Source organism: Varroa jacobsoni, unplaced genomic scaffold, assembly GCF_002532875.2.
Source record: "Varroa jacobsoni isolate VJ856 unplaced genomic scaffold, vjacob_1.0 scaffold_1336, whole genome shotgun sequence".
Classification (NCBI taxonomy): domain Eukaryota; kingdom Metazoa; phylum Arthropoda; class Arachnida; order Mesostigmata; family Varroidae; genus Varroa; species Varroa jacobsoni.
Window position 1 is genome coordinate 152,564 of NW_019214238.1, and position 72,089 is coordinate 224,652.

Consider the following 72,089-nt stretch of genomic DNA (forward strand, 5'->3'; position numbering starts at 1 on the left):
TATAAGCAGCTATCTTAATAACACTTTATTCTCCTCAATTCTATATGTTCTAATGCTAAGATTTAAACCAGTGTTGCAGCATACTTGCCAGTTGTGACTACCATAGCAATGCCCTTGAAAACAAGCGCATTAGTCGCCCAGACAACGCGGCCCTTTACGAGAGGGTTGGAAGTTACACTTTATTGCCAGGTCACGGAAAGTTACCGAGTGTCCCTTCGTTTTTTATCGTACAAATACGGAGCATGCGTCTATAAAAGGAAAAGTATAGCATATGCTTGCAAGCTTCAATTAGCAAAAAATAGGCATTAGTTCTTTCTTACAATTGTTTCAACTTCTGTAAACCTGCTAGCCTTTTCGTATTGTAACCCAATGTTTGAGTACTTCCTTTCAAATTATCTATTGTGACTCTGGCTTATTATAATAGTTACCACCAAGTGACTATCTTGCTGTCTGGCGCCCTATTTAGCTAACTAAATTTGTTGGGCTATGAACGGCGCATGCTCAAAGATTTTTCGCTAATGGCGAACTTGAACCTAAGCTGATAAAGTTCCGAGAAAGACTTTGGCTGGCTGTATATGTGAACAGTTCTAAAGTTTCAAGTCCGCAGTACAGGCACGTCGTCTGTCAACCTATTTTCTATTTTTTTTTCTAAATGAAGCAAGGTAACAGCTGAGCAAACTGATAGAACGGCCCTCGCTGATTAAATACATGTAAATCTCCTCTATCGCACACATTGCTCGAGGCTAATAGCTTCCTTCGGACCTTTAACCTTGTCTTTATTGTTTTCCAATCGATTTTCTATAAATACCTGACGTCCCATATTTCAACACATGGCTTAGCCACCTTGATGGAGGGGTCCAAACAAGGTAGTTTAAAAAAAGCTAGGAATGACATTACTGGCGTCACAGCGTTACCACACTTTAGGGCACCAGTGGCCAGTTCCTTCACCCTTGAGGGCACCCGGCACCCCAGGCGCATTGTTAACATTCTGCCTAACCCTGTGTATATGCCAAACGTTCCTGTATGCATAAAGTCAATACAACGCTCATGACAGACGTTTAGCCGTACGATCTAATGCCAATGATAGAGTGTGGCGCCTGTATGAATCTAAGTACGCGTCTGTACGAGCAGGAATCTAGGAGTCTTCGATATTTCGTCATGTTCACCCGAGAAAGGCCTGCTACTTATTGCGACAATGGACTCTAAAGGAATTGCAAAAATAATGTAGATTTCGTCTGCTTCGTCAATTGATATAACAGCATTGTACAATCGACCACTGTCTAGTCGAAGATACCTACTGTAACATTAGAACCCAGAGCTACAAAAAGGAGACGCAACTTGGTGGAAAGAGCGTAGTTGGACGTAACAACACTGCACACGTAGAAAGACGTGGATACCTCCGCGCACGATTGTCATGTTTATAGTTTAGCTTGCTACCGGTCTAGAAATTGAACAAAGACTATAATATTTGTTAACGACATATATTTAAGTAACTGGAAATTGAAGTAGGTGTATGTGAGGTATAACGCCTCGTAGAATTAATCAACGAACTCTTAGTAGCGTAATGACAAAGTGAAAACGCCAGGGTAAGACAAGATTTATTCAACCATATAAGACTCGACAGTAGCATCGATTGGAAGAGACTGGCCGCTACTCATAATCATATATATATCCAATGAAGTAAATTCGATTAAAACTTCGTCGGACTGTTTGTAATATTGGGCCTCCGGTCATCAGTTATTTTTTCTTTATACTAAGGGAAAGGCAGTTCATTCTGGAATCAAGTCACGCCTGTCATGAAAAAGGCAGGAGGTCCGTCTTCGAAATGTGAGCAAGCATCAACTGGTAGTGTACAATTTGTTCGCGCTGAGCGGATCTCCAATAAGATTAAAGGCATATTTTTTTGCTCAAAGTTGACACTCTTTATTACGGGCAGTTTTCACGCGGCTTCCGAAAAATCCAAGGAAGATTTCAATGCGGCAAGCCGGAAGATTCTCAACAAATTTCCAGGAGGGCTCTAAAATCCTTTCAATGAGTCATTTTTGATAATCTAGGTTTTTATATAGAAATTAGCAATCTCTATCGAGAGGAGCTCCCGTCAACTAGGTGGTGCAAATAAGCTCCTACGGGTAGTTTTTTCAAACCTGTTTTCATATTTTAGCCTTTCCGGTCGTTTCGAACTTATGTGTTTTTGGGACCTTTGGCCTGCGATCAGCCGGAAATTTAATTCGGTTACATTTTTTTTTTGTGTATAACACAGTTGAGTAACATTTGAGCGTTTCTACAATTACAAATACTTCGTTTGGCTCATGCTTGCAAATAGATAAATAACTGCTTAGAGTGGGAGTATTTTCGAAGTGACTAGTGAGCAGGTTAAGTTCCGATTTGAACTTATACATCGAGTAAACAGATTACACTGAAAAAAGAACGTTCCCATCAGGATTAATGCTTTTAGCTCACGAAAAACATGTTCGGTAAAGTATCTGTTTTTGTTTAGGTAAGATCTTAGAAACAATATCTAATGATATGGGTTCTTCACGTAAAGATTCAGGCAAACAGGCCCGCCTTGTGAATGGGCTTACTGCCGCAATTAGCCCGCAGCACAGCGGACACAAAAGCAAGCGTTATAAGAGAACGCGCACAAAAAAAAACATTGATCTGTGCTATGTTTACAGGGTATAGTTAGAAGTTCGTTCTGGTAAAATCTCATTAACACGTCTTAGTCATGCCGTACTGAATAAGGTAAGCCAACTGTTTATATATCATTCCGCTTCACACTTACACAAACATGCATTGTTGTGACGACACTATGCCGAAATGGTGATACAGCCATGTTGTTTATGGCACGTCGAGTGTCCATGACGACGACGCCGATAGATCATTATGAGATGCCACATTACGGAAATCCTCGGGGCCGGTGACGACTCGTAACTTCGTATTCTTTAGCTGCTTGTATTAATGGGATAATCGTACGCAACGCGATGTAGCTTCACGAGCGACACCAAACCATCAGCAGAACTTTTGCTATTTACACAATAACAAACGTTGAGACCCGTTAATGAAGTCCTGTAATTAAAATGCAACCTTCACGTCCGAGCGTAACCAAACACGCCCGCGTAGGCACTGATTAATTTACATAAGCATTTTTACCGTACTCATTATTACACGAGAGTAGAAAGCTGTAGAGCTCATACATTGTGACACGTTCCTACATGTCAATGAATAAGTTGGTCAGATATATGTGGATCATATAGCCATCAATAATGAAAATAGCAAATTTGATTGGTTATATCGGGGATACGTTGACGGCAGGACGAAGGGTGAAAGTCAATCCAAAATTGCAGGCTTCGGTTAAAGAAGAAAAATGCTATCACTGCTTGGATAAACTATCCCTAGAAACTATACGAGATGCATTTGTCACTAATAGTATTTAAGCACTTACCGTACTTGTGATTGTCAATCCGTGGCGCTTTGTTGGTTAACGAAAGACCAAAATCAACACTTAATTGTAAGTACCAGTAGACAAGGTGAGATCTTCGAGTACAATACGGCAAGCTTGCTCATAGCAGAAGCCGAAGGGAATTCATATTGGAAAGTCCTACAGAATACACCCAAGGCATAGCGCTAGATGTCGACGAAAAGCTGCACCCAGAAGTCCTAAAAAGCCTGGGAACATAGTTATGGAAGCCCTACAAAAGAAGTAATGTAACATGGCACAAGCTAAGTACTGATTTACCGAGTAGAACTCGACGCAATATCATTATCGATTATAAAAAAAAAACTATCATTCAACACAGAACCCTATACGTATTTGTGCACACAATATATATCACCTTTGCACCTGCAATTTGGCTTTTTCGTTATGTTCTACCTAATCGTATTCAGTGAATAATTCTGTTCCCTACTCGGGTCATCTTTCTTCTGTGCCGCCCCCTAAACCCTATCCTTCAGCAACTGTCCAGCCCCAACGGTTCGTACTGCAGTATATTTGACAATTGGACTAAACGCGATCGCTCTCTTGTTGGTAATCAGCACGACAACGCTTTGTCACCGCATCTCCCTCGACAGCTTCGGTGACTCCGAGCTGTTTGCCAAGACCCTGAACTCATTCGTGAGCCTCTGACATCCCCTCGAGTAGTGGCCGCAACTGCCTGTCAGCAACCGAGTGCGTCTTTGAGTACTGATGGGCTGTTCTTTCGGAACAGGGACGTATTTGCGGAAAGGAGGGCTTGGACATGGGAAGAGAGGAAAAGGCAGGAGTACGACGGGAGAAAAAGGCACCCGTCGAATCGTAACGTTGGACAGTGCTGGAAAAGCTAACGAACATTGTAGTATTGCGGTGGTCGGTGTTCTTCCCATTGCTAGACACAAAAAGACACGCAAACCACCTGATCCGTTCCGGCTGAACCTCCGCTTTCTAATCTTTAGCCTTAGCTAGGCGTTGTTGTCGCCGCTGTTGCTACTAGAGCTAACGTTGTTGGGACGTACACTCAGACCGTTCGCCTTGTCGAGGAGCGTGCACTGGTAATGAGATTTGCTTGTGGTGTTCTCAACAGTAGACAATACGGGAAACCATCGTAAAGAGGCGACGCGAGCTTTCGGCCCTGTCACCAAATTAAGTTAGCTTTTGTCAGCTAATGATCACACCGTGACTGACTACCCTTGTGAAACGAGGGGGGAGACAGACGTGAGAGTCTGCGACGGGTAAAGATGGGCAAAGCCCAAAAATTGTATGTAAGCAGGCTACAAGCGGGTCTTCAGAGTACCTACTCCGATTAATTCAACAGTGGACCGGCAACCTGCTTTTACACTAATCGCCGACCTAATTTAAAACCAACTCCACCGCCTCTCGTTTAGCTCCAAGCGCACGCCGAATGTGGTGACGTGATAATATTTGTTATTATGAACAGTGACGAAATAGTAATTTTTGACGGGAGCTACCGAAAGGAGATGACTTTGTTTGTTGCAAAAGCAATGAATAATAAAATTTAGTATATCACAGCCTGTCATCGTGTGCATACAGCTGAAGATTGACTGCAAGCAAGAAGTTAGACGAGCAAAGAAGGTGCTAACTCATACTGCTTTACTCGAGATCAAATTATCTATGAGCTGTGAAAGCATAAAAAAGGAGACGCTTTTGAAGCCGCTAAGACACTCGATGTAGGACAACCTGAAACCTCTATACGTATGTATAGCTGAACTAAATAATCCAAATAAAATTAAAAACAGTGATAGCAATAAACGTATGATACCCAAACGCGTAAGTACCTAATAACGTATCACTATCGGCATAGAATGAATCTAATTACAGCCTAATGCACATTTTGATTAAACCATCATTTAGGTTCAATGTTCAAGCCTGAATCATTCAATCATCTGAATCATCAGGCTGAATAATTTTCTTCAAATTACGTCGAATACTTCGTGTTTACTACCAGCGGCAAAGAGTTCGCCAAGCATCCTCTAAAATCATCCGAACAGATACCTTCCGCTGAGCATCAGCTAATCGAGGTAGCTTTTTGTTGAGGTATAGCGTGATTGGTTTCGAAATATTCCCCAACCGTTTAAGCTAAAAGCGCATCCAGAGCGACCTGCCAGATTCATGTAGGCCATGTCCACACGTTTGGGCATAACCCCGTCTTCGCGCCATTTGCCACGCCTTGAACACTGCGCTGTTTTTAAACGGCAACTTTAAGCGCGTTCACTTTCACTTCACAGGAAGCATACCATGCTTCTTTTTTGCACGCTACAGTGAATACTTCAATGCCTCGATACCTCGAGGTTATCGTTAGCTCTTTTTCTACATTGATTTTATGATGTCCTTTCTTTACACTAGATTGGTTATAGCTAATTAGAACCGTGCCCACCTGGGCTATGTCTGAGCAGATTGTTAATGCAGGTCCTTGCCCTAAAAGCATGTCTCGCAGGCAAAGGACACAGTGACTATAACTAATTGTAATTCACATTTATATTGACCCGAAAGTACATTCTCATCATGTAGCTGTATATTTTTGAGACATTACAAAACGAGTGCTTTAGGCAAAAATGTATCGGGGATGACATCAAATAGTCTTCAAATGTCTGTCGAACTGTTTCAGGACTAGGTGCTTCAATAGTCACTCTCTGAACTTCCGTTTGACAGGTGGCTTAATTTTTAAAAACGCGATCAGTGGACCTACTATCTCGAAACAACGTAATAGTACTCATGCTTGTTTTCTACCCATACATACATACCCTACTTAAAAAATTATTATTTTCAGTTGTACGTTAGGTAGGCTCTTAAGCAATAACTTCAGATGTCTGGACCCTCCCAGCAAAAGCTCGATTTGCCTACGCTTTGTTTTGAACCTACGCCTCTTTCAAGTTTCTCGCAAACACCTACACATCTATTACGCTGAGTGTATTGGACCAGCTTCTTACTCGAAACCGTGGACTGTCGAATGGCGAGGGTTCTTCTGTAAAACCAAACGTTCTCTATATGTAAAGAACAAATTCGCCGTTTTTTTTAGACAACCTTGCATATATATTTTTCAACTGTCATTTTCTGTGCTATTATAGCTAGTTTACAGTTACATTAAGCGATAGATTAATGGTCCTTTTTTCCTTACGCAATTATCCAGAAATGTAGAAGCGAAGTTAGGTTCCTCGTTAAATCTCATTGAATATTTGCCATGATATTATACAGCATTCTCATTACATGTGTCCTACTGGGGCAAGAATCCAGATCCTACTTATGATCTTACTCACCAACGAAAGCTCATCTGTCTCACTACTGGGCTTAGAGGTCAAATATTCTTGTATTGGTTTGGCAACCTGCGGTACTTCTATCTGTGGTGCAGAGGCTTCAGGTATGTCTTCTACCGTGCAGGTCACGGGTTTCTCGATCAGTTCACATTTAACGTCAACAGCGACTGACCACTGTTTAGGAACCTGACCTGGACAATCAACGGCGATAATTTGTTGTGGCGGGGCTTCACTGGCTGCCTCGACCTCACAACTCTCTTCTCTACCATTTAATATGATGCGAAATACGTCTAGGTACTCGATACGCTGCGCTTCGCTAACCTCCATTTTATACTTATTCGGCCCATATTCAATTTCTGCAACTAGTTTTTGAGGGAGCCCATACACCCATTTCTTTTCTAGGCTCTCTGACCATCCGTCGCTTTTTATTACGAACCTTTCATCTCCATCGAATACGACAGTCAAAATGGCTTTGTAATCTGAAGACGCTAACTCACGACCGTCGGCTTGTGCCCCACAAATACGGAAACGCAAATTTGCCACAAGGGACTTGAATAAATCCAACACTGACGATACTAAGAAGCAGCCCGCAGGAATATCCTGCAAAGCCTGTACCACCTCAAGCCTATATGCCTGATTTCGAAAATTAAAGGCCTTGTTGGGCAAGATCTCCGTGTAGAGTTTCTCGAATATTGGTTTCTCCTGTGAAAATAGTTACGTCATTGAGGTCATATGGTTACATCATTGGGGGGTAGGCAAAGTCGAGTTCTGTATCTTACTAAAACTGTTTTATTCTTTGGCTGCATTGGCGAACTTGTTTTACCATTGTTAAACCTATCGGACGTACCAATTTTATTAAACTCAGCAAATTAAGAACTGCGAAAATCGTGTATTTCCATCCAAATCAACACGCAGTACTATGTACTGTAAATTAATGCACCCGATGCGATTTCCTGACAATTCGCGTTCCGCCGTTAGGTCTCTTGCATCGCCATTTTAGGAAGCTTGGAGAAAAACTATCAAATTGACTAATTTGCACTCTACCTGTATAAAGGTTAAAAAGTTCAAGTGTATTTTTTTGTACACACTAAATTCCGGCCCTCATAATTTCGCATTCACAACTTATACTATGAATATTACGTACCTTAATGCTCTGCCAATATTCAACATAGTGAAGCCACACCAGCTCTTTGACGATATGAGGAAACAACTGGATGAAAGCAGAGATTTCTTGTTCTGTATTTGCCCCTCTTTCGGTCTCTGGAAACCGTAACGGACTCGGATCAGCAAGGGGCCTCCTTCTTTCCAGGCCTTGAGGGTCGATTTTGAACAAATGATCTATCGTTCGACGTTTGACTACTATCTCGTCTTCACTATGCCCGACCAGATAAGAGCTGCTTGGTTGTTGACGGACTGTTGGATCTGTCTTAAACGCAGCTACATGGAGTTGTTCACTGCCGCCTCTAAGCAGTCTTCCAACCGTACGGTCGTACAGGCCGGTGATAGCGCTGCTCAGGTTCCGAAAGTATGTCATACTTCACTTGTTCTAGACAGAATACACAGATATTCTCGATCCACAGCGGTTTTTTTAAAACTTCAGTAGTACCGCACAACGGAGTACAAGCTATTACGTGTAGTAGACAAAAAGTACTCTACAGCTATCAGTACAAATTAACAAGTGTCAGTAGACAACGTTAGACCACGCAGTTGCTCATTAACACGATTTGTTATTGCCTCGTGTTAACTAACTTCGGCGGAAGTTGGATATTCCTAAAATTATTATATGGACTCTAGCCATTGTGTACCTCTTATTCACTACCACGCGTACGAATTAACGGGAACATCAACGGAATACACTCATCAATAGGGTGCGACAACGATGAGGGACTCAACTTTTTCGAAGTGCTACAGCAACTGTATCCAGCCTAGCATATTCCAGATAGAAAAGTACGGTCAGACTTGTTGTTTCTTGACGCTCAGCTAACATAGCTCATCTGAAGTGTTCTACCTGAGGCGGAATACGTTCACCATAGGTTTGTAAGAAAACGAAACTATTTTCAGCAGGCAATATCTGAGGAGGGGAGGCAATTGACAAAAACCGAAATAACTTATGTTGGAACCTAATATCTAGAACCTACGTGTTACTAAACAACAAAAAAACGTATCATTCTAGATATTATCAGTAGTGTCTAGGTACCGATCTATTTTTCACAGTTGTGCGCCTCGTAGAGGTTGTAAGAATTGTCGGTAAAACGAGACATTCTTCACACGAAAGTATCACTGAAAATGTTCTTAAAAGCTGGGGTGTCTAAGTAGTTCCACTGCTAGACTTAAGTTATCAGCACGATCGCTGGCCGGCTAAATGAGACATACGTTTCACAGAATTAAAGTAAATAAGTTCAAATATACGTAGATCATTAACCATGTTCATAATCGTTACCGTGAATGTGGTGACGCTGCGAAACACTGCTTGAGATATATCTAAAAATAGCCCTTAAATCATTTTTATCTGCGGATTGTTAAATCGAGTTAAGTGGGCGACAACTTCAGCCATTACGTATTTGCTGTATCTTTGAACGTGATCGCGTTAAAGGTCGGTATCGCCTGACGAAAAGTAATGGTCCAATTCAAGAGGTACAATTCAAATCTACTATTTGAGCTGACAGGACCTAAGTTCCATTGTGTCGTCAACTCGTGGCCGGTTTGTGAAACCTAAATTAACAAGTTGTCCTTAACAATATTCAAACGTAACCATCCGCTGCCTGGCTAGCGGAGACTACGCCATTATAGGTTTAAAAATGTATTTAAAATTTAAAAAATACTGCATAGCGATAGACTGAAATTTCGACATTTATTGTCGTTGGTTCGTAGAGAATCCTACATTATTTAAGCGCTTGTGCACGCTGCGATTGTCGTTCTTTTGACGGCATCTATAGAACGATACGTCAACTATGGAGATGTTAAGTAAGTTTCATACTAACTGTGTAGCGGAGCAGCTTGCAAAGACCAAGGTAATAGCAAAGCGAATCCTATCGATTTTGCATCTGAAGAGGACTGTCCTCGCATAAAGCAAATTCTCATCGATAATCAGCCATTTCCGTTCTGAAAACTCTGAAACTGAGAAAAAAACAACTGTCCGTATTCAGATAGTTAAAAGGAAACGCACTGATCATTAGAAACATCGAATGTCTGGACCTATACGACTGGAAGGCTGTGCTGCCCATAAAAATTTAACCAAGAAATATTCATCCGTCGAACGAATTTCGCAGCCAGCACAAAACCAAATAGACAACAACGGGTCGTGATTGCTAATGAAGGAGTTTTAAGGAGTCTGGGAAAGATTAGTATGGACTCGTACGCGTTTCCCAATGTTAAACTCTAAACTGTTAAGTTGAAGGCCCAGTTCAGAGTAATTAAGGAGTTTCACAACATATTTAACCAGCAAAGATATCTGCGGGTACAGACTGATCTGGGATCGAACCCGAGCGTGCCCACAGCGCTTAACCTGTTAGAAAGTACTAAATAGAGATCAAATGTTTCGTGGGGAGAGAATGCAACGCTCAGACTTCAGGAAAAATTGGTTGGGATCCATAAAATGCAATGAATTTTACATTTTGAATACACGAGTAACAATACTGTGGCGTTCGTTCGCGACTAACTGACCAAGTGGGGTCCTGGCCAGCGGAGCCACTTCCATTACCGTTTTTTTACGATGTCAGCTATTCGGGAGTCAATCACGTATCCGAAATAGCAATTTGTTGTTCGGGCGAGTTTCTTATTATTATCTTAATCAGTTTTGGTTAGAATGTACGCCTCTTCGAACGTCATTTGTCCACACGAGTACTTGACAATGTCATTCGATTGTATCGTGTTTAAACGTAGATCTATTCGGTACACCCTTAATTACCGATGTACGGTTTCACGATATATATAAGTACGAATTGATTTATATGATTTTATTAAAACGACTATCAATTCGTGAAAAAATACGGCGAACATGCGAGCTATTTACGTGCACGTAAAGGAATATCAGACTCACGGGGAAATCCGTTGGCTGATTAGCTTAGATAATCTTTCCGTCTCTTCAGACTAGTGGTTTTGATGCTTTTGAACACTCTAAAGGGACAATTCTAGTGAGAAGTCGTGCCCTAAACTCTTCATCAGCTTCATAAATAGGTCGGAAAGTTTACCTTTCTAAGACCAGGCGCATAGCAGCTGCAGCCTACCTATCGGTTATACGAGACACACCACAAACTTTGTGTGACGGTTTCATTCTAACTGTAGAACCAATTCATTCCGATTATACGATACCAGAAGATAGCCTTCTACGACGACCATTGATCAAGGGCCCATTCGATTTTCCTGCAACATTAGTAATAGTCGCGTAAGTAATACTGGCGCTTCAAGTTCATACAATTTGTGTGTATGTGTGCAATTCCAGTTAACGCAACGGCGTGTACATCACATAGAACCCGGTTTGTAAATATAAGGTGGTAAGCTAGTTGGCGAATAAGCCCAAATTTGATTGAACAAGGTAAGTCCCGAACTTATCATATTGCTTCGTACAGATACAAAGATGTCTGACTAGCTACGGATTCAAACCTCCCTCTGCGATACTGATTACCATCGTGGTAGGTACTTAACGTAGATGAATGATTTTTCCTTCAAGATCCGCACATCCTTCGCTGGCTCGGGCAGGCAACGGTGGTAACCACTGCAAAAGTTTCAGCAAGAAGCGAGTTGTGTCGATTTTTTAGGCCCTAACCTCAAACCTATGCAATTTATTTATTTGATAAATATGGTAACCTTGATATTTATGTTTGAGAAGTCGGTCCTATCGAAATTCGCTTGCCGAGACCATCAGTAATTTCTATGCACCTGCTTTTTATGGCGCGCTCTGCACTGCGCATGTTGTACACAGGCATTTAGCCAATAGCAAGCATAACGATCAGCTCAATGTTAAAGAGTACTTGTTCTATGATTCTTCGTACTTATTACGATTGTCGAATATAGTCTTCATTTTAAACCGGTAAGACTGTGTCGGCTTGGAACTTTTGCTTCTCCTCCATTAACTTAAGTTTAACTCAAATTTACACAGAGGTGCTAATAAATATTCAACACGAATGTGTTGCTTTATCAATTTATTTGAAAATTACAGATTGTGTTTGCACTTGTATCGCATCTCGTCCTTAAGCAACCGCCGTGGCACCCCAACGAACAGGCTGCCCCCTTATAACGCGGGAGAAAATGCCAGAAGTCGCTTACAGTTCGTAATGTCAAATTTTCTTTATCATACTTTTAATTTCTGTATGCCAACACCCCGTTTCCTTCTGCTGAATACAATGAACCCCCGTACATATGTAACGTTATTCTGCTTACTTCCACTGTTGAGTGCACTGTTGCCCTGTGACTAGTTATTTTTGTAGTTTTTGACATGTACGGGAATAAATACGCACAGTGACGGCCCGTTCGCAAGCCTTTAAGCGCCCATAGTTATATGGGTGCTTTTGATGCGGCCATAAGGACGCCTTCGACGAGGTCCCAGTAGCTTCGCTATCGGAGTTATGAACCCGTAACCGAGCCTCGTAATGGAGCAGTTCAACATTATCGACGAGTGCTCTGAGCTTTTAAGCGAAAGCGGTTGATTAATCGGTCGACATAGTGTAAACGTATGGTGCCTTGATCATAACTTAACCAGCATAGTTCATGGAATTGCATTAGTTACCGACTGTAATTTAGCTGTTTAGACTAGCTACTTCACTATCAGGAAATACCCGCTTCTAGAACAATCCGATAGCTGACTTCTACGGACGAAACCCAGAGCCTGAACTGAGATACTAAATAAACTATTTGCAATTTTATTCATAATTAAGCTCAGCATTGCTTGATGTCGAAATTCGAAAGTGTGGACAACGTAAACGAATGCAAAATTGGTATGTAAGTGTATTTACCGCAAGTTCGTTTTCGTGTATTTAGATCTTTGCTCTGAACCTTTTAGGACCCTAAAATCGGCTCGCTTATCTTGGTAATTAAATTTTAAACGGCAACTCCTGGTACATATATGTAGTACAAAACAATGCCTCAGCTGGTAAGTAAGTTGACCAGTAGACAGTTGGTCATCAAAGGAATACGAAGTTCAAGCTAAAGGGAAACCGCTCCGGAAACTATTTCCGGATATATCTAATTTGACACAGTGAGAGGAGGATGCGTTTGTGTATATTTTGTCTTCACCGTTCATTTCTGAGATACTCTACCACTTGACAGAGGAATCAGTCAAAACGTTGCTGGAAAGCTTGACGTGTTCATAGAATATGGAAGACCGATATCTCGGACTTGGGCGTTTCAGCCGGCGCATTGCGTTCTAAAGTCGATTTTTCGTAAGGCATCAGAGATCATCTGCATCGGTAGCTTATGAAACTCTGCTTTGTTTTTTGAACGGATTTTCTAGTGCAGGGCAGCTCGTCTTAAAATGATCTCATAAAAACAAGTATTTCAATGACATCGTTATGACCTATACTATGGCGACACGGACGATCTTGCGCGTAAAGCTCCGTCGCAATTACATGAAAGCTATCTGTCGTCTCGGATCAACAACGGCTAGTGGATGACTGAATCATTTGTTCCGGACGTTATATAAAATAGTAGCAGTAAATTATAATCATAAATCCACTTCATCTTGGGGGTGCCAGTTCATCCATCGTACATTCCGCAAATTTACCTTCCACTAGTAACGAGTGGTCCAAAAACGATTCCTATCGATATCAGTGTGGCAAATCTATCGCGGTGGTCTCCCGACGATATAATATCACTACTTGTAACTAAGTTCAGTAGGCAAACGCGTGACAGTAACGTGTGTCCCTTGAAGCTCATAATAATCGAAGCTATAACCAATGATCAATCTAACATCGTTCAGTTGATGACTGAGAACAAATTGTGGTAGATTGCTGACGCGCTAAGACGCCTGGCTCAGTATGATACGTACGACGTGAACTACCGTATCGCCGCGGGTACAATTTAGAACCGTATCGCTTTTAAACAACGCTTGTACAATGAGCATTAAGATCTACATCAAAGAAGGATGTGGGAATAATCGTAAACAACATTTTGGTAATGTTAGTTATTGGATTTCCCTAGAAATCCTCGAAAGAACTTTCAATGAACACGATTTTTCCCCCATGCAACTTCAATGAATGATTTAGGGACGACCTTTGTCCCTTCTTGGGGCAGCTTTTCAACTCAACTTTTCTAGGAGGTAATATTTTTAGTTACGATAAATTGGTCATTATGATCTTTTTTTTCTTCTAAAGGTATAAAATTCTCCCTATTGAAGGGTTTCTACCATACATTGGGAAAGGAGACTGTTAAAAAGAGCGAGATCGAAACCAATAACCGCAGCCGGACGACATGTTTCAGTATTTTGCTTGAACGGTCGACCTGTTCAGAGAATTTAATCGAGGTGGTGTTATAAGTGAAGCTTATTGAAGAACTGTCTATTAAATGTACGTAACCACTGTTTTTGAATAGGGTTTGGCTCTAGCACTCATTTAAAGGACAGCACGACGCTTGGACAATGATCTGTTCTGAATGACGTTATCATAGGTTATCCAGTCATCGTTTTTCATCATTTGGGCAAGAGTCATATGTAAATGAGGATTCCAGTGTCTTCACAGTCAGAGGGCCGAGCTGCGCACGCCCTGTCTTCGATACTGAAGTCGCCACCTCGAACATAAGCAAACCAATTCCGCCTTCCAAGCCGTACGATCGGATATAGTGTTTGGCCTGAGTAAATCGCAAATTTCCTCACGACTCTGGCCCTCTTCAGCGACAAAATTTTAAAGTCGATGTCATATACACGTTTGGAAGTGTGTGCAATTCACCTGAACAATGAACCGTACAATTTAAGCCACGACGATGTCAAAAAAAAAGCCAAAGATGGCCTCACATCACCCGCCGCCGCTCCGTTTGCTCACCCAGCATCGTTTGTAACGCCAAAAGTAAATCGACCCGAAACACTTTGCGAACATATGGGATAACCGAATACTATGCTATAAAGGAACACTTACGTCCTTCAATAACTTACCAATTAAGTTAAACGATTTTACACGTGCAGCATCTGTTGGATATGATTACTTAAGCTACAGCAGACAAAAAAGTCATTTTGCTACCTTCTAAGTGTTAGCCTTCGGCAATGTGTAAAGGAATACATTTTCAAGCAATACAGATGTACGTTAACGTAGAAGTATCCTTTAATCATTAAAGCGAAATCGAAAGAATGAGTTTTTTTTGCTCTGCTAATTGTATATTCAGAAAACCGTGTACGGAGGTACATAAATAATGTTAGATTGTTAGTCCATTCGAATAATAGAACCCTAGGATACATGAGCCCAAGGCAAATCAAACGCTGAGAAAATAGGCAATATCATTTTTGGGGGTTTTGCATAGTCACGCATTCTGACCCGAGCAGATGTTTTTTTACGCAGATCTTTCCAGCGGTGCGTTTTCATGGAAGCTTTAGTTATAGTGGAAGTTATTTACTCTTGCTCGTAAATTGAGCAAGAGTAAAAAACTCCAGATCAACTTAAAGGCGTTTTAAGTGCGTGACAATTTACACTCAACAAAGTATTTATACGGCAGCCTACAAATGCGAACACGCCAATGCTATGGAAGGATATAGAAAACCGACGGAGATCAGATGAAAATGCTAGCCACATATTAGCGATGTTGGGGAAACTATATATATATATATAGAGATTACGTGCTATTGCTCTATCGAACTGCTTGATGGAACGAAGGTCCTTGCGATGGTAGCACGTCCGGGCATTCTTCTTTGAGACGCGTTGCGTTTTGGGATAGACATGTCTGTTTCGCGTTGGTGGTCATCCGTTTGATACACAGCCAACAGTTTTTCTTTTTCGAAACGTATCAAAAAGAAGTTTCACGTGGGAAAACTGCGCGTGAGATAGACCGAAAATGTTGACGCCAAGCAATCGCTGGATTCTATACTCCTATAAATTTCTTTGCGTAACCATTGTTCGTACACGTACATCAAAAACCTTTTTCTAAATTATTTTTCAGCTTATAAGCAGCATATTATAAAATAATACTAATGGTAATAATTAACTTGTTTTAACTCAGTACAGCTTGGTAGTGATGTGGTGTGATGTACAATGACTTTAGGGGAGTTTTATTCTTAAGTTTTGCTTGTCACGGATTTAGTAATAGGAAGAGCTTTTATTTTTTCTGAATTGCTATTGTAAATTATTATACCCCTGACGAGTGCCACTTCCTGTCCAAATCACCGGAGCGCGGCTTCTTTCCAGTCAGTCACTTATCCTGTGTAATGAATCTGACTACAGAGGGCACGATTGCCGAGTTTTTGAATCGCATGTATCTTTAAACGCATAAATAATTGACCTCTGTACCTATTTTGGGGTTCTTAACTGGCAATTGACCTAAACTTACCGACCTGATTATGACTTTTTTAAAAGCTTATGGAATAATTTAAACCCTTTCCGAGCTAAGTTGTTCTATATTGTTACTTTTTACATGTATCGTGTTTAAATTGTCCAGTTGCATGCTTCCAACTGCAGACACTAGACGCGGTTTGACCACAAACTACCGCTATAGATATTCTAGGAAGCTTTATATCTATAATGAGATAATTGTTGCTAACTGTCTCCATGATGCGGAAGGGAAAACACCTTGACAATTGGATAAAGCCTAACCCAATATCGGTGCTTCGTTGTGAGACTCGTCTGGCCTCCCAATGAAATCGCTCATTTCTCCCCTGTCTGTTCAATTCTATATGAGGATATGTTTTCCCAGTGGTTGCCTTTTTTTGGCATGAGAAGCCCTGTAACCACACGTATTTGGAGAATAAGTGGGTTGAGGCCGATTTTTGATACTCATTTGTTTGATCCAAGAAGTAATTCAAACGTAGCAGTGAAGTTCTTAAATAACTAGACTTTCGATTGGCGTATCGATACATGAATCTCCTGAGGAGCTTCACTTAGCGTGTTGCATTTATTGTTTCATTTTCGGCGGGTATCTCGTAGTAGCAGCTGCCCCTGATGCTCACTGCAAGATTATCATCATTTTACGTTCGAACCTACCCGACACTGCTACCGAACTTTACCCACGCCGACGGCACTCCTTCACCTGGCCTTCCACCGGCTGGCGGTAAAGATTGAACCTCTGCCTTATAAACAGAGACCGTATATTCCAAACGTTTTTTTGTTTATTAAATTACACATATAATACATTCACACGCATTTCCAGCTGCCTTGGAGTCCACTTATGGGGGGGGACTTATTTCTAACTTAAATTTTCTAGTTTTAATATTTAGGTCATAATTCGTTATATATGAAATACTAGTTTTGGCCGATACGGCCTGCTTCTGTAGAAAGCCTCCTCGAATGCGGCAATGTGTTTTTAAAACGTTTGTACGATTCATACGATACGCTTTCGCTAAAGCCTTTCCGATGGTCACCCTCTTCAATCGTTTTTTAGAAGACTAAAGTATTTACCCTTCAAATTTCGTCTGCTAGCGGCGGGACGCGCCCTTAACAATGTAATATTATTTTTCCCAAATTGAACAAAAGTTCCGTTTAATTTCAATCGCAATATACATGATACCTAGCTGCGTATCAGCATTAAGTAACCCTATAAACAGTTTCGACTAATCTGTTGACGCGAAAATGACTGTTTATCTCTATCAGTTCCCTTATTGAAAGTACTGACTTTAGTTTTGTGATAATATCAATATAAAATTAATATTCAGTTATTGATACCTTGAAGTAACGCTTTACCGCGACCACGCAATGAAAAACACATACAGATGCATTTACTTTGCATATTCAAAGTTTAGAATAACCCGGATGTCGATGTTAAAGTTTAACTTTCAAAGTTCCGAGAAGATTGCTCAACCAAATTTCGTCTACTTCAAAAGTAATTAAATTTCGAAGTCCGTCACATTTGCTTAGTATATGTGTGCACTTAAGTTTGTCGTATAATATCGAATTAAAACATTTCCTTTGATATATCATTAACTAGCATTTGGAAATGTTATGCCTGCAGAAGCAGAGCGGTGCCTGAAAGATCCTATTTTTTTGATCCATGACTTTTTATAATCACTCTCGTGAGAGGATCGCTTCTTGCACCCGTGACCAGGACCGTACATACCGTAAATAGGCAAATTCTCCTTAAGTTTTTCTAAGCTAATTATATTTCGCTGTAAGCAATAATAACCCAGCTCACGAGCAGCTAACTGCGCAAGTTTAACTATTCTGTTGGATTGGATCTACCTACTGATGTGACACCCTTGTGATTTTTCACCATAAGCCACAACTCAATGTAGGAGAGCTATAGGCTGGTCATAATTAGGACGTGGGAGCGCGCAACGACGAGCGCCTCTATCTTTCATTTTGATCCTCGTTCAAATAACGTGACACTTTTCTGTATTTTGATGATTTGGTCGAGGTAAACTTACATTAAACCTGCCCGCTAACACCTGCAGGCCTTGAAATAAGCCGGCTTCCACCACAGCTCGTCGATCACTTTTGCACGAAGTATCCTGCACGACAGTTCCTGCTCGAACCGACGCTTTACGTAGTAGATCGTTCACATCCTGTGTCCAGTGCTATAGCTCCAAGCTGGAGCCCATGTCTGCAAACCTAAGTCTAACATTTTCGACTTTCCCTTAGAATTGACTGCAACTCTTCTGCTAGAAAGGTCGAATCTCAATACCCAAGCAAGCGTACCCAAATTAGAAAAGACACAAGTGCATTTCGATAGCAAAACCGTATTGCGCCATTATAGAGTACTGCCATTTTAATTACTCACTAGTTGTCGAAAGCCGCCTAATATTAGATGCTTATTATAATAGGCTTAATATTAGGAGCTGGCTTCGACTACTAGCTATCCTAACGTCATAAATCAAATGTATTTCGAATTTAATTGAACATTTCTTGCATTTTATACCAACTAACACTAATGTTAACTTGAAAAGTCTTCAGGTTTAAAGTTAGAAAGATGACGCTGCGCCAACCGCAATCATTTCGATTAATATCAGCTGGCAGAAACGTGTTTTCAATATATTGTTTCAAACTTCTCGAGAGCATTGCAGTCCCTAGACACACAACTTACGCAGAAGCAACAAAGCGCAGTTTTTTTCAATTAACTTTCGGAACTGAAAACGTCGGCTTGTCCGACGGCGAGTTGCATTCATATTTGTGGGTGCTACCTGATTAATGAGTTCATTGACTGAGCGAAGATTCTTCAATGTTAGTTTCATAGCACTAATGTTATGTTTCTTCATCAAAGAAATCATTTGAAGGGTGGAGGTTGTTTTGGAAAAGAGGTGCAGCGTCGACCTAACGTACCGTTTCAGCGCTTCACGTTACGCTTCATTGAGACCACACTGGCCCAATCAACTTCGGAGGTCGAAACTGGCCGACCATATCACTTCCTAAGACCTCTCGGTATTTTGTAAATATTCTAATACTGCAAATGCTTACGAAACTTAATAGGCATGTTAATAGGCAATAACTTAATAGGCAAAGCTGTTTTGTACTGCACTTCATTGCTATTATACCAACCACAAATCTCCATTTAACCTATCACGTTCTCAGTCAAATAGGCTCATGCGTATCCAGCGTTGTTGTTTTATTATCCGCAATAATAAACTTGCATTAATTGAGTGTTTCTTCTCCAGTAACTAATTATCATCTTCTATATTATCATGTTAGAGGCATTATATAACCATTTTGAAGGCAAAAGCCTCATTACGTCTGATTAATTCCAGACAACGGGAATCTTAAAATGCATCTCGCACAATCCGAATGATGGGATGAGATTTGAGACGGTAAATGACTTTGGCCTAAGACAGGGTTACTGTACAACTTCATTAAAGATGAGTTAGTCTCCGTATGGAACTTTTCCTTACGGAAGCAGTGTACGCGTAAGGACAGCTAATGATAGAATGGAAAAATGACATTATTTAGTGGGACCGAGGGAAAAAGCTTTGCCTTTGTTCATATAATGTCTAGGTACTATTTTCCCATGTAGTGGAACAACCTTTAGCATAATCCATATAATAACATGCTTAATTTTAAATTCAAGGACACTGAATAGCTTCAAACGGGCGTGCTCCGGTAACAGTATTGTTTTTTTTTACTAACTTAATTAAGAGCATATTATATTTCCCAACGGTATATGTCGGGTAATGAGCTCAAATAGTATGCGTCATGCCATAGGCCGGCAGTCGAAACGAAATCTTGCTCAGCACACCAGAGCTTCGAGGTTTCTAATCTCGATAGCACAATTCCTCGGCTTAATTATTCCTCGGCTCTTTTTCGTCAAAATTTTAACCAATTTTCATTTATTCGAATATCTAGTTAAACTAAATATATTGAATTTTTCGGTCCAGCGATGCTGTATTGACTGGGAACGGTCTCATACGGCCTATTTTGTCTTGCGCGAAACAAACCGAGTGCCTCGAAACAGGTTTCGAACCTAGGCCGCATCACCTGGTCTCTAACTTCAGTAGGCAGATACGCATAATTGCACCAATACGAGATCAGTCGCAGTAGTATGTTTGACATACTGGTTCCTATTGGTTTCATACAAACGTCTCGGCTCAGCGTTTTGTTACCTTTTTGCATGTACTGCTTCCGTGCGTAAACTCTACTACTAGCTATGGGTCACTGCTCATTATTGATTTATTTTACATCTTTATGAAAAAGTATTTTCTATACTGATTCCAAGGCAGCGAAAACAAAGTTTTAGCGCTTGATAATCGAACACGCAGCCTCTACTGGTGTTTTTCGAAAAATCTACGGGAACACGTGTGTTACATCTGACATACTGTGTAAGGCTGGTGATACTTATGACTTGGGGTTAGCTTGGTAGTAGGACGATTATGATACATCATTGCCTGGACAAATCGTTTCTATGTCTAAAATTTTATTTCAGAGAACTTTGTAACTGTTTTTCTTTAAACGTGAATAAGTTATGCTTGCACATCTACTGGATTATCGGGTGGCAACGTTTTTGATGCTAGACGAATAAAAACATTTTTATACAAGTTATTGCTGAACAATCATTGTTTGCTATTTATCAATCTCTAAATCACTGTTGTTTATAGATATAATAAATCAAGACAAATGTAACGTAACATGGGTATAGCTTACGTGTTACTCATTGATAGACTGTAGCAATTTTGATCAATGGAACATACGACAGCAGCACCGCTAAAATTTGGAGAAAAATTTAATACACCGAGACTGAAGTTGAGGCGGTATCCGCTGATGCAGGATGTAACTAATTAATTACTCCGAACCGTGTTAGAATGTACTTCAGAAAAAACGGTAATCTGTTAGTATGCACTCGAAATCGTCAAACAGACCACAGATAACGGCTGCGACGTCGTTTCCTCCGGGGCGTACTGATTGGAAGACTGATAGTCTATTTCGGTATGACATCTTCACGTAATAGCTTCCTTCCCCGATAACGGGTTGAACTTTGCGCATCATAATTATATATGTGAATTATTATTATATGAAATAGTTGCAGTCCGATGATCCATTGCCATTATCATTGGAGACATACAAGGTAGCCTGCGCCTGTTCCATTGATGTTCGTGATACATACGCGTCACGCAGTTGTACGTAGCATTTACGTAACGGCTATAGGTAAGAAGACATCATCTTCACCTGGCTGACTTTTGGTCACAGCGGCTATTAAACCAACATCGGAAACGATCGTTGAACAACCCATCGCAGAAGACCCGCACATAAGACACCAAAAGTACGTATTCTGTTTGATTTATCTGAATATTATGTGCGTCCATAAGTTCACCATGCCAGTCCATGGATAGAGCTTATAGCTAGTACCTGATGCTGATGTTTTTTTTTCCCGCAATACTTGAGGTCGATTGATTCGAAAATTTTCAATTAGACATTTTAAAATATGTCAATACTATTCGGGCTAGCATAGACGCATGCAGCATATCGTAAAATCTCCCGTTTCGAGTGAAACCGATGTTCTACTGATTGATATTGTAGAAACTGATGACCGTATCACCTCCAGATAGATCAAGCAGTGTTTTTGATGGCTACGGAAACCGAAAACGTTGCAACAGCAAAACGGCGCAACTGCCCATACATTTTAAAGACATTACTAAAACTGTAGGATTCAGTAAATGGCGTACTTGAAAAAAATAACAATTGTTTTTCACGAAACGGTAAAAGCTATAAGCTTCAAAGAAAACTAGTCAGTATTTTAACAATTACATTTTGTATAATCTAAATTCATTCTTTTCTCTATTTAAAAATAACGCTAATCTTAAGACAAACAAAACGAATCAACTGTCAAAAATATATCTCATGTCAAACTTCCTTGGAAAGCTCAAATGGCCAGTATTTTTAAAGCTATTTTTAACTTCTACACATACTTCACGCATGTTGTAACATTAATTTTTGATAAGGCAACATGAACTCACTATAGATCCACTTATTCCTACTTGGAAATATAGGTGCTAATTTTGCTTGCTGATTTTACAAAGTACACCGTAATTTTTACGGTTGAACAGACAATACTGAGTGTTTGCTACCGCGGGGGTATACGATAACGCTGATCTCCATTCAAACTTACTAGTCTAGATGTTAAAACTTTTAATACTAACATACGAAGACTGATATTCACTGCGACTCCTACAGTTTCTTAGAATTGTTAGATTGTTACATACGAATCCGCTTGACTTTAAAACCGCATGACTTTTGAACTCGTCAGGTTAGAACGAAATTTTCAATATGTTCTAAAAGTACCTTACGTTCCACCAACCTGTTCTAACGCTCCGGCAGTTTCTACAGTTCCCGTCCTCAAATGTAATTTCTCTTTATGGCCTCTCGGAGTAAACCGATATTTCTGCCCAACAGTAACCTATTTTAGGGCATAGAACGCTCCGCAATCACACGGACCAAGGATCAGGGGAATAAGCATGTTGAAGTCGACGTTGGACATTCCTTTGCTCAATCCAGTGAATAAATGAGGCATAGTGATGGAGGCTGGCCTGGGCATCAAGTAACTCGACTGCGTACTTTCGATTGCCGTGTCAACGGTCCGTGAGTCTCTTGAACCCGAGACAGCGGACCGTATCCATTGCTTCAGTTTCGGCAGGTATCTCAAAAGAGCAGATGCCCCTAATGTCTATTGCAAGTGTTACCATAATCTTACGTCCGAATGTACTTAACACAGCCGACGAACTCGATTTTGCTAAAGAGTGACGCCATTTTTTCGCCTCGTCTAGCTGACGGCCGAGATTAAACGATGCCTCGTCTATGGTGACGGTATGCTCGAGAGGGTTTTTTGTTTACTGATGTTCCGCAAATTACACCACACCCATTTCAAACTAGCCTAAGGATCGATTCACGGAGAACTTATTTTTAGTCAGTTCCCGCATTTTCAGTATGTGGGTTATGATTCCAATAACACGTTGCACCTGAAATGCCAGTTTTGGCATGCAAATCCCTTAGAATAGGATTTTGCAAGCTCTGCGTTCGTAAAATCCTCGGTTACAGCTGGACAGCTGGTCACTTTTTTCACTGGCCTTCAACACATCAGTCTCCGTTCTAAAAACGTTTACATCATTCACGTACTGCGCTTTCACTTAAGGCCTCCTTGCCAATCTTGGACGAATTTTTGCAGTGCTGTCGCTTTCGTGGACCGAAAACTTGAACTTGCTGGTGTTGATGTTCATGATTGAAAAACGTTTTTTTCCTTTTTTTTTTTTTCTAAACTCTGCTCTTTTGAAGTAAACTCAACCGTTCTTTGTCAACAATTTCTAAAAGACTAGAGTATTCATCAATCGGAATTCGTCTACTAACGGCCCGTGGTCGAAAAGCTATTGAATTTCAATGTCCGCCGGATTCGCTTGTAACAGGCCAATATTAGTTTTTTTTTTTTCTTTTATCTCGGCTTAATCTCAGCCGCACTCTATGCCATTACATGCCAATTGGACGACTCACCAGAATGAGACAGCTTGAACTTATCCGTGGCTAATGTAGAAATGACTGCCTGATATCTGTGTTGCCTGGCTCGATCAAGGATTTGCCGATGGTGCTCTTATTTTCATTTGAAAATACCGTATTCAGCTATATATAATACCAGATTAAGATTCAATTGACATTTTCTCTCTGTGTTCAGAACTAAGATTCTGTTTACCGGAACCGATACCTTCAATGCCTACATAATATCATGAGTTGGTGAAGTTGTGCCTGACATTCAATCGTTGGTAGGCTATTCATTTTAGCCACTTCTTATAAGCCAGGAGTCACTATTGTATATAGTGCAAAAAAAAAATAAACATGAGCTACATGCAGTACTTGAGCACTGCTATTGTTATGTAGATTTGTTTGTACTACTTATAATATCAACAGGTGCAATTTTCGATTGAATATTTGAGTACATACCTGGAAGCCTTTACTATATTAGTAGGAAGTTACCCTTAAGGCTGAAGTTTGCTGCTCTTCCCACCAGCTCTGTTGCTTGGAAAATTTCGCTATGGCCTCCGTGAGCCATAGTAATCAATTCAGGACTTTGGTATTTGACGACGTTCCCTCTCGCAACCTGTGTTTTGCTTGCCAAACGTTGCCTTCTTCAGGCAGACGTTGTCCTCCTAAAGGCTTTTGACAATGGTGTGCTATTCAATTGTTGTATAACGTTTCGGTTGATGTAAAATTGCCGATCTTCCTATGTCTTTTAAACGACATTAGACCATCTGTAGCTATGATTGTCTACGATATCCTATTCACTATGCTGTTCCAAATTGTTTTGTTTTTTTTTTTTGACGAAAGCTGTTAATTACAGTAGCCAGATCGAGTGAACTCAATAACTGAAAAAAGTATAAGTACCGGTTACGTAACCTAGACTACTACGATGAACAACATCGAGCATTTCACCCCCATATCTTCGACAAGTTATAGCTGGAAGCAATTGCGATAAGTTTGTCCTTAATTATTCCTTATTATATATATGTCCTTATTAGTATGAGCCGATAACGCTTCCGTTGAATAACTTTCTTTAAACTTCGATACAATTCAGGGCTATGCACGATGCGCACAATACTAAAATGTTAATAATGTATTTCTCATACTGGCTGTTGCAAAAGACTGGTCGTGACCCATCACAGACATGTGTTTGTCTCCCTTTTACATGAGAACGGCATATTCATCCTTAGCTATCTTGTACCATATTGGTCCGGGAATGAAAGTCTGATGTTCCGTTGCTATACTTAATTTATTCTGCCGCACGCCCAGCGTAAAAGCGGTCAGCCAGTTTAACGAACTGTTTTTTTCTTTGTCAATTGTTAGCCTTATCTGGAAAGCACGACCAGTCAAAAAGTACTGCCCAAACGCGTTTTTAGTAACGTTAGGATATCAAACATGTATGTATGTATGTATGTAGGTATGATTAGGTAGATCATTTCGACATAGAAAAAAATACTCACATAGAAACAAATACGTAAGCTACCAAATGTAGCCCGTGACGATAATTGTCCTTGGTCCCTGCTAATCTTAAGGAACAGCCAAAAGTAAAGTCTATTTGTAGGGTCATATCTTCTGTTAGATGGACTTGGCAATATATGGGTTACGATTTCGTTCAGACAGCGCCTTACCTAGTAGCCAAGCAACATTTTCAAGACGAGGGGTGAAAGCAATACTAAAATTTGAGCTGAACATGTCGGCGGCTCTCGAAGCAAACCTTGATGCTCTAGTGCTGCTGAAGATGTCATCTAGCTATAGAAAGATCGAACATTTACCTGCTGACACCTGGTACCCTGTAGATTATTTACTAAGGATGAATTGTTTATAAATAAAGGTGGCGTTATTTCTATCCAACAGGGATCGTATAATCCGTGGCGATAACGGACATGGTCACGTATATAGATCCGACGCTGTTTGCTGATCGTTGATTGTACGAGAAACTCTGTGCGGTGTGAAAAAAAGATTCGCAAACCCAGAATTCTATTCGGAGAGTACACTTTCGTAATACGGTCTCGCAGTAGAATTCTGATTATGTTAGTTACGTTTAGGGAACTTCTTTCAATTTGGGGAGGACTAGACTAGACTTGTTTCGGGCGTTCAAGCGTAGACGCTATTTTGTTACATAATGAGCGTCAATGGTAGCGTAATTAGCAGTGCGTGCCTCGCGCTGATCGAGTCCCCAACTTCGGTTATAGTTCAAAGCTTTTATTACTACATTGTGTTCGTCGCAGTCTACAAAGAAGCCGAAAATTAGGTGTGAGTCGAGTGACCTGCAACAGTTTATACATTAAGTAAGTATTCTCCTCAAAGCAAAGGCCGAATCCGATTGCCTATATTTGTAGGAGTATTACGGCCGTCAGGCTTACGTTGGCATTTACGTCTGTAAAGATTAAAGAGAATTACGAACTGGTTGAAAAGGGAAGGTTCTAGATCAACCAACCAACGATGTTAAAGCCCCTCTACCTAAAGGAGGCAGCAGGTCAGCGGGAGGCTAGTTCTAGAAAAAGTGCTCAACACCTCGATGCCATAGGAGCCGAAGCAAGCCACTAAACTTTGAAAGGATTTGAAAAGGAGCATAAAAAAAGTTGGCCGAAATTGTTTTAAGTTGAAGGGCTTTTTTCCCGGACAGGACCTTTTTGAATGGATGAATGGAAACATATAGCGAAATCCTTTTTTCCCAGAAGCGGACACTGCCGAAACTTATTTGAGCAGTCGGCGACTCGAAACTCTAAAATCATCTAAATAAGGATTCATATGTTATAATTTCCTGCATTCGCTGGTGCAATCATTAGGTTGAATGATAGTCAACTAAATTTCCCGTAAAACATGGACATTTACCAACATTCTACGAGCGTTGGGCATATAGTATTACGAGAGTATTGTGTATTATTGCTGAGTGTTTGAGCTAATCTTGTTTGCATACCACTACGTTCCCTACGGAACCTCAAAAAGAAAAAAAAAGTGTAATTGATTTCCCAATTGAAAATCTAGTAAAAAAAAATTAAAAAAAAAAAATATGAATCAAACAAAAAGCATGCACTCGTACTGTATATGGACGAGAACGCTTCGTATTATGTCGCGTAACCGTAACATAATTATTTTAGGACGGCTCTTTAATAAGTGTGATAAACATAATGTTATTTCATGTCTAAATCACAGAATCACTATCTTCACTTCTCTTTTTCAATTGAGAAGACAAATCCGACTGCTTCGTTGTACATTGCGACGCACACGAATAGTTCTAAGAGATCTAAATTGATTAGATTTCAAATGGAATCCAATAGCCCTTATAATAATTATACTGACTTTATGAGTTCATCGTTCTTTCTAAATAGAGTAAATAGCTAAGCATCTATAATTTGCTTTATAAATTTACGCTGCTATTCAGATTGCTCTCCAGGGCAATGCCTAAAATCAGGCCTCCGGTCAGTGCAGCCACCTTTCCCGTCGTCTGACCCGATACGCTGTCTTTCTTACAGCTTGGATGTGATTCATGTCTATTTGGACGGGAATTGAAAATCGTTTCGTTCGTTCTGGTCTTCGCCTCGCCTTGCTGTGCTGTGGCCATATTGTTTCGCCACTCTGCCACTAGCATTTTCCCTATTTACTGCCTCTGTCTTTAGTCTTGACAAAAGCTTTAGAACCAATCGAGAACCCGGCGAAGGATGTTCATCTAGGGGACGCTTTACTTTAGAGCTTCGAGTTAAGTCATGTGTGGACACGGGGTCAGCTTCACGGAGAATCGCACTATCGCTGGCCAAGTGAGACGATGATTAAAGCAAACAACGTTAGACAACTGAAATGGCGGACAATTGGCGCGATATTTGGATTAGCTTGAAATTTTACTTTGGGGACGGTGCTCCATTCAGCGCACGCTAGGGAAGCCAATAGAGAGGAAGGGCAGAAACGTAAATAAACACAGTAAACCGTTGTGAAAGCGTCTGCTTTCAGTGCGAGTTTATTCGTTGAGTGAGTTTTAGATCCACCATCAAGTTTCGCGTCCGTTTAATATTTACGAGCTTTGGATGCATATAAATCCTGCATATTAAGAACTAGAATGGGGTGTATTTATGGGACGTTACCCGTCAACATAATCGTGACAGTCTGGGCCTATTGCTTGAAAGTAATGTGGGTTTAAATTTACTAGTTATAACGTTGTATTGTATCCTTTTGACTTGATTAGCTAGACTTTTCAACTTTATTTTAAGAAAATAATGAATTACCTTAAATAAACACCAATCATGCACTGAGATATTTCGTTGAATAGTACGTTCCATACCAATACTGTTCCTTCACATCAGGGTTATATTTGAATTTTCTTAGAGAGGCCGTGAAAGCAGACAGCCATTAATGAAAATCTTTAAACCCAAAGCGATAAGTGAGCGTACAGAAAGATGAATATTTAATTGGTACCTAGCTGCTTTTTTTTTTTACTATACAGCTGTTAGCGGACTTTATCTTGTACCCCTATGATACGCTTTCATATATACAATACCAATAGAACAAAGCGGGCAATATAGTCTAACAGTATACTTTCAGACAATGGCCAAAGCTGCACTCTAAAAATCTCTAGACGACTGCTTTATATTGAGGAACTTCGATATTCGATAATTTTCAGCTAAAAAAATAAATAACTGCAGAAATATAAACTGGATTTTACTCGTATATATATAGTTTTAAGATGCTGAAGCTAATTCCGTGCAACTGTAGTCAGCGCCTAACATTGGATTAAAAGGAAATGTATCTTAGCATTTCATCGAACTTTTTGGGTTTGGGATTCTTTTTTAATATGTATATAAATCGCTGACATCCTTACCACTGTGTTGAAGTCGTTTGCACGGAATATTTCCAGGAGCACATGAACCTTTAGGTTAACCTTATGCACCTATTAACCTCAAACCTCTGACCCCTTCTCACGAAAAGGGTCATCTAATGTTTGCGACGGAAGATCTCAAAAACTTTTGCCGATTGAATTAAGACGCTGAACCTTCAGTCTCATTTAGTTGATGCTTAAATGAAACACCGGTGGTAAAGTACGTTCGGAATGATCGTTGCGCTTAAGAGCCTCTCCCGCCGAGATGGCAAAGCCCTTTCCGAAATGGCGTCGAAAGCGGCTCGAACTCTATGAGATTGATGGGAATACCAACAGCCCTATTTTGGAGCCGATCCTATCAGACCACAACAACAAGACGACGTTGAACGCAAATCCTACAGCCAGGTGCCAGCAAGCGGGTTTCCATTCCCGCTTCACTGTGTTTACGGTCTACTCTGCCAGCGAGACTAGACTGATCGCTCGAGGATGACTCCTTCGTGTCACTGGCTGTTGTGCTGGAGTACCTTGTCAGTAAGGATTTCTACATTCCAGTTGCATCACCAACAGAATAGACTTATCGTTGGCGACGCCAGCTGACTCGCCACGACGGTGCTGACCTGTAAAGCTCGTTCAAAAAACGAGAACTTGTAGCGTCAAACTATGTTTCGACTGACAGTTTTCAGGATGTACAGTTGTAGATTAAAATAATGTTATTACTCTAGTTAGTATAATTTTTTATTTATATTGATGTTATATTTATTATTGTCATTTATTGCATAGTATTGACAAAGAGAAAAAGCTTCTTTCCGGGCCATCAGAGTTCGTAGGATCGAAGCATTGTATTGTAAGCGTAGATTAACACCGGTTTAAGTCGGTATTCTTTTTAGACTTATTATCTTAATTATATGCAGCTTCATTGAGTTCGTCAAATCGATGAATGGACATTGTTGCTTCAGCGTGAACGGGCTAAACTTGTCAATGCTTCCATTGATTTTTGAGTATTATTAATCAATGACTTCAGATGGCAGAAAAGTCGACCACTGAAAATGAAAATCGTCTGCTTACCCAATAGCTGGACTGCCCAGATTCAAGTACACATAACAGACTACGGTGAACAGATTTATTGGATAATATCATGCCAATAAAAGTGATCGGAACCATTAATAAAAGAACTGCTATCGTTCTACTGGTTAGTTATGCCGCAATAATAAAATCGTGTCTACTCAAATGTAAAAAATCGGTCTAACCAAGCGGGACTCTTGCGAAGCGCAATTGTTGCTAACAAATATGGGCTTCGCAGATAAACAGTGACCTCTCTGCGTCTTTATCTAAAATGTCTGGGCTTAGAAATTAGCTGGAAATTGTTGGTGCTTTGTCTATGGCTCAGTTGAATTAAGTAACGTGCCAATATTTCATCACAGCAATAGAGAACCGTAATTCATTAGTTGCCGTCTTGGAAATGCAAATTAATGTAACGACATTGTCACTCGACTGGACTCCATGGCTTCGGCTTACTTCAGACACGATCATGACAGATCGGAGCGTAAAACATTGTATCCAATTGACCGTGCCCTGTTTTAGAGGAGGCACGCAACTTCGTGCAGGTTTAACATATCTGAGCTGTAAATCAAAGCGAAATTATTCCACCATTTCGTTTTTGCTACGTAAGATGTTCGCGCTGTAAATAAACGGCGATGTCTTCGTTACTTCGGTATGCGCTAAGATCAGATTTGCTGTTCTACGCTGAACTTTACCTTGTGTAAACTTATATTCTTGTCTTTCGTCTGATATCGAACTTCTAGCTATTGAACTTGTTTAGGCGTAGGGCATATCGTACGAAAGCTATTGTAGAAAAAGCTATTTCACCATGAAAACGGTGATAACATAGGAAGTGAGGAAGCGCTTCAGCTTTGCATGCTTCTCTAATCATTTAAGGTACAAACAATAATACGTCGATCATAAACGTTACGTACTGTCTACAGATAGCTCAAAGCATAATCGGTCATGATCTGCGTGAGGGAAAAATTATTGAATCATGTCGCTGTGCGAGGCCGAAAGCAAGGCATACCCTTTCAGAACAAAAAAGACACGTAGTCATAATCAGAGAGTCAGCTTATATATGGTCATTATATGCGATCGCCGCTGGCTGAATCATCTTTATGAAATACGCCCCGTTAAAACAATGTCTTACTGAATGAAGCCTGGCGGTCTTCAAGCTGTTGCCTCAAGTCGGTCTTGGCATTAGGTGACAAACTTGGTACTGGGTCAACAACAGCTTTGATTGAACTCAGCGTTGACAAATTGTCATCTGCGTGGCTAGTCACTTACAGAGCAGTGTGGACGTGCGGTAACCTTTGTGTGTATGCTTGTGTATGGGTCTTATCCTAGCTTATCGGGAATTATCTACCCCAGAGAGCAGATGGACCGTGGGGCAATCATCGGCCTTCCGACTACATCGGTTTAGCTGTGCAGCTGCAAGAAGCAACACGGTGTAACGGCCTCAGAGCCCGTTGTAAACAGTTGGCTATTCGCTGGTGCAGTGTGAGATTCTGCGTCCACGTACTGGTGCTGAACTTGGCACCATGGAGCGCGATATACAATTCGACCTTGAGCTACTCCCAGATATTCGTTCTCTAATATATATGTACATATACGTGGCATAATATGTACTTGACGTTATGCAGATTAAGGCATGGAATCCTTTTTCTGGTTAAAGATTTTTCGATGTATTTTAAGGAAACGCTATATAGAACATAGTACACTATTTACGTTTTATTTACATTATAGTTTTTCATAAATATCTACACGGTGATCGCGATGAAGAATCTCAAAACGCCTTAATCTCACTAACATCTTAGACAATCTTCATTCTCCGCTAACGAGTTCACTCAATCATTTTATAGAGCGACTATCGCTCATTCAAACAGCGTTTCAAAGGCCCTTGTATCTTCACCCGCAACCCATACCATATTTATAGAAATATATTAGAATGATAGTGTTAAAGGCTACTTACAGCAGGATATAGGGGCACCGGTAGACCGTTGCACGAACAGACCCCTTCCTGATGACCCAGCTCTAGCCTCTTTTGAGTCACCGGCTACCTTCCCGTGTGAATAGTCATCGTTATACGCGTAAAGTGCGATTCACTATAATAGACAGTGCTCCACTGCCGAGTTCAGGCCATTAAAGACGTTAGCGCTAGTGTTATACTTCCGTCCTTCGTCGCCCCGCTCTCAACCCTTTCGGGAACCCCGGTACAATTATGTCTGTTTGTCTGTCTGTCCATACAAAGCGGTGTCGCCAGTCTAACGGGCCGCCATCACTGTCGGCAGGCTGCCCCGGTTATTTAAGCAGAATTGTGAATGGCGTCATAAAAATGTCGGAAATTGCCTTCCTATTCCAACGCCGAATTTCGTTGGGCAAAGGCAAGGGGACATCGAGCGCCTTCAGACACTCGGGAACCCCTTGTCGGTTCCGGCCTTGGCTGGCTTCTTTAGGCCTGGCCAAAAGCACACGGTTTTACAAACGTATTTATACAGGTGAGTGGCTGCTTTGGGCAAAAACAGTTGCAGCGATAGTCGGTCGGGGGTACTGAGGGGTGATGGTAGACAGGGGGACGGAGAGCAAGATTTGTTCTGCTACAATAATTAGATCGTTGTGAATATGGGCTGTCTGACGATGCAAGAAACTGGAACAATTCGCTGCCGAGAGTCAAGCACCTCCATAAACTAAAGTAAATCCAAGTATCATTATTATTATTATTATTATTATCAAGGCTGTACGGTTGACTCTAGCAGACCTGTATGGAATCGAATTGCGCTAATTGCCCGCTATACAGTGGCAAATGTAGAGTATCTGCTTGCTTTACCAATGAACATCTAGACCCATCATATTATTTACCCACTTCTTGCACATGGTCCTTATTGAGTATATATACTAAAGCAATTTTTTTTAATCTCACTTCAGCCGCGTTCACCTTCTTGGTCGAGATTAAAGTTCTGGGCGCAAGCTGCAGTATCCCCAGTTATACGTATTATTGCCGTCACGTAAAATTCAGCCTTATCATTGTTTCAAATCCAGTTTATTGAATTGTTGTACTATTCCATCAGTCTGTTTCAGCAATCGGATCACATTGCTCAAGTGATCCTGTTAATTCACTTCGATTATTCACTAGGTCTGATTTATACATTCTATCGTCATGTTCTAGACCCTGTTCTAGAGCTCCAAGAATGCATTACCGGCTACTGTTTAGATAACTGCTTAAGTAAACTTTGTTTTTAACGATTACTCGTCAAGCCACATTCGCACGCAAAACACGGCTTTATACCGGTTTTGGGATGTTCCGGACATATGCACATACATGTAGACGATTTACAATAACTAAATCCACGGCATCAGCGGGGCAGTAAATTCTTGTTCGCTGAGTGATTTAACATTTAATACGTATAAATAGCAGCAGGCATTTTCTATAGATTTGAACTTTGTGTATGGAGATATTGTTAGATGAGTCGAATACTCGGATTAGCCTTAATATAAAGCCAAAATCCATCATTCCTCAATTCAGCTCTTCGAAAAACGTTTTTTGCGTCCCTCGATCACAACCTGCCTTCCGACGATCTTTAGCCTGTTCGTAACGGAAAAGGGGTGTCTTACGCTGTAAGAGTTTACGGGACGGCTCTTAGTTGTTAGTCTCAGCTCTGCAGAATCCAGATCGTCATGCCCGGGTGACGCCGTAAACGTGTTGTTTTGCGTCTGACCAATTTCTGATAGGAATGTCGAAACCTCGCAAGCCAGTGCTACGGCCATGCATCGACGGCTTCCATAGAACGATCACTCTACTTGTTAGAATAATGAATAATGCAACGCCTAGATTGCCCATGAGGTATTCCAAGACGACGTGTTCCCAAAGAAAGTGGAGCGTCCACGCGTGACCTTCCGTGGTCCGTCATGCTCACGTAGGTTTGAAACCTAATCAGACCTAATTTCAATAATAATAATAATAATAATAATAGCAGAAACGGAAAACTTCGCTACCAGCGTGTGTTACTAAACGCGTTCACTATTTGTTGAGCAGTTGTTATTCTAGGGGACGCTCGAGCGCTGAACCCTTTATAGATCCTCATATTCAGCAAATTTCTCTAGTACACTGCAATGGTTCGCGATTGAAAATCTAATTTTCTATCGAATTAGCCATGTATATCGAATTGCTCTAATAACTGATACACGTACATATGTATGTGTAATGGTGACGATCCGGTCCTATACGCCCCTGGTACACTTTCAAATTCTATCCGTGTTCGCAAGAAGACTTCTTACTTTAGCATCCGCTGCCCAGTGGACATAGGCAGCAGGTTACAAACGCGTTGCGTTCGGATCAGCCACGTACGTCTGGGTCGTCTGAAGCTGATATTTCTCAACTTGCTTCTCTTCAGACTAGCAATAGTATTGAGTTGAACGCGTCATCATCATCATCATCTGGTTCCGGGTTTGTTTCGCCTCGCGTGGGCGACTCGCGTGGGACCAGACTCGACGTACGTCCTAAAGACAATGACTATAACAAGCTGCGATCCTCCGCTTGGACTGCTTGGATATCACATCCCGAGCTGATTACCTTATATGCAAATGGGTTTGTTTCGGGAAATTATTTCTCGAAAAGCGTTTTATTGGCATTCACTCGCACTGGCGATCAGCGCGTATGTTGACAGAAGCGAACGAATTATCAATGTAAAAGAAAAACAACAGAGAGACCGGGTTGCTGGACGGAACTGGGACTTATTGTAGCAAAAATCTCTAACTGCCATTAAGACTAGCCGAGGTCGTTCGGATAGAGCACCCAACTAGATTTTCCGCTACGCGTGCACTGCACACCTACGCTGTAGGAGATCCGGTGGCAAATGGTTCCTGCGACGACCTAGTTCGGACCGAAATCGCCCATGTAATGTTCATTTTTCACAGCTGAAATCACGAAAGAGTGAGTATATACACTGAATAACAAAAAAAAAAAACAACCAAAAATAGCACAGCCAGATACATTTGCAGAGTAAGTCAATACAAATTATAAAATAGAGTTCCGACACATGAAGAGAATATTTACATCACTCCAATCGACGAATGGCGGTTCTTCAGCTAAAGTCTATCGGAACGCCGACATCTTCGCCACGATACAAACGACTTTAAGCAAATATCCTATTTGATTCATGCTAGTAAACTTTTCGGTAAGCCGTTTAAGGTCCATCAAAGAGAATGATGATTTCATTCTAACTACCAGTAGATAACTACGTACATTAGAGAGATGACTGTTTACTGTCAATAAAAATACTGAATTTGTGCACGACATGAAGGGCTCTAAGTGCGTACACTTGTGAAGCTGTACATAGAAGAAACGGTCAGGTGTATTGGTCCAGCTTAGCACTAATCGTTAAAACATCTCTCGCTAATGAAAAACAATTATTATTAACGTGTTTGTGCTTCTTCGCTTCTCTGCTGCTCTTCAAAGCTTCCTAGGTAATTGAAGTACCGCTGGGTGAATTAATCCTAACTGAGGTCATCTTGATACGAGTAGAGATTGACCACTTCAAGAACTCGATTAGCGCCAAATTAGGCGGACGAGTCAACAGATGACGGTTAAGTGTAACGACGACATTTTTAAACGAGTCTATTTCTGCATGAACAGAGTATTAGTAGTAACCGTAGGGCTGAGGAAGGAATAAAAGACAACTCACGAAAACTTAGAAAATAGCTGAAGAGAACTCTACTGAACTAACGTATTACCATGTAGGTACTAAATTTCTTCGTAAGCGGTACGTGGTCGACCGGGCATTCGATGTTTAAGCCAGCTTCGAATGATAAAGTGGCCTTATAATCTTAGCCCCAACAAGATTATAAGGCCCCTAAAGCAAATCCACATAAAACCCATATAAACTCAACTACCGTGTTGAATCAATGGAGTGTTCAGCGACGTAGCGAGATAAAAGTTCGTAAAGAAACAGGTGCGGGCTCACGATAAAACAGAGTACAAATAACAAACTTTATAATAAATATCAGCGCTACCGGCTTGACGCAAATAGGCCAGCGGTTGTACACTTTACGTCAAAGCCACAACATACCTATAATACGTTTAGTCTCTTGGGGCACAGTAGGTCGAGATTATTTACACCTACGAAAGAGATCAAACGTTACTGTCTACGTAACGATAGGTCGACCTTCACTAGTGAAAATATCCACAACCAGAAGCTGGACAGCGAGCATATTTGGTGAATTGATTTAAACATAACGTATTGACTAAAAAAGGTTCAATTTCACGGTTAAAGAAAGCTTTATATGCTCTTGTTAAGGACATATATGCGTATGGCTTGAATGTGACATAAGCTAGATCATACACGATATGATTAGCGTAAAAATGAGATCAAACTCCTTTGTTTATATTTCAATATTATTTCGTTTTTATAAAGGTATCCTTCAAAGATCCAGTGAATGTTTTGCCGACACTAATATATATATATATATATATATATATATAATTGCCGAGAAATTATTGACTGTTTTCGTTATGTTAATTAATATGAATTATTTAAAAGCTGAAATTTGGCAAATTGGCAAAAAATTTGGCAATAGGACATGTGTTAAAATTGTTCGAATGGCTTTTTTTTATAAGTGAAATATTTGCAAAGGTTCGTTAAATTTTACAGGTTCATAACGGCAAATGCTTAAATACCACCCAGGCCCATAACAAATGTCTACTACTTATAGTCAAGAGATATATCGTCGGAGCAAATGGCCTAAAAATGGTTTTCCTTCTGGAAAACGTATGTAAAAATGTTTTTCAAAAAAATTGATGAAATAGTGCGACATCTGAGGAAAATGTACTCGTGAATAGTCATAACATTGCTAAGAAAAACCATACAAATTTTAAAACATTGCAAAAAAAAAAAAGGTAATTACAAGAAGAGCTCGAATCAACCCAAAGATTTTACCCAGCTTCTTTTCCACCTGCATAAGTTTACAGGAGCACAACGAAATCAATACGCTTGTAAATTTACGATTGATTACGGATGATAGAAACTGATTCATATATAATAATAACGTTCAAATAAGAAAATCTGGTCACGATCCGTGGCAAGGCCCAGACTGACGCTAAGTAAGGTCATACAAAGCGTTTGGTCGATTTGAAAGTCATATATGATAAGTTGCTGCCGCCTTATAGAACGATTCCTGTTCTCTGTCGACAGCTACCCACTGAGGTAAATCGAGTGGAATTGATGAACGGATTAGGCGTCATCTTCCAGCATAGCGATGCCAGCCCATACACATCTTGAGTTGACTGGCAAACTTGAGGGGAAAATTTTATTGCATGCGCTGTATACTATCAGGGTATGCGTAAATCCCTTTATAGTGTTAGTACAATTTCAATGGAAGGACACAGACATCACATGTCACAAAAACAGCCAACACGTTTTCGAAAACGCAGTATAAGCTATGTATTCATTTATATATAATTCTGCAAGCATGGGTGCCTATGTAGTTTCGCCCATACACCGTTCTTCCATGCTAACAACGTTAAGCCGCGCATCTGATATAGTATGTGAGACTCTAAACAGTCTAACGCTTTGCAAGTACAGATTCGTCTTTCATCCTTCCTTCTACTCGTCTAGAATAAGTTTACAACAGCAGGTTTCTCATTTTGGCGATGTTTTTGTACGACACTGCTCTCATGCTCGTTCGCTCGGCAGTTCACTGGAGCTTGGCTTGAGCGCGCCTCATGTATTCCTCGTACGAAACTCAAGAGGACCCAGCTTTCAAGTTGAAGAGCCTAACCGGCTGGTAGCCTGTCTAGATGAACGGGAGGGGGCCACAGAGCCGTTCCTCACCGTTCCTGCTGCCACGGAAAGATAGCGAGACTTGAGCTAACGTCGTACAACGTCGCAGAACTAGCTCGACGACGCTTTAACTTTGCTGCTCCTACGATGCGATCTGCAAGAGACTACGAGCGGTGTCGTCGACAAGTGCACGCAGCGGCCCGGCCGACCAGCTTGCAAGCTCTTTCTCTTGGTGTTTCTGTATCATTCCCCTATCTCCCGGCACTGCTGCTGATGAAGGTTTTCATTTTTTCTGACAGCTTTTGGATTGGTTCGCTTTTCAATCCGATAGTAGTGGGAGAAGCGTTTGGGTGAAGGCAAGAGCCTCTCTGCTGGGGTTTGGATGGGTGGGGCAACATGGAACAAAGTGTTAAAGGACCGTCGAAGATAGGGTCCCGTTTGCAGAGGTACAAGTGAATTATGTCGTATATAGGCTATGGCAATATCCTAGTAGTTACATCATCGGGGTCTGTGACGAAAATTTTTTGGGGGTAGTTGGGGAGCGTATGTGAGAGAAATAGAGAGGGGAACATAGACCACTATATATTATTTAGCGTGTGGAAAAATGTCCTATTCAAGGTCATAACTATACAGCTACATAACTAAGGTGGAAACTGTGGATAACCTTGAAATAAAATATGGATTTTTATAATTGAATTGCTTTTTGCTCACGTGAAAGCGTGTTCAAAATAGTGTTTGACATTTAATTCACGCTGATCAGGTATGACACACTGCTACTTCTTTTCTGATCCTGCGCCTCAATCACCAATGTCATAACCTGGCGTAATTGCGAGAAACCTTATTAATATAAGATCGACATATTTCAATGCACGGTCACTTAGAGCTCCTACCGAATTGAATTGTATGATACGAACAGATATTATCCCGACATATTTAATAATTAGAGTGTAATTATTTTTTTAAGTTTCAGTTAACTGTAACCGTTAATCGTAGTAATAAACACGAATGTACCAATGCATGTGTTAGATTATAAATGTAAAGCAAATGTGGCTGGTTTACTTAACCAATACAGACAAGAACTTTATCAAAGGAAACTGAACAACTAATTACACATCGTTGAGCAGTACCACGACTTCTAAGCGTATTCATTTCACTTATGTACAGAAAGTTCCCCTTGAGGAATAGAACAGTACTTGACTCGACTGTGACTTACGGTTCGAGTGACGCCGCGGGGGATTCGCTTCAAGTGATCGAACCAAAAAGGTCACAGGAAAAAGTTAGGCAAAAGCTATCTACCTCAAAAATCAATAGTCTCCAAGTAAGTAAAAAGACCTAGAAGCGCTGCAAACCTAGGCACCGAACAAGGCTGACTGTATTCCACCAGTCTGCTCTGTGGGCGAACGATGTTCCTCACGGCTACTTCAACCAACTCAACTGCTGCTGGTAGTACTGGCACAACTAAAAAACTAATGATTTATCCAAACATTTTAGGACAACGACAATCAGGGACAATGGGGAAATTTGCGGAATGAGAGCGTTTCGATAGAAGCAAGACGAATGTAAATGCACAGCTGTGCAGCGGAGAGAGGAGACCGCAAAGGAGCTGCATGATATTTATTAACGGTTTACATATCCTTAATTAATTCATTGTTTGCCTGTGACATTGTTATTTTATTCCGTTGCACGATGATCCATGGTTACATGTCACACTTACAAAAGATAATGTGACACTCTTTACGATCTGGTGAAATAAAATGTTCTTTTTTTCGCTCAGATTTTTATGATATTAATGCGCTCTCAGCGTATGTTTCAACCCTAGTTTAGACGGCCGCATCTGGTATCGCAATATGCGATCAGCACGCGGCGCGCTTTTTAGACGTTGTAGATAATTAAAAAAAAAAATTGATTAAATAATACCATCTATTCAAAGTGAGTGCAAGCGCACGTTAGGTGGCAGTCTGGTAGAGACGGTTGATAATAATGTTGACTTTAGATAGGGCTGCTGGCAAAGGCCAGTGATGTCCGGTAACCATGTGTGCACCTTACATTGTGTGCAAGCCATTGAGTTTAATACAACATAAGCCTGCAGCTGACGTAATACGAACAAACGACCTTAGTTGTCGGATAGCGAAAATCGGGTGGGTACGGAAAACCTTGGTTACAGCCAGCGGTCAGTCTTTCGCTGTATGGGGCAATTGCGGACCACACAAAAAGAACATACCTACCCTGCCCTTCGATGCTTTTTGTACAGTATATAAACTTCGCCGATATTTCTATCGATACGTCAGATTGCATCGCATGTAAACATATAATGATATAGATTTCTATAGCTGAAGCACCCTATTTGCTGCTCGGTCCATATGTGGACAGGTGATGATACACTGATCTGGCTCTCGTCACATATAAGCAGTTTCTGTTTTAGACAAAGATTCCAGACTTCTTTTGTATTGGGTTGAGTTTTCATTGAAGGAAACATGTTTAAAGTCTATATCGATAGCGTTATGATATGCTGAATGGCCAGTAGACAAGGCTCGTTATGAACAGCCGTCAATTTCGAAAATTAGCTAATCTGATGGCCCACTAACTTGTCAGCCGTATTGTGAAACGGGCAGGAAGTACCTCTCTAATACACCGGGGATCTCAAAAGGATAATGACAAGATAGCCAAACGAAAGTACTTGCTTCTCAGTCATGGACCAAAACTGTTCCGTAACAAGGCAGAGCTAACTAACCCTTTAGGTAAGAGAGGGGTCGTACGTACCCATTTTTCTAGATGAAGTGATCGTTGGTGACTGTACTGCGAAAACTCCAGTCTAAATAGACTCGATTGAAGTTTGTAGTTGCATCCTTCAATTGTCATCCGTATTTACTACGTTTAGCTGGAAATGATGCTATCTATTAGTTAAGAAAGAGTCTGCTGCGATGATCATTTGCGTTCTTCTAAGATTTACCAAACACAGATATACAACGGCAAGTACTTTTAATTCAATAAGAAGCTGAAAATAGAAAATAAATCGTACCTTCACCGAAATGAATATTTTCTAGTAAGGATACGAGAAGCGTCGTGTTATTTTGATAGTTCCTCTGATCAGCGCCTTATCAGCAACTTTCGGAAACTACTCGCAATTGTAGATCTCCCCGAAGTACTTAATCCCATTCCGCATTCCGGTGAAAAGATTAAATCGGGCACATATCGCGTCAGATAAAAAAAATATGTTTATAATATAAAAAATAATAAAACCTTCCAGATATCTTTTCATCGATCTCGTCTACCTACGCCACTGTGTACATCATTTGTTATATTTCCAATATATACGTCTAATATTATATTCAATCTGCCCTTTCTGGCAGATAGCAACAGCCCCCTACTACACGACATCTACGAATCTAGCACTTCAATAACTTTACTTAATTCTAACAGCGATACGCTCAACAATAGTTTTCATATCAGAGAAGCTCACAAACACGAATTGTTTAATTGATGCAGTGCTTTTTGCTTATGATTCTGGTCAGTTGGTTGCCCTTCCAATGCGCGGTGGCTCCTGGCCCCCTGGCCGAACGCAACGAGCACAAGATAGCAAAGCAGACGACTAACGCTATCACCATATCCACGGTAAACGACTCTATCTATTGGTTGGCAGTTCATTATTGCTTAAGACAGGGCGTAAGACAAATGAAGATTACTTTGTCTTCTACCAGTTCCACATGGCAGCAAGACGAAAAGTACTGATACGATGGGGGGTCTCTATCCTTCTGTTTATATCGTGGCCATGGCAGCCATCGGTGAAAGACCCATTCTTTTTTCTGGGTTGCCGGCCCAGCAGTGCAACCATTATAATACAATATACAACACACTTGTTATCCTTTTTGACCCTGTTTTGTGGGGGACCCCTATAATATAAACCCTATTTATATTCCTTACGAAGAAAGCTGTCTGCAGAGTGGGTGACCGGACCAAGTGTGACGTTCGCAAAGACGGAGCCAGAGCGCCCTGACTAACCCATTGCAGTTACGGGAGACACCACGAGAATCAGCGAATCCTATTAGAGCGTCACTTAGAGTAACTTAGCCTAATATATGCCCGTAAGGATGTGTCTGTATAAAAGTGCGTATATGTAAAAAGCAGCTCATAGGAAAAAGACTATTTGTTAAAAAGAAGGATAATGATGAAACTTGGAACAATGAATCTGAGAGATATTATTGTCATTGAAATCTATAAAGTTTATCATGATCCATGTGTATGGGAAGGAAGGTATGAAGTTATAACTTGGCTTTTAATTAAGAAATATATTTTCATCAACAGTATAAAACTTTTTTCAAACCGATGTAAGGCATATGACGATGGAACGCAGAGTACTCTATTTTAACTGATCCCAAAAACTGGCTCTAAATATTACGGAAAATTATTATATAAATACTCAAGAGCGTTCAACGTATGCTAGCAAGAAGGGTTGCCTCGAGAGGCTGATTATACGAGCTCATGAAATGTCACGCCAAATTTAAAATAGCAAAAAAATCATATTTAGCTTAAAGAATCTCAGCAGCAGCAATAGAAAGACGCCATTTTGAATGTTACTGCGAAGAGAAAAAGCTAAGCCGTACCAATATGGACACGATAGGGATTAGCCATTCACCAGCTGTGTCCCCACTAGTAATTTTTCACCTCCGCAGCAACTTATGGGGTGCTCCGACAACTTTCTCCGCTTTTCAAGTATACTTACCGCCCCGTCAATTTAAACAACGTAATGCCTCATTAAAAAGAATAACGAATGGATGATTATTGACGAGCAAAACTGTGTAACGATCATAGCTTTTAACGATGTACAGCCCTCTTTTTTGCAGGCTCTTTTTCTCATCCCACTGTCGTAATCCACTCAGCGATTTGCTTCATTAAAAGCACACGGGGCAAAGGGCGTGTCACGTTTAATATCGCCACTGATCTACGAGAACAGGTTAAATAGACTTCGATTATATCTCCACCATAGCGTCTTTGAGCGTATCTACCAAATGTTCAAAAATTCAGCGCTAAAGTGGGTTAAAACCAGTAAGCTAGGTATATTTTAAGGAGACGTTGGCCCCATAGCGTTCCAATGATGTCCCGTCGTTGTTTTTTTTGCTTAACCTAGACATGTCCATGTTGTTCAGGTATTTTGAATGTCGTCAATTTTTTACCCGTCGATCAAAAGTAGCTATATTACAGTATATTATTATAGTTTAACTGCAACTTGTTAACTTGGTTTATCCTGGACATCGATAACGACTTAGCTAAACCACTATTTGATCCAAACTACCACAATACAGTGAAATTACGTAATAGTTTGTATTGTTGTAAGAATTTGTATTGTCTGACTATTTATTGATGGACGATTGATTTCTAGGGTCTATTAATAGACAAGAAAGTTTTCATTAGAAGAAAATTCAACGTACCGCCTAAAGAACGAAAGGCTTTGACCGACCCGAACAGAGCATTGTATTTCCATAATCGATCGTATAATCTTGTGGCCTGTCGTATACTTTAGGCAAACTCATTGAATCCAATTGGAATCGCAGTCTAGTTCCAGCCCTAATTCAGTCTACACTTATACTAGGCGTATAAAGCTACCATAATATCGATAACTCCATTTTCTCAATTTAGAACCTTTAATAGTAACCACGCTAATTAATAGAGATATTACTAATAATTTTTGTAGAAAAAAGGTCCATAGTTCTATCGGTCCTGACTTGGCGTTATGTAATACAGGTTTCTGTGATTTATTTGTACAATCATTATAAAGGACGGTGATCTTAGTTGATAACGATGATCGAACTCTTCCGTTGCCGTATAAACCAAGAACGTTGATAATTTGAGTCATTTTTAACACATTTGACAGGGAATGAAGATTCTACATTGGCGCAACTACTACCCCAATGGAGCTCGATTTTATGTCTACGAACGCGTCCATTAAATGCAATCATGACTATACCGTAGCATACTAAATTTCAAACGCGGAGACGAGTAATCGTTTATCTTTTTTCAATCGTCTCGCGCAAATGGGCTTGGCATCGTTACGTGTAGCTGCGGGCCTTTGTCACCCTATTTCCGTCATCAGTTTTCCATCCCTGTTTGGCCTTCTGACAAGTTCGTTTAACTTATCATTGAAGCAATGACAACACAAAGCCAGCGGAGAGAGACTCCCAACGTCGATCTATTTGTCAAAACCGACTTATTCGGGATAATGCGTGCATCGCGGGTTAAAAAAGCCAGTTTCAGCAAGTGCCCGTACTGGCTCCATTGATTCATCATGACAGCTACATCCCAGCTGAAGAATACACGCGTGCCAGGACTACCGTCCTTAGCACTCCTAGCGCATTCTCTTAAAGATGCTTCCCGTCACATCAACTGGGCGAAGTAAGAAGACACTTTGATCCATTGCAGGATTTCAAAACTCAATCAAAATCTAGTGCGTGCGGTAACATGACTAGGTGGATATGTTCGATAGCAGAACAGTAATCGGCTCAGATCAGTCAACAGTATGTGGACAAGATTTCAACAACACCTTGACGCGAGCAGATAACGGGAACTTATTAAGTCAGTCACAGCATATATGAACTCCTGCATGCATCTCATTAGAGTTATAGCGAACCCTAATCTATATATCTATAGGTCGTCAAAGGAAAGATCCAATTTCTGTCACTATAGGATTTAGCCAATGTGTATGCCATCATTACTATTGCCATATACTTTCCTAGCATATTTTGCTGGTATGCATCTACGATAAACAGCCCTCAATGCGCACACTTGAAGGATTGTCTCGTTTGTGCTGTAGCTAGTTGTCTTATTATCGATAAATGGCTGGACAGCGAAGACAGCCATTCTTGAGGGTAAAGAGAGCTCCTGAGGTCGTCTTCCTGCGCCGGGTTGTCGCTTCGTATCGCCGGTTGATAGCTTGGTCTGTCATCTACTAGTAGTCAATAGGATGCCGATCATTTTCTATGGTCTAAGTTTTGTCGATGGCCTAGTCTTCACCAGACTTTTCTGTTGACGCTTCGCTTCGATCTGATTAGTTCTCAGTGTTTCCGTCGCCTCCGGCTTTTTTTTGACTTTTCCTCTCGCGCTTTGTTCCATTCTGCTTGGCCTTCCACAGGCCTCCAGGGGAAAAAAGGAGGATCTGGAGCAACCTTCGTATGAAGCGATCATGGTGATCGCCTGCAATAGCAGATCGCCTCCCGGGTACGCAGATCGCGGAAACGCGGCTTGCCTTCGCTTTTTTTTTGGCCTTTTTAGCCAGACCCACTCTCTTCTTCATACTTCACCCTATGAGTCTTTCTCGTTCGGGTCACTGCCTTTATTCTAGCCAGCTCTGTTCTGCTAGTGTCCTTAGTTGGCGCCGTTGCTACCGCCGCTGTTCTTCCTGCTAAATCGACTGTAAGGAGTTCAGATTAATGACACGCCTACCCTCCGAAGCTTCGTGAAGGCTGGATGCTCACTTGCTTGCTTGCTGGCCTTCGGCGGCTCAGACGCCGGCGTTCGTTCCTAGCTTGGTACTTCTACTAGCAACTAGCTAACCCACTGATCGCTGACATTCATCACGTTTTTCGTTTTACGAAAAAAGGGGTGAAAGAGAGCGAGGTGACGAGCGGCCGGCAGACGAACGGGGCAAAAGCGAATAAGGGTAAAAAAATGCTTAGTCTGCTTTGAATCTCTGTCCAGCCATCGCCCGCCCGCGCAAGATAAAGGATAGAAAGAGTATGATGACCTTGAACCGGCAAGCGGCAGTAAAACTGATCCCCGGGGTAAGGAGGCGTAAGTCGGAGATTGAGGTTGCAAGGCGGCCATAAGATGAAAAACTATCATCGAGAACATCGAAGTGAACGGGATGTCGGATTGGGAGGTTGTTATTAGAATAGAGCGTTGTGGCTCAGCAAATTGGAATGACTGTCCGCTCTAACTACCTAACTTTTGGCGAAAGGGGAATACCAAAGGAAAAAGAAGCGGTTAGATGAAAAGTAGCAGTTGAATGACTTAGCAGGAGGGGCGATACGACCGACCCGGTCCAGAAAGTGGATCTAATGTTTGAGCTCTAGCAAAATATGGTCCATACAAGATTAGAATCGTAGAGGAAATTTACTGAGCTTCACAGGTATAGTAGTGGGGCTTACCTTTGCTTGTTCTTGTCTGTTTGTTCCTGAATAGCTTAGCACCTGGTAGACACGTGTTTCAAATTTTAGGGAATTTATCAGTCGTCATATTTTTTAGCGGATCATAACTTTCTAAAAGTTCTTTAATTTAAGGGTAAAACTAATTGAAAACAACGAGTGAACCCAAATTAATTTGAAAAAAATGTGTTTTTTTTTATCGGAAATATAAAAATGTAGCGGAACCACAAAAATAATATCGCAAGGAGCTTCAAGCATATCCACCTAGGCAACGTGCAATTACTTAGATAATAAATAAATAAATTTGAAACAGATGCAGCTCTTTAGAAATTCATATACAATATTCCGAAAGACCAAATACGTCAACGAGCTTCGTCAGCCAAAAGAAGACAAAAATAACAATAAGATAGGCCAGCAATCTGTAGGACAATCAGGCCGTGGGCCTGACATAAGAAAATCAAGTGTCCATCGCATTTTAAGGTTTTGCTGATGAGTTACATTTTCAGAACAGTATACGTTGTCAATGAAGGTGATCCGAACCGAATAAGAAACGATTTTGCGAGTGAAATTTAGAGAAATGTGACCAGGATGCACCGTTTCCGGAGGAGATTATGTACAGCGTTTACTTATATTCAGAAAAAATGGCACAATTAAGCGGTGTAATTGCGCCTATAGGGTAACCGTAAATCCACATTTTGTTTAGGAATGGCGTGTAAATTTACCAAGAGTTAATGAAGTGCAGCAATTCAAGCAAAGGATTTAATTGAACAATTTTTTAACACTACAATGACTTATGCCGGTTACTGAAATAAACTGCGAAAACCTTTTTTACCACGTATTCGATAGGAGCTCAATGAAGATGGCAAACTTCATCTGTAGCAGGGCGAAGCACCTTTACACTATCGTCGTGATCCACGAGCACATCCTGATGTGAACCTTCCCAACAGGTAAGTTAGACAACGAGGTCCCAGAAAATACTCTGCTCGTTTCCCAGACCTGACACCAATTGGCTTCTTTCATGGGGATACCTTCAAAATGAAGTCTACGCTAGAAAACTGACGACATCGCTAGATTTGAGAACGCGATTGAATGAAAGTATGTCACGACACTAAATATTTTTTAAAGTTTATGCATCAATAGCGTGCCGTTCTTTGAGTAGGACAGTAGTATTTTTCAATGTCTACGGTAGAAGAAAAGTAAAAGTTTTCTAAGGACCACAAAGAAAAACTTTCAGAATAAATTACATAGAGTTTTGTCGATAGCCAAGAAATTCAAACTAGATTCTCGTTGCTGATGTTTACAATACGGTTACGGAAAGCGTTCTCAAGCCAGCCGAAGCGTTGGTATTAATATAATGAAGCGTTTGTCAAGACGACAGGCAAAGAAACAACGAACTTTCCTTAAAATAACTATGTAGTAACTCAAAAAAACTTTTGCCAGCCCAAAATGCACCAATCCTTCCTTTACCTAGGCGCCATCTCGAATGCACAGGCTCATCCATGATTCTCATTAACATCGCGCTCTCACCTTTAAGGCCGAAGCGTCCCCGAAGACCCGTACACGGTCACATACACAGCTGCTTAAAACATTGAGCCGATACGCAGAGTCGGAATGGATTTGCATTTCTTGGTACTCGAAATTATACTCAAATGGACCTTTCTCAACCGTAAGTACGCCCGGGTTTAAGGCATTGACTCTTATACGCATCCTAGGAAATGTCCATCTATTTATTGAATCGTTGGAGTGAAAACAGTCTACCTATGAATGTAAAATAATGATATTGTGTTTCTTCTAATATACAATACATGTAGAATCGATTCTCTGAGATGTACTATGTAGAGCTCGCTCAGAATTCTGGCGTCATCACTTCGTTCTAATTCTCGATAATGCCACGTAATTTGCGCGAATACCTTCCGATCCCCATACAGCAATGAACCCTTGAAACAAGAAGAGGCCATCAAAATGGCTTTACGTATTGTGAACAGCTACACGCGCCCATCAAATGCTCATCGAGGTTTCGTTCGCAGCTGGTCGATAGCAACGGTTTATGATGCTCGTTTCGTAAACTAGGACAAGCTGGAGATAAGCATCGATTACTCTGGCAATGAAGCATATTAGAAATTTTACCGGAATAAACTGTACTCGGCGGCTTTAGGTAAATGCATCTGTTTTCTGCGCTAAAAGGAGTTTAGAGGGAGTCTCTTAACGATGAATGTTAGGTCTATAAACATGCAACTAATCTCACTCATAACAGTTACTTCATTTTAATGAGTCTATAAGGGTTTTTTCTTTTTTTTTTAGATCAAAATCAGGCACTTGTGCTCGTCGGCCGGAGTTTTGGGGGGGGGGGGGGATCTTGCGACGAGAAATCGGTAGGCACTCGCCGCTGCCCCGAGCTAACGATGAATCGACAACTTGTCAATCAGCTACAAAACGAATTGATCGAAACACAGAGACGGCAAAACCGACGCGACGTGTCTCCTGTTCCCGGCAAGCTGTAGCTGTGAGAGAAATGAGGAAAGTAGTTCAGGTACGAACTCTGCTAAAAGCCAGACTGCCCAGAAGAAGGCTTCAGCCTAAGGATGGAGACCGAAGTAGTGATGGACAGAGGCAGCTCGAAAATACGTGCACGATTTCATTCGCTAGCGTTAACAGCGCGCCTCGGCTTGGCGTTTCGAGCAAAGAGTCTTCGTCAGAAAGCGATGAGGAGCCGTCTTTCGTAACGTTCAATATTCAGCCGTTGCTTATGCGAAAACAAAAGCGACGAAGCTGATCGAGGACGTCAGCTGAGCGATCAAGCACTTCGAGCGACGATTCAAATGCAGCTCATGCGTCAGCATTTGAGTAGACGATGACCACAAAAAAAGTTACACGTTTTTCTTGGAGAGGTTTTTCAAGTGTTTTTTTTGTCATAGCTATGCACATACGTATCATTCGATGACTACCTGGCTGTATAATTTGAGCAAGACGGTTCACAGCAGAAGACTGACAACGGAATATTATGAACTAATACAGCAACGTGACATATACGATTGAGTACGAGATAGTATATGTATGGTATGTTGTTCACTCGCAACTGATTCTAATTTAGTGCACTCACAAAAAGGGCCACTGATTGTTTTTATTTTAATTTGATCAGATTTTGGTCAGGAGCTGAAACTTTTTAACACTAATGTATTTGTTTTAATGTGCTTGGCAACTTCCACTATTTTGGAACGTTTACACACGTTACACCGTTTTATAAATGTTATCCAAACATAACTGCGTACTAAATCAATTCCAGGAACTCTTGGTTTGAGCTAGGTACTAAGCTTCATCTGGGAACTGAAACGAAGGTTCAGCTTATTAGTGACATACTTCTCGTCGCCGCCGTGGCTTTCGTCACGTTTTTCAACGACATCTTCCGAACTTTAATCGCTGCCTATTTGTGTATAAGATAAAGGCACTGTCTTCTGGTGAAGCTGTTGCTTCACTAAAATACTCCCTCTCAATGAGATAGTAGAAATAGGCCTGTAAATTACAAAGTCTATCAGAGTATAATATTAGATATTAGTATTAGACGATATCCAAGATCTTCTCTACAACAGCCGGAGACTTACAAACGTTGAAAGCTGATTAGAAAAGACTTAAGTAAAAGCCGACAGCCTTTACGTGGAATGACAACGCCAATACGACGAAGATGTAACTGTACTGACTGGTCGTTAAGTTTCTAGTCAATTTCTATTTTTTTTTTTTCTTTCATAAAATTGCCCTCGATGCGTCTTTTATATATAAAACGATACCCTGTTAATGAAGGAAAATTACTGCACACTAACCGTAGAGGCATATCTCGCGAGTTGAACGTCAGTATTTTTACAGCTTTTGGTAGTGTCGATAACGAGGTTACCGCAAATTACATATAAAGTTAGTTATAGGCTTTGGAGCGTTTACATGGATCCCTTACTTACAGTTTGTCTATGGCTCCAGAAGGTCCATCCGATTGTCTGCATAGTTACGGCTTACGCGCGGTGTGACCATATGTCCTTGTCTTGTTTCCGCAGTATATGTGCTTACCGAGAGCTTATAGAGTCGCCTAAAAGCTTCTATATTTCGCCGAAGGTACTTTTTCGTAAGGTTTTATTTCGTTCTTGTCTCATTGTGCAAGATATACAAGTACGCTGATTCGCTAATACGTAACACTAAAGATACGCTTTACGTTGATCCCCATACACAGTATATATATATATATATATATAAGAAAATTTATGTGAAGTGCTTGCGCACATAAGTGGGATCGGGCGTGAAGATTGTAACCAAATGGTTAGTTTTTATTATTAGAACTACACAGTGAGTAGTTCTGTAACATTACGATATCAGAAAGTGAGAATAGTTTGGGTAAAAATTTCCAATTTGTCGGTCCTACATGGGAATTTATGTTTTTCATAATTGAAAAAGTACACCTTAATTGTGGAATTACAGACAAAGCTTTTTACTTTTAATGCTCTCCGATATTATTTTTACAGTTATAGCTTTTCTTCCTTTAATAAGTTACAGTCGCCACATTGACCGTTTGTATTGACATTTAAAGATTATCCGCGGAGTAGCTTAGCCATCTGCCAAGTGCTCAGAGGAGAAACTGCTAATGATTTGAAGTTCAGACGATAGTTATAACAAAGATTTTGGCGATTTAAAGGCTAACAAAGAACTAAAGCGTCTTAGAATATGCCGTTCCATTTATGGCGATGCGTGGATCCTGTTCCAGCAAATGCTGCAATATTGGGTGCCGCCATACTTCGATTTCCCAGCACTCAGTTCCAAAGTGTTTCAAAGCAGTTGGAGATAGATAGGACCTAGTAAATATATGAGGCCATCTCCACAGAATAATACGCGTATCATAGATATCATAATCGGATCAACCATCATCTTGTGCGATCGATGGTGGAAAAAAATATTTAGAGCAGGAAAATCTCTGCTAAAACGGTGACAGAGCTGTATGATTATTAATTGTTGTTGCAGAATGGTGAACGTAAATGGTAAAAACGTTCATATTGTTTTTAACAGGTGGAAGAGATGCAGCCATGTCCAAAAAGTCGACGTTAATTTCTATGGTAACAAAGTGAATTGTAGATCAAACCCTAATACGATACTCATAAACGACCCTTGAAAGATCGAAAATTTACTTCACTAGCATCGATTGTTTTATTTATATGATTATTTTTTTTATCCTATAGATGTCGAAAGCGTATCCAAACAACTCTCCGTAGCTCTTAAATGATTTATCTGATTTTAGAACAAACAGCATCTCCTGCGTTCATTTATCAATGGAAGCACACTTACGTCTTAGAGACAACTACTGCAAATAAAGATCAGACAACAACTCTAATAGGATAGGAAATTATCTTTTGGTTTGGTTCCATCTGACAGGAATCAATAAGCGTTAGGTGCCTCATTACAGAAGTTTAGCCAAATGACTTTCATTTTGTCAAATGGAAGACACCAGGTCATAAAATCAACGTTTAATAGGAAAAAACAATAGGGAAAAAATATTCTAAAAAAGGTCTGATAGTATGGTAGCAGTTGTCGATGGATGGACACGAGACGCCGTATCATAGGCCATTATGGCCACACATGCATGTGAATCGCGGCCTATTTCTGCCCCAGAGGGAGCTGTGGAGGCTTTCTACTGTATTGCACACATTTACTCCCCAGAGTTTTGAGTGCAATTTTTTTTGGACGTAAGTGACACAAATGCTATTACATTTATCCTAGGCGTCTAATAATTTTGCCTACTATTTCCCCAGGAACTACTCTCCATTTTACCTTCCTATTTACTAAATCATCGCATATGCGAATCATGAGGTTAAAACGGGGGTCATTCCAAGAGGGGGCCATTGGGGTTACATCGCTAAGTATCGGTCCCAGTGCGAGGCACCAGTTGCTATGTTACTTTCTCTCAGTTGTTGTCAAAGGCTCCTAGAACCTTCCGGGAGCATTCCCGTATATTGGACAAAATGGCCATCCGCTATACATGGTCACGAGATCCACCGTATTCAATGGTCCGTCCCAGTTCTGTCGTGAATATCTTTGAAGTTCCTTTAAGTTAAAGTGAATATGAGAAGGATACGCTGATATTAAATTAGACAAAACATTTCAGTTTTAGATAACAAAAGCTCAAGGTAACCATAGTTGATTTTCATTGTTGTCAACATGTGTGATCACATCGAGCCATCGGACCGCTTGGTCCTGCTCCGAAGCCAGTTTTCATCGTTGAACGCGATGTCCGTATCATAACAAAATAAAAATCAGATTCAATACGATCTTTTATATTGAGAGAAATCTGGAAATGGATACCTAATATTGTTTTGCTAGACTTCGTTCAAACGTTTGCAAGCCTCAGTTTTAAACCGGTCTTCCGTGAAGAATGATGTTTCTGTCAGTGGACATACGACCATTCTGTTACGTACGTTATCATGAAACCTTCCTGCAAGCCTGAAGTGCATGAGCTTCAATCTATGAAATGCCACCGAGTCTTTGCCATAATTGCCTGCTTTATCAAGAGATAGCATCAGCGAGTCGAGATTACCACTAATACCATTTTGAACCAGTTAATTACTGGTTAGTCCATTAATTCAAAGTAATTGAGTCATATATGAAAGAGCATGGATTTTATATTATTGGTAATAGTGTTAAGTCAACCCATGATCACTTGTTTATCTTTAGCGGCGCATACGGTGAAGCTCAAAGTAAGTTAGCCTCGGTATTCCATCTCTTCTCTTAGATGAATTGGTTATAATACGCCAATAGCTGCGCCAATAGACCTTCTGTCCCTATATGTTTCGTAATAGCTTGGAAGCAGACGAGAAGAGTAGATCGTAAAAACTCGTACAAAGAAATACGACTTACATATATGACCAAAAGGTTTTCAGTAATTAATTTTTTGTACTTTCATTACGTCACCGCTTTAGGGAAGTCAAGACGAAAGACTAGCTGCAATCTAAAATTTGACTTGAATTTTAAATATATATCAACACCTGTCATGTTATTACGCTTTGAGTAAATTATGAGCTCCTACTAAAATCTATGCAGGCGTTTAATAGGATTCTGAGTTTTTTTTTAATTTTCGTAAGAGCTTTTCCCTTGAGCAAGGTGCGTAGCCTGTCTATTATAATTAGAACCTGCAAATTTATATTACTAAGATAAGCAAAACGTTCCTTAAGACCCAAACCCTATAGGTTGGCTTTGAAGTCGTATAAAAGTACTTTTATCTATTTATAGATAATTTGCTCTAGATCAGTTGAGCTAATATACCTAACTGTTTCGATAATTACATCTATTATTGAAACCTTCGATTTTCCATAAAAAATCTCTATTATATCATCATCTAGTACTCTGACCATGTTTAGCCGTAGCTCGACTTCCTCTGGCCTTTAACAGAGCTAACTCGTGGCGTACCGGAAATGTGGCCGATCTGCTGATCCGCCTTTCTACTCTATCCTAGCCGGTGAACAAGACAATGATCGACTTTAGATTATCGGTTAAACATGGCCCCTCGCCACCCTTAAGGATGGTTTTCGATCTTCCATATTTTTATAGAGCAGTCCCATGTGGCTGAATGCCTCCTCCACCATTTTTTACGCTGATAAAAATTAAACTTGCGACATTTGGGCACATTTGTACCGATTAGCCGTGTATATGGGCCTAATCTATGAAAGTGGAACGGAAGACCTCCCACAGGTACGGCTAACGTGGCCACTTCAGTCGAGCGTCCAACAGTAAACCGTTGTAGGGGGCAATCAAACTGAGAAGACGGGGCGGTGAAGTCATCAAACCCGATCACAGGCAATAGAATCACACATAAAACGGTGCACTACGGCTGAGTTTATCTGACGTACATGTAACACAATCCGGTTAAAACGGCACAGTATGGGTCAAAAGAAGAAATCTTTGAATTATAGGGCGGGTATGGTTTTAGGAGGTAATACATGCGTCCATCTGCCAAAATTAGAGAAGCTCAAATCCCTCAAACTGTACTTTAAAACTATATCGTCAATCTCCGTGCAACGTCTCTACAAGAACGTCCAATCAGTGACACCTGCTTTCAACATAATGCTTGCTTCCTAGGGTATCCACTGAAGAACTACGTTTATCTTTCTATTACGCATTTCAACTAACTGGGCTTAATATAATGATAACACTCTAAACGAAAGTCAATCGCATATAATTGGAATAAAACAGAAAGTCTTCGTGCCGCTTTGAAGGAAACGACATGATCCTACACTGCTGTGAGGTAGCATCTCTGATTATAATGTCAGTGAAAGGTTGAATGGACTTGGATCGGTTCATATCCATATCCTTTACCATTGAGGTTTCGTATTGTAGTCAAACGACGTACAAACAACATAAATATTAACTGTTTTTATAAACAGATTCTATGCGAAAAAATTCTGTTGGGTCTCGTGTGCGAACTGTTCGATAAATAATTACTTAATCTTATTATAATGTTGGATCAGTTTGAAGTCTTTAAAAATGGCTGCGTTTTCACCGTTTATCTTATTCTATAGTTTTCCTGACGTACGGGTTCCGTGTTTCAAATGGATATCTATAACCGCAACGTCTGACGAATGGAGTGACCAGTCCCTTTCGAAGTTCGCACCGCTTTAAGGAAAGGACGCCGCTTGTGCTTATGTTATTATTGTCCAGATTTTACTGAATCGTGTTCGTCTTTGGCTAAGCGACGCAGTGTAGCAGATGTTGCAACTGAAATGGTTTTTCGGGTTATATACAGCTGAGGGTTGTTGTTCATCGAATATTGCGAGTTTCGAGTCCTGATGGCCTTTCCGCCTGTGACCACCCGGACGCGGTTCTTTAAACTCGATGTGTGATACATGTAGAGGATGAGCTTTCTACACTTACTTTTGTTTTTTTCAATGTGTTCACATATATTGTTTTTATGCGACATGAGTACACGTTCGAGTCCTTTAATTTTTTAAGGTGGCGAAAATTTTTCTTCACCGTTTTTACATTACTGTTATTAAATACGCTTATCAATTTCAAAGTATTACGTTCAGCTGTGGCCCCTGTTGTGTTAATGGCGAAGCCTGCCGGGTTCAGAGATAGTGTTGCGGATGCCTGCGCGATAATTAGCCAAGACCGCAGCTCGAATTATGTCTCTGAGCATTGCGTCGTGGTGGAGCCATTTAAAGGCCCTTCTAAGGAACACTGCATAAATGAAGTTGCCTGAAAGATAATAAATGTTGTAATCTTGGGCCGAGATATGCTAATTACTAAACGTGTGCTTAGGCTCGGAAGATGTGTACAAAATATGAATATTATTTCAACCGAAACAATGCATGTCAATCAAATAACCTCTGATTGATAGAATTTTTGTTTTATAAGTTCGTATCTCTTAGTATATGTCTTCTTTTTTATTCATTTAGCGTATTCTGCTAATTGTATTTTTCATTTCTAAGCGCAGTCTAGCAAAATTGCCGCCTGAATCGCATTTACTAGGCTTCGCATTCCAGTCAACTATTTCATTCACGTCAAATCTAACTCCTGCTGTCTTCAGTCACGGCGGCCGTTTACGTGCTTGACTTCACATCGCCTAACCCTCGGGGGTTGTCCAGAGTCCCTTTGTTGATAGCTCGACTTGTTCAGTGCTCGCTCGTGGCTGCCCATGTCGGCGTGGTGCGTGCAGCGGTCGTTGCGGCACAGAACCGATCTGAGATTTGCCGGCGGGAAAACTTACACCCAGCAATACCCTATAAGCCTTCTTTTCTCTATTCGCGGGATCCGCAACTGGGTCGCCATGCCGGCGAAGTGCCGTTTCAAGACAGCGGAGATCAGCAAATGTATGAGGTTAGTTGCTAATTGGCAGTGCGGCTACGGATGCTGAGACAAACTTCCTTGCTGGGTCGTCCGTGCTGCTAAATCTATTCATATCACACGGCGTGTGCGCGCGGCCAGTGTGGCGATTCAGGGTTCACTTCTTCCAACTAGAACGGAGCAGTTGTTGCCGGTTTCGCCAAAACGCACTCCCAGGCGCCATCGTAAATTATGACGTTTATTGGATGACAACGCTGTTGGCGGACGCGAAAAAGCCCAAATGCGACGCAATGACTGAAAGCGCGGGGACATCCCACAGCGGGAATAGTCTAAAGGCGGTCGCAGCAATAGCGGCAGGCTGGAGTGCAGTACGAAATATGAAATGGATCTACCATACTCACACCCAATTCCAAAGTCTGTGTCTTGTAAGGACCCTGTGGCGAAAAGGATAAGTTTGCGGTCTGTGGAGCACAGCCCGGCGTCAGCTTAAAGCTCGAACAGCTACAGGCTAACCAACGAGAAGATGATGTCACGAGGAAATCAAGAACATTCTCGATAAGTATGGAGGCAGACGCTACATTCGCTTGTCGTTTCCTGGTTGGATCAACCCTAACCCACTTCAAGTCGGCTCGTGTAATCCATTTGGCTACTGAAGGAAAGAGAACGACTCAGGACAGAAGTGCGCGATCGACTAAAAAAAAAAACAGGACGAGCCCGGAGTTGAAAACCGAGTGAGGCCGTGGAATGAGGAAATATGGTAGTCATATGGGTCGAGCGATAGCTGAGGGATACAAAAAAAGACATGTAAAAAAAGTGGCAAATAGACGACTAAAAGTTGTTTGGGGGCATGCGAAAAGTGAAACTTCAGATGAGATGGTACGGTGCAGGGTGGAACGAATCTTGAAATTGAATCAGGCGGGCCGGCTAGGCATCATTGTCGACGTAGATTTAGGGGGAGACAAAAGGGGAACCGGGAGTGAGACACAGCTTTACGGGTCTTCCCCTCTTTTCTTGTTTTGCCTCACGAAAATCGAATTGTGCGCAAAGAAATGCATAAATAAGACTTGAGACAGGACTTGTAACGGGGTGAATGTGGGTGGCAGCTGCCGCAATGGAAGATCGAACGAGAAGCCAATGCGAATCCATTTTCGTGTTTTTTGTGGATACCGTTTAAGAAAAAAAAGAAAAAAACAAGACCATAATGTTGATAAAACGTTCGCTTACACATCTAGCGAGACCTCAAAGAACTTTCGAACATACTTTTTAATCTGCCCTAGATCGGCCATGGGCGTCCACGTACTTAATGCGGAATCAAGGCCTGGTCAAATGCCGTTCAAGAGACACCGACAAAAAATGTGTGTGGGTCTGAAAAAACGAAAAAAGTCGCCAGAGTCCTGGCAAACGGGACGAGAAAATATCGCAGAGAAGCAAAACGAGCGATAACCGACGTTGCTTGGTTGGGCCTGAATCGTTGCTTCGTATATCTATGGAAGAGTAGCAGAATGAGTTTTTCAGCTGCGACATGCTATTGATGAATTGTGTGCCGGATACGAAGGTTTTCAGAGTAGTCAATCGAAAGCGAAATCGGCACTGATCGAAAGCGGGAAAGACAACATAGTTAATAACATAAGAGATTTGTTTGATTTACGTTGATCAACGAAGAGGACTATTGCACTGTCCAGGAGAACGGCCTCTAAAACAAACTTACAATTGCAATTGCTGAGTGATAGCATCAACGTTGGTTTTGTAAATGTAGAATTTACTGCAATTATCAAGACCACTAACATTTCTATGGAAACACCCATTACCCCAGACACTACAGATATTCCAAAAGATAATTCGATATTCTGGTAAAGTTATATAGCATGGAGTATAACTAAAACAGTTCAACCTAGGAGAATCATTCGCAGACGTAAGGCTCTTATATAGTAAAATAAGGCCTACCTCATCAAGTGCTCAAATAGCCATTGTCAGAATACGCATCAGTGTTATTGAGGCATTTTTTTTTCTACGTTGTGTCAGCAAAATCTAATAGGAATCTGACATTGGAACCTGCACAACGCGATATTACGTATGAAGGTTTTCTCTTCTGATGAATCCTTTCACACTGTTAGAACAATAGGAAGAAGAGATGAGCTCGGCTATTGAAAACCCATTGCTTCAGATGGACTACAAATTTTATATCTAACTAGTCAATTGTTTTGGTCATCTATAAAATATACTGTTATTATTACCGTGTTCAAAGAACTAGATCTTTAGGCTCATTTCGTCAAGGAACTAGGATAATTTAAATTCAACTTTTAACAAATGAGTTATTTTAATGCAAACGTGAAAATTGAACTATTTATGTGTCTAGTTTTTTCGTAGCCTGTCGGCGTGGTCTTAATGACGTGTATCAATACTAATGGGAAACGCGTAAGTTAAGTACGACTACTCTGGAGTATCTACTTTTTAGGTAAGAATGCAGTTATAAATAACTTTGTGTTACTTGGAAATATGGAAGACTGGCTGGCCACATTTATGAGGAAGCAATTTCATGCTTCAACCATGTATACTGGTTTCAGAGTGAGAAACAAGCCACACGTCTTGCGGTGACTCTTACGTATGCATTATATTGTTATTGTGCCTTACGGTTCATTTTTCGAGACATAACAGAGTGGCCTTTTCGTAATTGTTCTGCTCAGAGTAAACCGAGTTTCATGTCACTTATGTTTCAGATTTGTAGGGAGAACAGTCACAATGAGAGCTAAAATCAAGCGTCGGATCCGCGTTGAAAGCCAATACGTACACCTTGTACTCGGTACAAATATAGAGTAATCAGAGCTTCGTTCGAGGCTATGATTGCTGATAGAGAAGTGATACGAGCGAGATTGAGGATTCACCAATAGACTTGAGATAGATAGTACTTTTGGCGAGCAAGAAGCTATGCCGCTTCGACGAATGGCTTTATTAGTGGTTCATCTTCATGATCAAACGGAACGGCACATCTTATAGCAACACGTGGGACTATTCAGAACGGCCCCTGCATTGTAACGGGGACATTATTAACGTCTCAGACTTTCTACGTTATTTGAAATAAGCTGTTGACCTGAACGCGAAATTTTCACTGGCAGACAAGCCACATCTGCATGAAATCAAGAAGCCATTCTTAGGGATTCAACGTATTTCCATTATCGTCGAAAATAGATCAAACGTAGCGCCGGTTCGGCATTTTTTTCATGCCCATCGCTGTCTTTTCGAGCGACTTTCATTGTTAAACAACTCAAATCATCATGATTTTATTCGATAAAAGATAAAAGAGAATTACTTGTCACTTCTGTAGAACTTTAGCGGATTATGACTCAGCTTGATGCTTTGCGGGAACGAATCTGAAAGCTGGATAGCTGTTAAGAACTAGACAGTTGAATATAATTAAACACAGTTAAATATAGATATTTCGTTACAAGCAAGATATAAGGGTACTTGGACAAGCATGTCCTTATGAACGAAAATCATTAAACTGATTTAAAGTGACCGCAGTTTACAACTGTTATTTTCGTGTATGATTTTCTATATCTGCTTTTAGCTAAATACATAGAAAAGTTATGTATACCGAGAAAAACCTGGGTAGAACCAGCAGCGTTATCGAGCGAATGAGATAAAACAAGAGACTCTATGGACTAATCGTACGATTCAATAGCGTACCTTAGACGGCCGAATTTTTTTTACTAATTAGATAAAGGAACTTAACGTGTGGCATAATGCAAGTGCATAACGTGTCCTAATAGATAGCGTGATAATTTTGCCCACATTAAAACGGAAAAACTACACTCCTATCGAAACATCCTAAGGCAGTTTTTTTATAGCTCTTCTTGCATTCAGGTGCCTCTGCTCATTAATGTATTATCCAAACGTCTGATCATTTGAGCCGTTCATGCGTGTATATATATATATATATATGTGGAATCTGCGTAAATAAAGTTTCGTTCAAATTAAAATTATACAATTGTGTAACTTATATCTAAGTTTAGGTGCGCGCATGTATTGAATGTAGAGACTGAAATAAGAGAAGTCTAATACGTTTAATCAAGAATCCTAGGCACTCTGATAAGGCATGTGTAGAACGGATCTTCTTTTTCTCAAAGCGAATATACGAAATGGTTTCCTTAGCGTTTACCCTGGTCGGCTTAAAATAATTCGATTACCAGACGTGTGGGTAGCCCACCCCTGAACTCGGTCTTTCCGCAAAGGTTTTCCGCAAATAAGTCAGCGGTAAGCAGCGAACAATACGAGTTGACAAACTGATGAGTACCATACGATATTGAACTCTTGCGTTTGGTAGAAACCTGATTTAATCTTGGGGCGTTTTTCGACTCAACGAAAAAAAATGGCTCCATGCACGCACGTACGAGACTCAAGCTAGGCTTTAAAATAAAAGGTAACGCCGCACTGAACTTTTATAGCTACAAAGCAGGAAGGAATATTAAAGCTCGGCATTGTTTGGCCTAGTGCATACAAAAAGTCTTGTTCAGATTTCCTATAGCTATTGTAACTAGTCTCCACTGCTTTAGGCCGCGGGTCCATACGGCCCGATAGAAGCCTCCGCAAGCCGCCTTTTGAGTTTCACAGAGGCTTGTGATTTTAGTACGCCACAGTAAGCATCATCCTAGTTCCCGCCGATGTTGTCGTTGTTGGACACTCTGACAGACAGGCACGGCGAGTCTGAACTCCCCCAGCTGCCACTGCGACTTCCCTGGTTTGATGCCATTTTCCACCACGTTTCGTTCCTATAGGACCCTTTGCGTCCGTCCAGCGCAGCCAGGCACCTCGCCATCCAATCTCATTCCTAAGGATCCTGCGAAAGGGCCAATCGGCTTCCTTAAGTGTCATCTTGACCTTGAGAACTTCTTCGACAAAAGAGTTTTGACAAGCTCATTTGGAGCTTATGCTAATCTCCCGGCAGAGAGCGCTCGATGGAGGTGCTTGTAGGAGCCGCCGAAGGAAGTGGCGGCGACAAATGGAAATGTTTGCTTGCTGACTGGCTAACTCGCTACCCAGGACCGACTGAAACTGACGGCGTGTTACAGACAAAAGAAATCTGCGTGGAAAGTGCGCTGAAGAGAGAAAAATATAGATGCGATGAGGCTTCGTCTCACACGGTATCAGACAGCGAAACAGGAAAAAGATGATTTCGAGAAGCTGGTCTGTTCAGGCCTTGTTTACAGTAGTGAGAACACAACGGATGATAGAAAATGTTATTCGAACTAGAAATTAATCCGAGGTCTCAGCCAATTTGATCTGAGACCTTCGTTGAGCTGTAATATAGGATGCGGGATGTGGTCGCGAAAAATGGTCCAGTGTATTATCGAAATTGACGCTCTTAATGATGTATTTTTGTGCTAATCTATATAATCGATTAAACGTGTAATACACACATTAATTAAATGAAGGTTTTATTCTACAGTTCAATGAAGGGTTCGTATGTGTATACACTCACTGTGTGGCCTGTCTTAGTACACGCATAGCAGCACATGTACAGTTACGGACTGAGATCTGCAAACCAGTGTTACGGGTTACACATTCGTACACTGCACATCTTTGCCCGTTTCACAGTGTTTGCCTTTTTTTCATATTGATTTTACCATGAATACCAGCAGAACACACAAGACTCATCATTACCTTTGCCCGATTCAAATTTTTCTTCTTCGCACACACCTTTATCGAATACGAGTTATGGCAGTTACTCGACCTCTCAGTGTATTAGTTTACTAAAACTAATTAATTAAAGTTAATTTGTTTATTTAAACAACAAACATACATTTCGACTCAGTACTATTCCTTTTCCCCTGCTTGTATAACAGACGTCCTCCACGCACATACATTCTTGGGGGCTCAAACTGTTATGTTTTCTCGACAGCAGATGACAGGGGCGCTACTGCACGGCGGACTGGTTTGCAGTCCTGGACGGCTACATGGCAGCCAGAGAGCAGTCGAGAACTAACGAACACTTAGCTGTACGCTGGCCTACCCAGACTAATGCATTCGCATCTTTACGTTGTTATTGCCTTTGCTGGTGTCGCTGATGTCACCAACTCGGTTTCCGTAATACTCGGATCCCAAATGCCCCAACAGTCTTTCTTCTATGTTGGCGTAGAGAAAGCTGGCAGCTTGCTACCAGCCTTATATTGGCCTCGAGGTGTCACGGCAAGGCGAAGGAGCCCTGTCAACGCTGGAGCAGCCGTTGGCTAGTTTAGTAGAAAGCTTGCCATAGCTGTTTCCAGGGGCCCAGTAACCTTCAACCCAGTCCAGCCCAGCTGGAGTGATGCCGCCGCGTGGGAATCGACAGCATTTAGACTCCCCGTACGTAAACAACCGCACGCACACATCCTCGCGACTACGACAGCGCGAACAAATAGAATGTTCTTTCAGGGAGACGCCATCCAAACCCTCTGCGCCCGTGTTCTATACGATTTGCAGAAAACATTTTGCCTTTGCATGGCCAAGAGGATGAGTTAAGGGGAGTTAACACGGCTAGTGAACGGCGGCTGAGGGCGTGCCCCAGAGCGAGGGAGGGAGAAAGGGAGGCAGGCGAAGAACAGAGCCGCTGCGGATCCTTGCAAACAAGGAGAGCCTCAAAAAAGTGACAGCAGAGTGACTCGCGCCCGTCTGAACGGAAAGGCTACTGGCTGAACCCATGAGACCAGCACTGTCTGCCGACTAAAACAGTTTAAGTGCCTCATAGTTGGCCTCCGTTGCTAAATAGAAGCGCATGTCGTGGGAGCGCTGCTGACTTGAGAAGCAGCGAACTCTATGAAGAACGCTTTTGTAGGGTATCCCTGCTTGCATCGACAGTTCTTCTGTATGAGCACCTATGACTGCTGTTCTGTCGTAAAAATGTTTTACTCCTTTAACGACGCAGTATTCGACCATTGGTAGACATACCAATGCACTACTACGTTTCAAGAGAAGTCAAGTAAGGAACTTGCGTAAAAACATACAGCTGAATTCGTTTCTTAACGTTATTTTCGTGACCCTAGTTTCGAACCGGAAGAGAACGGCGCCTTGCTACTCTGAGAGGTGTGGCATGAGGAAATTCTACCTACTTATTGTCATGGAGAGATCCCATGACACCTGAAACGTTTTCTGCTTAGGTGACAGTGAGCAAGAAGCTCCAGGCGAGCTGTTAAAATATCGTCTTAGCAACTGGGTTTTCATTTGCTTAAAATTTATTTGATAGACCTTGACGAAGCAAGGGCGGGCTCATGTTTTGATAATTCTGGAAGGAGACTGTGGGGGTGTAATTGGTTAATTTGGTTTTTTTTTCGGATTAGCATTTGTATAAGCCAGTGTAAAAAATTACGGGATTGTTGAAATTTAAGGAGATGACGAACTTGGTCCGTCGTTTTGTTTATAAAAAACTATCATACTATTATTTTTAGGGATTTTGCACGTCACCTCATAAATGGGAAGGTCGTGATGACTCAAGATTCGCATAGGCGTTTAGAACATATATATGAACATGTATATATAGTGTACACACATTTTATAAATATAATCAAGAATGTCAGTGATGTGCGGCGATCGGTAGTCGAGTCTTGACATAACCCGTACACGTACATCGTTGAAACAAACAACGTCGTACATTTATTAGGACGTCCGACGTACCAATTAGTAAACAACGGAAATCTTAATTTTCAAAAATTTCTTTGAACGCCATATTCAACACTTTAGTATAGATGAGAAGAATTGCTTTTATCAAATAAAAACAACCTGGCATCTGCTATATAACTGTTACATCTGGATGCCTCTTCCCGTCATGTTGCTTTTTCTAGTCGAGAACACGCGACAAAGCGCGTCGTCTCGCTGAAGTTTCTGTAAGAATATTTTTCTACTAATCCTGTTTTAATTTGTAGGCCACCGTTGACGTCAACGTCTCATATGCCCGATTCCTTTAGCTTAAATTTGACTTTTAAGACATTTGCAGTTTGGCAAGAAATAGTTTTCTCGATCTTCCGCAGGCCTTGTAACTAGTTTTTGTTTTTACTATGACAATATATATATACAGCTTCGTATAAACAGTTTCCACCTCTCTGCGAACTCTGGACGTCAGATGCGATTTGCTATCTTGCGTATATAATTTCAGTGAGGATTTAGCTACTTTCCTTAGAAATAAATCTCTCTCGTTAATTCGACATCATCATCATCATCATCATCATCATAGCCGTAGCGAAGTGCCATGTTGATCGGAATAATACGGTCCTTCATGTGTTATTCTGCCGTGTGTTATACGGCCTTTTTGCTATTAGGACAGACTAAATGTCTACTCTCCACATGGTGTCAGTACAGAAACGTCAAGACCAACGAGCACTAATCGTATAACAAACCTGCCTCTAACACTATTTTAATTGATCTTTGTGTAGTTCTGTCGTACTGGTAACACACGGAGGGTAAGTGACGTACGAAACCATTAAGCATTTCACTTGAAAGAAGATCTATGCCGGCAATGTACTAAGTAAATAGACTTCCAACCTCTCTATTTGTGAACTGTGTACTACGTGAAAGAACCTAAAATCGATATCAGACTAGGACTGATCCGCCTTAGGGGTAGAAGCTCGTAAGTGAGCTGCGAGGAAGTGCGAATGTCAACGGACCCCTATATTTTCTATTCTTCTTAGCGTCGCAATAGCTTAAAATTCAAATACACGATTTCGCCGGCCACAAGGACATTTGGACAGAAGGACGAATTATTGGCTCCGATAATTTCTAAGTATGTTTCCAACCAATAATCACCTTATTTATCTATTAAGATCTTGTGGCCAAAGCACTTTAACAACATTACGAAAGAATAATGTAGAAATTTTATTGACTTAACGAAAAGCACGAAATGCGTACGAAACAGCCGCCACAACGCGCCAATCGCTTACGAACACGCATTTTTATTAGTATTAGAGTACTCAGTCGAACGATCTTGTTTGCCGCCAGTAGCACAGCCTAGCACGATGACCTCGATATTTTTTCTTTAAGCACTTTAGTAATGACGAGCTTTTCTGGCCTGCGCATAAATCTCCGTTTTTTTTTTATTTAATTTTAAATTGCGTTTCAGTGGCCTAGATTTCTCTAAAGTAAGTGTCACTACCATTCATATTGGCAGGTATAACTGAACGGCAAAACAAAAACAAAGAGAAGATAGTAAGCGATATGTGTGAGATGTTCGAGGCAAACAATGATGAGATGTTTCATGTTAGAACAAACAAGAAAAACAATTTTTTTGACGACAATGGATAGCGTGGTGTCGAGAGATGCCATAAAGCATCCGAGTTTCATCAGATATTTAAGGAGCTCTTTATGAAAAAGACGAAATTAGAGGAAGGGTGGTGTGGCTTGAAAATTGATACACTCTGCTGAAACATGACTGATTTCATTGCAAATGGAGGTTCAAGTAGACTGTGGAATCAGTATGGACACTCAAAGGGAGCTGGAATATTTAATATGTTCGTCGTATATGGAAAGCAGTTACCTATCATTCATTGGTTGTGAGCCTGTGTAAATAGCAATGCGTTTATGTGATAAACACCTACTGTAAAAAAAGCATAGCGGCATTTATATTTATAGCTTGCATATTTAGAAATGCCATAAACTATTAAAAACAAAATACACCATAGAATCGATAAAAACAGAAAAGAGTACAGAACCTTGTAGAGTAAAACTAGCTTTTTTAGTAAACTTGTCACTGAAATGATTTTACTAAAATGAAAATAGCCATACAATGCTAAGCTGGTCTGAAAATTAGGCTGCAATTGAGTGTACTTAAGTGTACTGTGTACTACTATATACGTGCGTACCAGTAACTCTCTAAACGCTTAGCTTTTATTTATACTAAGCATTTTTTTGGCACATTTTCTGTAGCCAATAGCTGGCCGTAGACGCTCAAAACTGATGATGACGATGAAAGAAAGTTTTTCTTGCCCAGCAAGGACTTAGTACGTCGCCAAATTTCACTGATTCTCTATGTTCATTTTTTCCCATTTTTTTTTTACCTATATCACCGAAACCTCCAGCGTCGCAGTCAATAGGCCTATCTCGTACAGAGTTCTTGGATGACCTGCAGCACAGTACAAAAAATAGTAAAAATAATAGTTCAAACGGCATAAGTCGAGGTTTGTCTGCTGATCGCTACCGCACTCCATGACCTGAATGAAAATCAAGTGGGCCAAGTGAGACTTGAAAAGAACCAAGCACCAAAGGGGAAGCATGCAATACCTTTATTGCACCTACTACCGGGCCTGGAGCCTGAGAAAAGCGATCGCGGAAAGAAAGTATTAGGCAGAAATAAAGAGAAAATCAGCGTTTAGGCAATACTTACAATAATGCTCTATCTGAAATTTAAGCCAGAGACGCCGTCACCGTCGTTTTGACCCCCCACCCAAATGCTGATCGATCTTTTCCTGCTTCGTCAACTCGTGGTTGTACTCGTGGTCAAACTACATGGTTTTGGATGCACTGGACGTCCCTATTGAGCTACTATAGTTTTTTGCGTGGCTCGTGGAGTGCTCGCATTGCCATCCCTTGCTGCAATCATCTCCGATTTACCCGCAAAGTAATGAATACTGTCGGTAGCTTCCGTTCAGTTGGGATTGGATTCGACGTTTTGTACCAACGAATTCTCTCACAAGCCGAAAAAGTTACATTTTTATGTCTCAAGTTTAGGCAAGGTCAAGAGCCCACCTTCATTGCAGACGAAAAAATCTTATTCGCAGATGCACGATGCGTTTCTGAATAACATACTATGATATATTTAGCAATGCGCAACAGTTAAAATAGGCGTTCCAGTCGGTATAAGACAAACAGAATAGTTTTTGTGGTGCGTACTTACTAACATGACATCATCATAACAACGGGCAATAAGCAGAAAGGTCACCAACATACTCACAGCACAATTCGTCCATCGTTGTCGTTTTGTTTTTGCTGCTTTCCCATCCTCGTTTTGCTCTCTATTGGTGGAAATTGATCGGATTATCTATACGCTATCAGAAATAGTAATAGTGTATAGGGGAGGCACGGGATAAACACGGGGTTTCCTTCTCCCAGGACTCTGTTCCGAGTTTAGCATCTTCTCTGACCTATAAAAGAACGAGCAAGAGGAGATGCTTCAAGGAGGCCTCTTTCTTGGCTTTTCCGCCTCCTACCTTGGAAAGCGCGACACAAACCTGGTGCTTCCGCCTCCTGCAAGTAATTTAATAACGTTTTGCTGGCGAACGTCTATTACAGTCGTGTCCGCCTGTTGCCTTGCTTCCTTAGCGTCGCCTGACCATATAGCGCTTGTCTACTGCTCCACTCGCCGCCCCTGCCGAGACAGCCACCATTACTCCACTTGCTCGCTTTTCTAATCCAAACGGACTCGATCGTCCTGCAAGCAGTTTCGGTCTTCTGTCTGCTTTTTACCATGCTTGCCACTCTCGAGCCTTTCAGCTACGTAGCTAACAAGCAACTTCTGTTTCTCTCATCGTAAACCGTGTTCCCACGTCGCATGTGAAATCGTATTTCGGCCACTTAACCGCTAGGGCAGTGCATAAACCGTCTCTTTCTCCATCTGCTTTTCGATCTTAGTCCCTCTCTCTACTCCTCGCCTACTCCGTGAGTCGCACATTGCCCTGCCGAATTTTATCTTTTCCTATCTCTGCGTAGTGGAACGGCCTAAGGAGCTGCTTCGCTGCTCAGGATCTGTCGGGACTCGCTCGGGGCTCCGGCAGGTGCAGGAAGGTGGAAAGGGTGGGCAAGAGAAGCTGACGCTCTCTATTCATTAGCAGCCTGAGCAACTGGCTAGCAAACTGGCTACGGATGCAACACCTGCTACACCAACTCACCCAACTTGTCACTGGTAGCCGCTGGACTGCCCTTTACTGAAACTGTTATACTGTCTGACGCTTTCACTGTCGACGAAACTCTAGAGAGATCTTGCGGAAGGTAACTGAAAGCCATCTAGAGAGGAGTTGCTATACGAAGCTGGGGAATGCTAGCACCAGGGTGCGCAAACGCCCATAACTAAAGTAAAGCATTGCGACTCTCACAAAGAAGCGGTAGAAAAAGCTCCGTGCAGCTCGGTAAGGTTTCCCCTACCGGATGCTGCAGGCGAGAAAACTAACGACGGATGCTTTTAGGCTAAATGGGTTACGGGATATAGGCATGGTACTGGCCACAGCGGCGTGGATAACGCCTGTCGCCGAAATCGCTGTCCCTAACAGCTTAATGGGGTAGACGTTGCGTCGCACGGAGGACGTTAAGACCATTGGCAAGAAAGCAGACCTTGGAAGTAAACTACGAAAGGCCCCTCACTACCACATAGCAAGAACGAAGGCCCCATTTTAGAATTGTCTAGGTTCCACAAAATATCAGCACTATATGTTGTGGTAGAATTTTTCGAACCAGGCGTGCAGTACGGATTTTAACGTTTCCTTTGGATTAGACAAGGGGTACGAGACACCATGCTCGGGGCTGGTCTTTGGAGGAACTTCCACTAGAATATATATTGCATGAAATTTCTCTGCCCTGCAGTGTCAAATTCTTTGTTCTCGTGTACTCCTGCTATTTAGGAAATTTGGCCAATAATCAAGGAAACGGTTGCCGTATACAATGGTTGTGAACAAACCACGCGTCGGATGAAATCCGGCTATATGTTAACTTACCCAAAGGTTACTTACGTAGAAAAAATTTATTACTATTTGTTCTGTTTATAACCCTATAATAAGTTCTAATTGCTGATGAACTTATCATTATAAACCTTGACCAACACATAAATACACGTCGTCCAACCTTGAAAACTTCTGTATAGCTTGAACCTTGAACTTCTATCGGTAGGAAGGGGGACCTATCATTAGAAGTAATAGATCCTTGGTGAGTGATAGTACAGCAAAAGCTCCGTATCTCCCCAAAAGCATGTGGTTAATCATATAGCGAGTGTGCTGTCCTGCTTTATGTTGTAGATATTGTTATTTTTAATTCTTCCAGTTAAAATCAAAGCAGAAGAAAAAAACTTGCATCACAGTTATGATTAAGGCGAGCTTGGCCTTTGTTTGTGATGTGGAACATTATAGTACAATAAACATTGTAGGGTTTTAATAACAGCATTAGCCTTGAGCCTTTATGCTAAGTTACCCTCAGGACCATCGGCAGCGCAAATTCAAACAGGGACCGATTCAGGAATGAGGGAAACTGTCGACCATTAGCGGATCAAATAGCAAATGGTTAAAGTGGAATCTCAGCCTGGTTCTATTTCTGAGGTTAGCATTTTAATCTGCAGCAATGACAATTAGAAAAACAAAAATCATAATGATTTTCCCCATGTTTAATTGCGTTGATGAAGTTTTTGAACATATAAAGTTGTCAAGCACTTAAAAAGTATTAACATGATGTCGTCATTCCGGGTAACATCCGTTATGTGTATTAAGGAGAGTCTTGCTTGAAAATTAGCCAATTCCGTGGTATCACTGTGGTTAATAGCCCAAAAACAAAGAACGTACACACTATGCCTTTAATTTATTTTAAGCTTTCCTTTTTCTCAAAAATCATTGAGAGTATAGGCATTTCGTCATTTTACATTCTTATTTTTTCTTACATGAAAATTGTTTAGCTCCCCATTTTGCTACAACATGCTTTAAACAGACAGGCAGAAAATACCCATTAGCGCTCAATAGGTGGCGCGCACAAACTACAATGCATTAGATGTTTTGATACAAAAAGTGATAAAAGAATAATAATGAAAAATAGTTTTCCCTAATATCTTTTTCCTTTTTAATTTAACCCATAAACCCTACCAGAATCAGTTCAGGAGCTGACGTAGTGATGCATATAAGCGCGCAATAATTTGAATAATAATAAGTCACAACTCACTTTAACCCACTACGCCCCCTTTAGTTTAGGCACAACCATATGGTATTGTATCGTGCTGTACCGAAAACAGTTTGCGTGCACCCGTTCATTTACTTCATTTTGTGTAACGTAACTCGAGTCGACTGAACGTCGCTCTTAGTCCAGCTTTAAGTGCAGCTGCTTCCCTAGCAGCTACACCAAGCGACTCGCCCCCGCTAGCAAAGTTTCCTCAGAAAGACTCTGTTAGCCAGTACTCCTTCTTTGGTTCTACCCATAAAGCCTTAACATTATTATTGTTGACCGCCGCACCGAAAGTAACCCCACTTTCCATCTGACCCTTGACCCATCACGACAACGGGAAGTTTACGGTGCCTTCATAAAAACCTAAGTTAAATACCCCCCTCTTAAGGCCTGATTTGTGCAATAGGACCGAGGTCGAAAATGTCGGAGGCGAGATAAAGATTTGTCGAGACGATCGACTTCGTCAAATATATACTATAGGCCTTCTGGTGTTCAGCAGGGTGCACAAACTTTGGAAAAGTTTCCTCTATAGAAACGACAACGTAAATATTTAACAAAATTCTCTAAAGCCCAGTTGTTGTTCATAGAAAAGCTGTATGCGCCTTTGTGTTCGTAAGTGATAGTATATCCCCTTAGCAGTTCGCAATTATACTGTATTCAGTTGAAATTAAGGCACGTTAAGTAGGACACGGATGAAAGTGAGTTAGTTACATCTTCCTGAGACAAATAGTAGAATTTCTTTACTTCGGACGTGTCTATCGCTTTCTTGCAGGACAATAAGTGTTTGACATATATGCTCGATCAGGGAAATTGTCCATTTGCATAAATCAAGAAAGAAGAAGTTATAATTGGTTACTGATGGAGTGCTATATCATGCACAGTCAGCCAAAAGCAAAGGAACCTATATTAAATACTAGGTATTACAAGGACCGTTTGTTTTAAATCAATAACCACCTTAAAAAATACAACATTCCCAGCTATATAAAATACACGCGCCAAATTCGATCACTAATACAACACATATGGAAGCCAATTCAAAGGTATATCTAATTCTGTTAACAGGGATATCTTATCGTCGATTGCTAGACAAACATTTTTGCAGTAGCATCCAACATCCATCTAACGGCTAAATTGTAACATTGGCTGCAGGCTCTCATAAGTGGCTGATCATTCAATCCTTGGCTCCATGAAGCCCTCTTCCAAGCGCTTTCCCTCACGTGTCAACTGCGGCCTTAGTCACATTCTCATCATAACAAAGAACAATCTTCGACGACTATGACATTAACCCCTCGTCCGCGTTGCTCTAAAGGGAAACTCGTCGTCTATGTCACTTGCTAAGGTGAGTCAGTGGTGTACTTACTGACGTTTTTTTTGGAAAAATGGTGCACCTTATAGAAACAGTTGCCGATTCATCGCAGCCTGAGTTGACAGCTGCTGTCGTTAGAGGCTGGAGAACGTCTTAAAAATTGCAAAATGTTGTCATTATCTTGTCCAGAGTAATGGGGCTTCGTGACCAAGGGCAAAGCTCAGGCACCGCGCTGCGTGATGGCAAGTGATGAACTCCGAAGAACGAGAGGAACGCGGGTTCTAAACGTGCCCTGCAGTATCCATTTAGCCAAGTGCTGACCAGCTTGTCGAGAAGATCTTTTCAGAGTTGGGGCAGATCGGGAACAAGGCACACACTCACTTAATGAGCACTAGCGCTTCGACGCTATAACAACCGGGTCACGGGGCCTTTGTCAGATTTTAGGATAATGTCATGTAACGTGCTTGAGTATGCAGCCGAACATTTTTGAATGTCGGAGATACCAGACAAACAATGCCCTACAGTCAATTAATAGTAGGTGGAGGTCTTGTTGTGTACATACACTTGCATTAGGTTTCGTTCTTAGAAATGATAAGTTCAAAAGTCCTCGAAATATCGGTCTTGTGGCTCGAAATTAAATTCGCAGGTAGCCATAAATATGTAATAACGAACGGCTCACAATAAATTATCTCAGTATTAATTTATATACCAATACGATTTGTCCTGTAGTCTTGTAAGGAAGAAAGGGCAGGACAGATGATGTTCTGACAAGCTTAAGCCTATACAGTGAGTGAGGCAGGGCATTTCAGCCAACTCTTTAAATCCTTTTAGGGCAATAAAAGAAATGTCTGTGAAAAAACATTTTAGTAAACAGCCCTGCCTTATTCGTTCAATAGTTCGATGAGTTGGTCTTGTATTTGAGTGACTAGCCAAAAAGATTATTTTTTTACGCAGAAATAACTTGTATTAGATAGCAGTATTCTAATTGCACCAATAACCTTGGAAAAAGCCAAAGCGTCTTAGATAATCATACTCCGCAGTTTCTTGTTGTTTTCAGTTGCCTTCTTGGTTGTTTTACTACTACGAATCTAAGTCGCATCTCTAGTACTCGTTGGGTGCAAAAAAAAACAAATCTATGTTGTTATTTAAAGGCTGGTCGTGTATCAGTAAACTTTGCTCCAAGTGCTGGGCTCATAAGTATCATAGAGGAGTGTACGGCCAATATTATCTCATATGCTGGAAATACTTCTGGCCTAAAGATACCGGTTTTATCCATAAGCGCCGTTCTTAACCCTGTGAACGCTCCCCGTGAAGCTCAAACTCTCCTTTTCTAATAAGAAAGCCGTCACATTTCATTTGAATAAAGAAGAATACTATGTTTGATGTGTTTGTGCTCCAGTAACGATAGCTCAATATAAATGAGCTATCGTTAGTGGATGGGCTAGAGAAATCGTCCTATATTATATGATTCTTTTACTCATGTGAAATGCCTTTGGCGCTATAAAATCCTGGAGTATCTCAACCTATGCGATTCTATAAATATGTGTACACATATATCTTTAC

The 72,089-nt window shown here is 41.0% G+C and overlaps 1 protein-coding gene and 1 long non-coding RNA gene across 2 annotated transcripts; one reads left to right on the top strand and one right to left on the bottom strand.

Moving 5' to 3' along the window:
• Positions 1–6,499: 6,499 nt before the first annotated feature.
• Positions 6,500–8,356, bottom strand: LOC111268949 (uncharacterized). Its single transcript, XM_022848212.2, has 2 exons — positions 7,889–8,356; positions 6,500–7,446 (listed from the first exon to the last, which is right to left on the bottom strand). Exons 1-2 carry the CDS (start codon positions 8,276–8,278, stop codon positions 6,694–6,696), a joined length of 1,143 nt encoding a protein of 380 aa, XP_022703947.1. The 5' UTR covers positions 8,279–8,356; the 3' UTR covers positions 6,500–6,693.
• A 253-nt stretch (positions 8,357–8,609) lies between these two features.
• Positions 8,610–47,892, top strand: LOC111268950 (uncharacterized). The gene is made up of 8 exons (XR_002685478.2): positions 8,610–8,777; positions 11,186–11,278; positions 11,903–12,010; positions 21,310–21,549; positions 46,397–46,497; positions 47,085–47,216; positions 47,479–47,705; positions 47,852–47,892. It is a non-coding gene; the product is annotated as an uncharacterized LOC111268950 (long non-coding RNA).
• The last annotated feature ends 24,197 nt before the right edge of the window (positions 47,893–72,089 follow it).

What these genes read in the sequence shown, in the direction of transcription:
- LOC111268949 (XM_022848212.2), bottom strand. Translation starts at nt 8,278, where the DNA reads ATGACATACTTTCGGAACCTGAGCAGCGCTATCACCGGCCTGTACGAC. An exon ending in AATATTGGCAGAGCATTAAG is followed by an intron (nt 7,447 to 7,888) that starts GTACGTAATATT and finishes CTATTTTCACAG; the next exon opens with GAGAAACCAATATTCGAGAA.